Here is a 72,089-nt window from a genome sequence, read left to right on the forward strand (position 1 = left end):
GAGTGCTTCGTTCGGACTTTGGTGAAGAGGAACAGGTTCACAAAGTTAAGGTTTTCCACAACTAAAATGACAGCATTTGCTTCCTAATTCAAAAAACCGGCCGGTTCGACAGTTCAATAGCAGTTTTGAAAATTGGCGGTTTTGACTTCTAACCGATCCGTTTTTTCAGCGATTCACGATTTGACCGGTTTGATCGGCCAGTCCAAACCGATTTTCAGAACCTTGGTTCCATAACGTCAAAAAAGGAGGGAGGGAATATCCTCTCTAGCTTAAAAATTATGATGGGAATATTCTTGTCCAAGACTGCGAGATCATTAATACTACGTTTTGTAGCGCATAACTCCCTAAAGAAGTCACATATTTTTGTAATGGGTTTCCAGATGTTAGTTGGAAGATTTCTGAACGCGACAGAAAGTAAAGACTCCATGAAGAAGTGACAATCATGACTCTTTAACCCAGCAAGCCTACCCTATGACACGTTTGTACACCTATCCAAGTTAAAGGCATAAACCATCAGGAAACCTTGATCCTCTAATCCAATTACAAATATTTTGTCTCTACTCCTTTGTTAGACCGAACACCGCCTTTGGTTTAGCCCACCGCCTAGTTTTGGGCCAAAATCTTTAAAATTAGTGTCAAAATTTGTATTTTTAATATTTTTACCTCCTTAGATTATAAATATTTGGTTTTTTTAAATTTTTTTAAATAATAATTAATTTATTAGCTAAATATTTATTAATTTCATGGGGTTTACATGTGGGGCTCACCAAGTAGGTAAAAAATTGAGCTAGACTTTGCATTGACAATCATTATATTGCCCTAAAGATTGCATCAAGTTTGTTCGAAATTGCGATCAATGTTAAAGGCATGCTCATATTCAGCACGTACCTGCGTCAGGCTTACATGCTATCATTAAACCTTATCCATTTCAAGGATGGGAATTGGACTTAATAGGATTAATACATCCTCTATTGACTAAAGGACACAAATTTATTTTGGTTGTTGTCAACTACTTCACTAAATGGGTGGAAGCTGTGCCTATGAAGGAAGTAACACAATCCAAAATAATTAATTTCATTAAGGAGTCGATCATTCACAGATTTGGCATTCTGCAAACCTTGACTACGGACCAAGGGACTATTTTTACTGGTCGACAGATAAAAGGATATGCTGAATCATGAAGTATTAAAATCATACATTCGGCTCCTTATTATGCTCAAGTTAATGGTCAAGTCGAGACATTCAACAAAATCATAATAAATTTAATTAAAAAAACACATAGGGATGTAGCCTCGGAATTGGCACAATACACTGAGTCAGGTGTTATCGGCTTACAGATGCTCTCCAAGAGAATCAATTAAGTCGACACCTTATGAATTAGTATATGGTCATAAGGATGTGCTACCATTGGAAATAAACTTGCAAAATATAAGAGTAGCAAGGCATAATGATTTACCAGCCGAACAATATTGGCCAAGAATAATCGATGAATTTGATGAATTAGACCAAGATTGACTAATAGCATTAGATATAATGATCAAACAAAAAGAAATGATAGCTAAGTCATACAATCGAAGGGTAAAGAGCAAAAAATTTGCAGTTAATGACTAAGTTTTAAAATTGGTACTTCCGACTGAGTAGGTAAAAGGGAAATGGTTTGCTTTATGGGAATGACCTTTCAAGATAGAAAAGGTGGTCGATGGCAATGCATATGGAATACGAGATATAACCAGTAATCGAAGTATGCATATAAACAATAAATATCTCAAAGGATACTATTGTGATTGCTAGAGCCAAAGCAATCGAAAGTCACATGACAAGTTTAAAATATAAAAATAAATGAATAAGAATAAAGTTCTAAACATCAGCTTCAAATCCTCTTGGCGTCAACCTAGGTTTATGGTTTCTTGGGCTGCTGCATCTCTGGCACTAGTAGCTCAAGTGATTGCTTCAACCAGAGCCTCTTTACCTGTAATATCGGTAGTATGAGCTTGCTCAATATTGTGAAATCAAATGGAAAGAGTGGCATTAGTTGCTACAACCTTGTTTTTATTAGATTTCACATTAGCCAACCCTTTTCTAAAGTCGCGATGTTCGATGCCAATTTTTACTCTTTTGTTTGACCTTCAAACAAAACTTCAGCAATCTGGGACTTAGCTTTCTCACATTTTTCAATTGTGTGTCATGATTTGCTAAAGCCTCGATCGATTGGTTTAACTCATCATCAGCATCTTAAATTTTGGATAGATGAACATAAACCTCTTCGATAAAGGAACTTAGAGCTGAATGAGTATTAGAAGGAATGTGGGGGACTAAGAAAAGCAAGAGCATTAATAAGTCTAACCTTCAAATTGGCGTCATTATTAATATATCCTCTAGAGGTTGATTTAGATAGTTGAGGATGATGTTGACTTGTTCGACGACCTGAGGATCTAGGCCCATAGGAGCAAGAGAAGTAACTTCCTCTGTGACTTCCTTTTCTTTGAGTGGTTCATCAGGGATCGACTCTTTAACATGTGGAATGGTATCACTCAGTTCTGGACTTGAAGATACCACTTTAGTCCCTTCAGAAGAATATACCTGTCGAGCTTCAGTTAGGATGTTCTCCAAGTTGAAGTCAATGTCATCAAAGTTTAAATCTCCAACTTCTAGAGGAGGAACAGTGAAAGATGCTTCTAGATCTTGATCGATAGATTTCTGTGTCGATGGTTGAATATGAGAAACCATAGTTGCTGCAGCCGTCAATCTCAACCCATGGACAGGACCAGACTCTTGGCGAGTTTCAGCGCTATTTGGAAGAGGGTTGTAACTTGCCTGAAAAGAAAAACAAGTCAAATAGCAAAGAATGATTGACTCGATGAATTCGATCAATAAAGAACGTACCAGAGGAGAAGTCATCGAAGTATATGAAGCAGCAGTTGAGGGTGGATTCTGAGTTGGAATCGGAACAGAGATCAATGGAGGCTAAAGAATTTTTGTTTTTGCATGAACAGATTGATCGACCTCTGGGTTAGAGGGGGCAACATCAGCAATTTGAGAAGAAGTCCCTATCTGAGATTGCTTCGACTGAGATTACCTCGACTACAAAATAATTATCATAAGAAAGACAAGTACATGGTGAGGAAAGTTGCAAAAACATTGACCAAGCATGTACCTTGAAGGAAGTGGTGGGCCGACTCTTCTTTGGTAGTTCAGCATTCATTAAGATGTCAATGGGACCACGTTTCTTTGAAGTGAGGGTCGCACCCTTTGAGCTACCTCTTCCTCGACCACTACAGCCAGTTTGGCTCTTGGAGGAGCAGTATCTTTATCTGAATCCTAGATTTCTTCAATTGGAGGAGAGTCAATAGCAACTCCAGTAATGGTAGTGGGTCGAGCACCTGCATTGAAAGAAGTTACAAAAAGGGATTTTGAAAAGAATAATCAATCCAAAAGAGTATGAAGTACCTGAAGGATATCTAAGGATCCTCGTTCGACCACTCAGCACAAGATGAATGTCTCGACCGTATTCAAGATTAGTCGAAGTTACTCCACATGTCCTTGGATCGTTTTTTTGAAGTTCATAAATTACCCTTAAAGATCCTTTAGGAGGGTCAGAGAGTCCATCTACAAGGCCAAAAGGGGCATAGGGAAAAGAAGAAAATTTGAAAGGATGCATAAAAGATTTTCTTTTGGCTAAAGTATCTTTAGCGTGAGCTTTGAAAAAAAGGTCGAAATACCTGTTAAAGTGTGCCTCTTTCTTCTTTTTTCATACCTCTAAAGCCTTATTAAAGACCTATTTTACCTTCCTAAAGTGCCATTTAACTTGATAGTATTTCTCAAACTTCACAATTTTAGTGATGTGTTTACCTCTAATTTTCCTTGATGCAATGGCAGTCTGCACAATAGTAGGAAGCAACAATTGACATCCAAATGCTAATACCAGGTCAACATTCATTGATGGTTTAGGTCCAACATCTTGGTCAGATCATTTACCTTTGATACTTCATATGAATTAATTGACCCCCAGGGTCGAAAGAAATGGGTGAAGGCAAGGTTTGAGCTAAACCGAATTGTCGAGCAACATACTGTGGAGAATAGGTAATGAGTTTCTTTTTAAGGGCCCAAGTTGACTCTTGAGGTAACCCGACAGGCAGAACTTGCATTACAAGAAAATAGAATATTTGTAACAAAAACTTTGTAACAAATTTAAAATTATTACAAAAAAATATTTTTCTGTAACAAAAATTAGTGATTGTTAGATAATAATAATGTTTTGTAACAACAATACAATTTGTTACAAAACATTTTGAGATTTTGTAATGACTTGTTCTTTTATTACAAATTATATTGGCTTTTGTAATGAACCAGTATTTTGTTGCAAAATTTTATAATATTTTGTAACAAAAATTTAATTTGTCACAAAATTTAATATTGTTTGTAACAAATTATTTGTTAGTCAAAAAATACAAAAATTTTGTAACTAAAAAAATTATTTTGAAATGTTAAAATCTTTAAGAAAATTTTATTTTCTTTCAAAAATTTAATTTTTTAAAATATTATTTGTATTAATTAAATATTTTTTATAAAAAATTAAAGATTAAATGATTAATTTTTAAAAATAGTATATATTATGTTATATTTTTTTTTATAAAATTAATATATAATTTATACTAATAATTAAGTCTTAAATGTTGATTAAAAATTAATTTTTTAAATTAATAAAATTTAATTGTTAAACATAAATAAAAATAGTTAAAATTTAAAAATAAAAACAAATGTAAAAAATAAAAACCCTAATTCTAACTCTCACTTTTACTCTTCATTCTGCTGTTCAGTGTCCTCATCCACTCTCACTGCCTCCATGGTCCACCTCTCACACTCAAGGTCACAGTCTCATTGCAGAAGGTAGAACCGTCGTTGCTGTCTCACTGGATTACCCTCATTCTCTTATTTAAAATAAATTTATAACAAATATTATTTTTTGTTTCATTACCACTCTAAAATTTAACATATTTTTACACTTAAATAAATTTTTGAAAAACTCCCTTAAGAACAAAATATAGAGCTCTGGTTGTCACCTTTTCTGATTCTACTTTCACGCCGTCGTCTGCCCCTTTGGACATTGCTGCTTTTGAATCGCGCCCTGTCGCTAATTCTCTACCTCCTCGTTGTGGTCCAACCTCTAATTAGCTAACTCAAGTGTCTCTTATTCTGTGATTTTAATTGATTTGGTTTCTGTTTTGATTTGAATATTAATTTGGTATAATGATGCCTGTTTTCGTCCTTGGTTCACTGGCTGGAATTGCATTTTCTATTTTGGTCACTGATTCTCTGGCTGAAAATTCATTTTCTGTTTTGATTACTGCTCTGTTTTGGTCATTGATTCAAAATAGAAAAACATTAATTCTGTTTTGGTCACCTGTTTGTTCTTGCCATGTGACAGTGTAACCTTCAAAAATCTAAATAGTGATAGGACACTATTTTCTGTTAGATTCCAACGGCTGAAAGTGATTTGCATGCTGCATTGGTGCAAGCAGAATCTATACCAGTATCTTTTCTGATTTCTCATTTCTTTATGTGCTTTCTCTCAAATTTTAAGAACCACTTTTGTCGTTAGGTATCACAAACTGCAGCTTTTTATAGCACTGATTGCTTTCTTTATCATAGTGTTTTGGATGAGTGAAGGTAAAAACCTGCACAGATTAAATCGAAATCAACAAAATGAGTAGAACTTATTAATGATAAATTCATGAGACAGAAAATTATTAATAAATAAATTGATAAACTAAACTGTGAGAAAAGACACTCACTGGTTGAGTTGGTGCGAGTCTTGCTACATTGTGTATTTTCACAACATAAGCACTCTCAAAATGTACAAGGTCTTTATGTGCCTTAATCTGAAATACAACCACAAACATAAACTCAACATACAAAATCTATATGAAGATATGAATAATTTCTTTTAGCAAAAGTATACATACATCATTATGTAACTTTGAGGCTATCACTGGTTATAGGAAACTTCTGTACCGGAAGGCAATAGCAGTTAACAATGATTGGTTAAAAAATAATAATAAATATGTTTAAAATACAAAAAATTCTCAACCATTAATAACTCACTGGAAGCACTCAATTTTGTTAGTCAATTCATAGAAGTGAATCTCAATGGATATTGTCAACTAACAATTTAAGTCATCAATGCTGTATACCTAATGTTGATGAGAATGAGATGATGAAAATTTGTTACAAATTTGTAAACTTAAATAAATTTGTGGTGGTGAAATGTTCCAAGAAAAATCCTATGGTGCTGCAATAGTCATTGTTAGACAAGAAAGCAATTGTCAGAGGAACCACTGTGCAAGATAGATAAAGCATGCTTTGTGTTTATTTTGTACATTTTTTTATGCTTGTTTTCCCTTGAACATAAGCATTAAGGAGCTAAAAGTTTTTGATTAAAAAATAATTTAATAGCCTAAAAATGATTTAATGGGTGGCTAAGGCTTCTTAGTCGTTAATGGTTTGGCTACTGTGTATAGGTTTTAAACTTTGAAGTTTTTTGAGTGTGCAAACAATTAATTAATTAATTCTAATTTGGATTTGAATTTAAGTTGGGGCATTTTAAGGGTTGGTGAGGTTAAAATTTTGGTTAGGTAAGTTTAGATGGACAATCAATAAGGTTGGTTTCCCATAATTTGTATTCACATGATAAAAGGATTGTTAATAAAATTGTCATTTTCACTATTTAAGCTATGGTAGATCAGATTGAGCAGATGGGGCTGAGTATAGAAAATCTTCAGAAGGTTGGTTTACTTAAAAAAAATAATAGCTATATCTGCAGATGATATTGTTCACCTGTGTGTTCTTATTTTGCTTGATATTTTTTCATGTTTGGACCAACAATATGATTTTTTGAATAGTAGATACATTGAGCAAGTTTGACAATGCTCTTATTTGAGCAAGTTCTGTCTTTATATCATTGTGCAATATTAAGTTAAGATGGTGGTTAAAACAATTGTGTGTGACAAAAAATGCTTTAGCTCATCAAGCTTGTGTATTACGAGCTGATTTGGAGAAAGTTCTTCAGGATAATGCTTCATTGGTTTTGAAAATTGGTAGGCATTTATCTTTTTCCATGCTCTTATTAATAAAGAATCTAAATTGTACCGTTAGTGACTTGTACACATCTATTATTGTAGGTAGAGAAGACAAGTTGAACTTGGATAACAAGGCTGTCGTGAGCAATTTTCAAGTAGAGCTTGCCCAACAGGTTAGTTATCTTTGCAATACTGATTTAGTATCTGTCATTTTTGGTGCCATAAAATGATTGTTCTAGTAAAGAAGTGAAAAGAATTTTGTAGTTGGTGCATATAATATATATAGAGTGTGTGCTTATTGAATTTCAAAAGTAATGTGCTAAAGGAAGTATCTGTTTTTCCTTTGGAAAAAGAAAATTAAATTCGAATCATGAAAGTATTATAAATTCTTCCTTTATTCTGTAGGTTGATGTAATTGTTCAACTTCATAATCTCTTGTTTTATCTTTCTCTTTGTATTTTTTAATGGACCTTGTTATTCAGGTTGTATAATGATTGAGAAATAAGTGAATTGATTATATGTTTTATGAAATCATAGACGGTAGAAATATCCAAGTTTTAGGGAAGGTTCTGGCAAAATTTTTTGAATAAAAGTGAATGAAAAAATTGTAATTAGTGTTTTTCTAATTTTTGTTTTGGTTTTTTCTATTTACAAGAGTGTTAAAATGGTGACAACATACTACCTAAAGGACTCAAGAATGTTTTTATTCATAGAGACACTAATCTATGTTAGATTTTTAACTTTTGGTTGAACTTGTGGAAGAAATATAAATTGTGAAACTAATCAATATAGACACTAATGTTATTTTGTTTCAAAAAAATTTTAGTTAAATGAAGCATGTTTGAATTATCTACGTTATTACATATCATATAAATGTTGACTTGCTCAGTAAATTAGTTAATATATTAGTTAATTAAAAAAATAATTTGATAAATTATGTATGTAATTTGTATTAAAAAATTTGTTACAAAATAAATGTTGTACTTTCGTAACTAAAGAAAAAAATATATTGTTATGAAAAATATTTTAAAGGTAAAAAATTGTTACCATTTTTTAACGAATTTTAGTTTTTGTATTAAAAATATTTGTTAAAAAATATTACTTTGTATTGTAACAGTTTCATTTTTTGATACAAAAACTTTTTGTAACAGGACATACTGCAATAGCCCTTTTTGTTACAAATTCTTTTTGTTTCAAAATTCATATTTTTTGTAACAATTTTTTCATTACAAATACTATTTTTTTTCTTGTAGTGGGGAGTTAATATCCTAGCCCACAGATCATCGACTATTGCTTAGTTTTTGGCTGAGGAGAAGTGAAGGAATTCAAGTGTGAAATGGCACTAGGTCGAAAAGAAGAAGGATTAGGAAAGTATGAGACATTGTGGTCTTCTTTGATGTCAAAAAGAATAAAGAAGAAGTGTCAAAAAGCACCTATAGAAGACATAGTTTTTGGTTTTGTCCAAGAAAGCTGAGAAAGACAAATACCCTCAATAGGGGTGCTAGGAAGCTCAGTTGAAGAAGCTGTGAATCGAGGTTCGAGAAAAACTTTTAACCAAAAATTGACAACTCAGAGAGGACCAAATGGATTGATCGGGAGTCTCCTCGATGGATTCCACCGACAATCAAAGAAAGAACTTCATATAATTGACTCAAAATCAAGGCAGGGAGATCAATGAATTTCTGATGGTGAAACATAATAGTCAGGGGAAAATAGTTACTTTTTTTAATTTAGACCGACTTCAAACAAAACACAAAAGAATTGAGTCAAAGACGGAGAAAGGCTACATGTTCACTGTCGAAAACGGGGTCTCCTTCAGAACCTATGTTGTTTTGAATAAAACTCGAGATGGAATTAGACTCGAAGTTGATAACAAAGTCATCTTCCGAATAATCGGGCGATGATAAACTGCTATTTTACGGTTTATTTTGTATTGAATTGAGTGGATTTTATCCATTATTCTCACACTTATGCATATAATTCGCATGTTTTATATTTTCCATCCTAATTTTGTGCTGTAATTGAAAATATGCTTCTTTGGCCTTAAATTTACTAATTTTTAATACTCCTTTATTACCATTCGATGCCATGATATGTGTTAAGTGTTTTCAGAGTTTATAGGGCAGGAATGGCTTGGAGGATGGAAAGGAAGCATGCAAAAGTGGAAAGAACACAAGAAAATAAAGATTTGAGAAGCTGATGTCGACGCGCACGCGTAAATGACGCGCACGCGTAAATGACGCGTGCGCGTGATCGTGCAATACTTAAAGCGACGCGTACGTGTACGCGTGACAAAACGTCACATGCTGCAGATATCAGAATTCGCTGGGGGTGATTTCTTGGCTACTTTTGACCAAGTTTTAGGCCCGAAAACACTACTTAGAGGCTGCAGAGTGGAGCTGGAAGGAGAAAATCATTCACACATTCATTCACAATAGTTAGGTTTAGATGTAGTTTTCTAGGTTTTAGGGTTTTTAGTTTTAGTTCTTCTCAAATTCAGATTTCTACTTTGCTTTTATTTAGTTTTCTTCTATGATTATTTGTTCTAGCATTTTAGTTATCTACTTCTCTTATTGATTCCTTTGTTTTGCCCATTTAGTTTATGAACTCTTATGTTACTCTCAATTTCCTTTTTAATGCAATTTTATGTTTCATGCTTATGGCTTCTTTATTTAATTGTTGGTTGTTGATTTCTTGCAATTGTTAGTCTTAGATTTTGCTATGTCTTGTTAGTTTTCCATGTTTTTATTTTGTGCCTTCCAAGTGTTTGATAAAATGCTTGGTTGGATTTTACGTTAGATTTTTATGTTCTTAGCTTGGATTGAGTAATTTGGAGACTCTTGAATTATCAAAAGTATTTTGTTGATTGGTGTTTGAGACTTGCTGGTTGGCTTAGGCTTCATTAAATCTAGTCTTTGATTAGGACTTGTGAACTTAAGTTGATTTTGCTCACTTGACTTTCCTTCATTGTTAGAGGATAACTAAGTGAGAGCAATTTGTAATTACCATCACAATTGACAATGATAATGAGGATAGGAATTCCAATTCTCAATCCTTGCTAGGACTTTTCTTAGTTGTTATTTTATTTCTTTGTCATTTACATTACTTATCTTTTATTACAAAAACCCCAAAAATACTTTTACATAACCAGTTATAAGTACACTTCCCTGCAATTCCTTGAGAGACGACCCGATGTTTAAATACTTCGGTTTATTTTTATTGGGTTTGTATTGTGACAAACAATTTAAACATTGATTGAGGTTTAGTTGTCGGTTTAGAACTATACTTGCAACGCGATAATTTTTGTGAAAATCTTTACCAACATTTTTCACCCGTCAAGTTTTTGGCGCCGTTGCTGGGGAATTGCAAACGTGTGCCTTATTATTGGTTATTGTATATATTTACCTTTTGCTTGTTTGTTAGTTTTTGTTAGTTTTAGGACTTTGTTGCTTATTTTTATTAGTTTTTATTTTTATTTGCTACTATGAATTCTCACCCCTTTGGCTATAAGTTTGGTTTAAATTATGTTGTAGGGAATGGAAGCTACAATGAGAACATGCATCAAGGATGGTACAATCAAAGATGGGAGGAGCCACAAGGATTTGATCAACCCTCTTGGAAACAACCTCCACCAACGTAGTATGAGCAAGATCCATTCCAAGATGCATATCAAGCCAATAGCTATGGTAGACCCCCTTGTAGTTACCAACAAGCCCCACCATATGCCTATGAACCTCCTCCTTAACATAGCTTTGAATCACTATACTCACAAGTCTCATCCTACCAAACACTTCCATATGACCCTAACCCATACCCACCATACCAACCACCTTATGAGTCATATGAGCCATACATAGAACCACCCCAATTCCAACCCAATTACTCCCAAGAACCACCACCTCGATATACATCACCTCCGATGTATGAAAATTTTCAACCATAAGATGAATTTTCTTTTCCACCACAACCCCCCATAGGGGAATGTCCATATCCATCAACCCAAGAGCAATATGATCCTAATTATGTTAGCCAAGCAGAACAAGAGTCAAAGGATCGTCTCAAGGAAGTAATGGATCAACTTCAAGCAACCATCCGTCAAAAGTTTGACCCATGTGAAAACAAGGGACTGGAGTGTGTTGTACAACAAGTGGAAAAGATGGAGAATGTTGAACTGCCACATCCTTATCATGATGAACCACCCTTTTATCATGAACCCTTCCTCCTAAGCAATGAACCCTCATATCCACCCGAATATCCAATGAATGACACTTTTGGTGTTCTTCTTCAAGAGCAAAGAGAGATGCAAAGGACAACACTAGAGTTCATAGCTACCTTGACCGAGGTAGTAGATAATTTAGCTTCACTGCATGTCAACTCAAGGCACTCCCATGGCTACATGTGGAGAATCAATAAAAGAGTGTAGCATGAAGGACAGACTAGGAACTCTGGTGGAAAGTGAGGAATGTAATTTTGTATTGGAACAATTGGAGGAAGCCGTACTTGTTGAAGAGGAAGAAGTGGTTGAAGACTTAGGAGACGCTGAACCTCCATGAGAATCTAGAGTTGTAGAGTATTCCTCCAAGAATCTTGAAATTAATGTTGAGGAGGGTAGTGCACAACCTCCAAGGCATATCCCCTATGAAGAATTGGATGGAATAGATCAATAGGCGAGTTCCCTTGGTGATGATGATCATGAATCAAACCCTCTTAGTAATGAATTTGCATCCACAAGTGAACCCCTTGAGTTTGAAGAACCTTCTCCCAATAAAATTGAAAGCAATATTGAGGTAGATCTCTCTCAACCTTATATTTATGATTTGAGTGATGGAAAAGAGTTGGATAAATTAGGTGAAGAAGAGCTTGAAGGTGAAGAATCTCTTCAAAATATGGAAGTCCTTCGAAAAGGATGGACGGGAGTGGAATATGCTTTGTCAAGATCATTAGAGACTTCTCTACCTAGGTTGTCGTCTACTCCTTCATTTGAGTGGGTAAAACTTATCTCTATTAGCTTTATTGTCCCACTTGAGTATGGTATGCTTGAAACAGATGGTCAACTTAGGAAGCTTTGTGGAATTAAGCGTAAGAGAAGGATGTTTAGTGGTTGGAGTTGCAAATCACGACTCATCAAGGTTGAGATTTCAAGAGATAGATGCAAGGGTTGGACTAGTGATCATTTGGTTGGATCTAAGAGAAGAGTTTGGTATTGCATTGAGAATTCGGATTGTTTACCACCCGGTTGGAATAATGATGATCAACTTCAAGACGGGTGTAGAAACAAGATTTGAGATCCGGCATACAAGATGATTAAATTTGGGAGCTCAAAGCCTGTGAAGAACTCCATCATGACTTGGTGAATTCACTTGGTAATATTGGAGTTTATTGGAAGTCCAAGCGTTGGTAGAAGTTTCAAGATGAGTTCAAGTACAAGCCACCATGACAAGGAGCTCACCAGTTGTCCAACTTAAGGACTTTAACTAAAAGTGCTAGGTGGGAAACACCCCACCATGGTAAATTCTTTCTATTTTCTCTTTTATTTATATTGATAATAAGTTGCATTTTTATTTTTGGTAGGTTTATTTAGTTTATGTTGTGGTTTTACTTATTTAATAAAGTCTGACTTTACTTTGGCAGCTTGTTAGTTTATAAAAAAAAAGTGCATATGACGCGAACGCATCATATGGAGGCTCACTCGCTATTAAAAATGAATAGAGAGTTACGCTAGAGACGTGCGGGAGCGGTGCCTGGTGCACAAGCCACCCCACGCGTACGCGTTCACCTAAAATTTTGTCAATCCACGCGTAAGCGTCAGCGACGCATACGCGTGGTATGAAAATCGGCGTAACTTGGTGATTTGAACAGAGAGTTGCGCTGCCACTGTGCGAGTGTTGTGCGCGTAGCACAATTCACATCCACGCGTACGCGTGATTGACGCGTACGCATCGCCGCAACCCACACGTACGCATGGGCGACGCTTACGCGTCGTGTCCTGTTTGTCATTTCTTCCTTCTTTCTTTTCTCCTTTCTCCTTCTTTCTTCCTCCTTTCTTACTTTCTTCTTCTTCATTTCTTTAACTTCTCATCCTTATTCTCTTTCATTATCTTTTACTTCTTGCATTTGCATACTTTCATTCATTGCATTTTAACTTTGTGCATGTTTTTATTTTCTTTTCTAAATTCACTATTTTTCAATTGGTGTTGTATTTTCTACCCCACTGTTGACTATTTCTTCCATTATTCTGATGCTTAGTGACTTGTTTTACATTGTTAGGTGCTATTATTTATAGGTCAATGCTAATATTTTCTGACATTTGTATTCCTTGTGCATTGATATGAACGTATATTGTCTTTCATGACCCACTCTCTCACTCTCATTGTTGCAATCCTTGCACTATTGATATGCCATCTGCTTATATTGTTTTCTCACTTGCATGTTGTAGCTACCATGTCGTTGAGACCATCATTATTATTTGGCAATAACCCACATATATTTTATTCCTTTTCATATCTTTGTTTGTGGGTTCTTCTTATTCCTTTTTCTCTTCTTTCAGGATGGCCATCGAGAAGAGAAACGGAAAACTTCTAAATGGGACGAACAACAAGTCGCTTTGCACAATCTTTTGAAGAAAGCGCATTAGTTGTAGCAACCCGCCCACTTGCACTTCTTTGCATGCACCAAGGACGGTGCAACCTTTAAGTGTGGGGAGGTCGATACCGACTTCCGTGGGTTAGTTACTTTCTTGCCAACACCAATGTTTAATTTCCCTTACTAGTTAGTTGTTGTATTGCATAATAGATTACACGTGTAGTTAGTTGCTTGCATTTATGCCTTACTTGGTTGAAGTGATGAATTTCTTTTCCAAGAAAATATTTTATAGCATTTCACTAATTTGAATTAAAACTTTTTGAACTTGTTTGAAGAATTTAATTTGGTACATGGTTTAGTGCTCGAACACACAAAACCAGTGAGATTTTGAGCCTATTTGATTGGTTGCATTTTATCAACTAATATTTTATTTTGGTGTGTGTTGTTCTCTCTAAAATTGTGATCTTTGTCTTGCTTAATTCTACATTTCCATTGTTTGATGTATGCATGCACTTATGTGATTGAGGCCTTGTTTTACTATAGCTCACATATCTATATGGCCTTATCCTTTTCATTATCCTTTGCAAACCAATGTTGAGCCTTTTTAACCCCATTTGTTCTTTACTTTAGCTCATCACTAACTCTAAGCAGAAAATAATAATGTCCTTAATTTGAATCCTTGGTTAGCTTAGACTAGTGAGAGTGCTCATGAATTAAGTGTGGGAAAATAGGGTTTGGAAATTGGGTATTGTATCTTTTTATGAAAATATGAAATGAATGTTGAGGACATGTTGATGCATTCAATACCTTAATCATATGCATTGAGAAAAACATAAGAAAAGAAAAATAAAAAGAAAAAAATAGAAAAAGAAAAGAAAAAAAAAGAGCAAATAATAAAAGGGGACAAAATGCCCCCAAAGTAAATGGTGATAGCAATGCATATGTACTGTACTCAAAATTCGGATGCATGAATATGTGGAAAACACAATTAGTGGGTAGTTAGATTTTGTATTCTGATTACATGGATTGTCTTAAGTTAGGTGGGAAGTTTAGATTAATTAAGGATTCAGATTTTAGTCCACTTGACCAAATACAATCCTACATTAACCCTAATCCCATTACACCCCCTTAAAAGACCTCTTGATATGTGTATTTGTGCATTAAATTTTTGTTAATTGGTAGAAGAAGAGCAAGTCTTAGAAAGTAAGGTTAGTAGAGAATTGAGAGAATCGAACCTTAAACACTTGAGTGAGTAGAGTGTATACACTTTCGGTGAGGGTTCGATGCTTGATTCTTTGTTCCCGGCTTTCACGAGCTTTCTTCTTCCAAGTCTATTTGTGCTTCACTTTATGATTTGAATTAGTGAAATCCAGTTCATATTTGTTCTTGGAGAATTTAATTTACTTTTAACCAAGTAGGTAACAGCATTTTTGCATGTAGTTGCATTCACATAGATAGGTTGCATTTCATAAATTCTACCATTCCTCTTCACTCTTTTGGTTCTCTTGAGCTTAGCATGAGGACATGCTAATATTTAAGTGTAGGGAGATTGATAAACCACTATTTTATGGTTTATTTTGTATTGAATTGAGCGAATTTTATCCATTATTCTCACACTTGTGCATATAATTCGCATGTTTTACATTTTCCTTCCTAATTTTGTGTTGTGATTGAAAACATGCTTCTTTAGCCTTAAATTTACTAATTTTTAATCCTCTTTTATTACCATTCGATGCCGTGATATGTGTGTTAAGTGTTTTCAAAGTTTATAGGGCAGGAATGGCTTAGAGGATGGAAAGGAAGCATGCAAAAGTGGAAGGAACACAAGAAAATGAAGGTTTGAGAAGCTGATGCCGACGCGCATGCATGGACGATGTGTGCGCGTGATCGCGTCATACTTCAAGCGAAGCGTACGCGTGACAAATCGTCACGTGCTGCAGATATCAGAATTCGCTGGGCCGATTTTTGGGCTGCTTTTGACCCAATTTTAGGCTTGAAAACGCTGCTTAGAGGCTGCAGAGTGGAGCTGGAAAGGGGAAATCATTCACACATTCATTCATAATAGTTAGGTTTAGATGTAGTTTTCTAGAGAGAGAGGTTCTCTCCTCTCTCTAGGTTTTAGTTCTTCTCAAATTCAAATTTCTACTTTACTTTTATTTAGTTTTCTTCTACTCTTATTTGTTCTAACATTTTAGTTATCTACTTCTCTTATTGATTCCTTTGTTTTGCCCATTTAGTTTATGAACTCTTATGTTACTCTCAATTCCCTTTTTAATGCAATTTTATGTTTCATGCTTATGGCTTCTTTATTTAATTGTTGGTTGTTGATTTCTTACAATTGTTAGTCTTAGATTTTGCTATGTCTTGTTAGTTTTCCATGTTTTATTTTGTGCCTTCCAAGTGTTTAATAAAATGCTTGGTTAAATTTTACGTTAGATTTTTATGTTCTTAGCTTGGATTGAGTAATTTGGAGACTCTTGAATTATCAAAAGTCTTTTGTTGATTGGTGTTTGAGACTTGCTGGTTGGCTTAGGCTTCACTAAATCTAATCTTTGATTAGGACTTGTGAACTTAAGTTGATTTTGCTCACTTGACTTTCCTTCATTGTTAGAGGTTAACTAAGTGAGAGCAATTTGTAATTACCATCACAATTGACAATGATAATGAGGATAGGAATTTCAATTCTCAATCCTTGCTAGGACTTTTCTTAGTTGTTATTTTATTTCCTTGTCATTTACATTACTTATCTCTTATCACAAAAACCCCAAAAATACTTTTCCATAACCAGTTATAAGTACACTTCCCTGCAATTCCTTGAGAGACGACCCGGAGTTTAAATACTTCGATTTATTTTTATTGGGTTTGTATTATAACAAATAATTTAAACATTGATTGAGGTTTAGCTGTTGGTTTAGAACTATACTTGCAATGCGATAATTTTTGTGAAAATCTTTACCGACATTTTTCACCCGTCAGTCGACCATGAAACAAAGTCGCCATCAATTGGCAAGCCGGTCAGAGTTGAAATTTTCATTAAAGTCGGACCCATCATTCTGTATGAAAAATAAAAATTGTTGGTAGTAGGACACCAAAAGTATAAACTGGCCCCTAGTAAAGGAGTTGTGTAGGAAACGTCAAAAGTGTTATATTCTATTAAAGATATATAAATATACTAATTTCAAAGCATGCATGATATTGATAGCTTTCCAAACAGGTTTATACACTGGTGCAAGTCAAGACATCCAGTCCAAAAAGTAAGAACTTAAATCCCTAAGGGGAGTAGTTCTGAAAACGTGACCAGCAAAATATGAGATCTTAATATTTGTACATAAAATCAGGGGTAAATGCTCTGGGGTGATGGAAAAAATGGAAAAATAGACTTAATTTATTCTGGAGTAGCTATCGGACCTAGAAAAAAATGTAATACCCTATTTACTGAGAATGGAAGGAATACCTGGCTGCATCAAAGATTAGAGGTCTCGACATTTGAATTTAGGGCCTTCAAAATCCCATCATCAATATAAAATGTAGCCCCTTCAATCATTAATTGAGGAAGAGAAATAATCGCTACATCATCATCTTCTTTGAGAGGATGAGAAGGAGCAGCAATAGTAGCAGTGGTTGATGGAAGAAAAGATGACGAAACGGCAGCTGCAGACGCCATTGGAGGCACAACGGTAACTGTTGCAAAAGTAGGAGCCATCGAGGCAGCCACTACAGCAAAGGTGGTAGCCATAGTCGTTGAGGAAGAAGAAGCAGCAGTCATGGCTAGTGCGGTACTCGAATGGAGAATGGGTTGATAAGCCATGGGTGAATCGTCGTTTGGAGGAGAGATAGGTTTTTTTGAAATTGGAGAAGGAGTAATTGTAAAGGCATTTATATTCAAAATGGCTCATTAAAAATCCAAGGAAACGTGACGTATTTTCAAGAAAAGCGCGCGCCGCTTCAGCATTGTGTAACTAAAATATCTTTTTAAAATTTAAAATGACATGTGCCAAACACATGACCCCAAACATATAAAATTTGTATTTTTCAATAAAATAACAAATTTTAAAGGGGCAATTTATTGGTAGTAAAAATGGGTTCCTCGATTGGAATAAGTCTCGACTACGAACTAGGTCAACCGCAAGGGGCATGAAGGTCAAGGAGAGTCGAAGTTAGATAGATAATGCAGGAAAAAAGGTTGACTAGTAGTTATTTTAACTTGAGTACCAAGATTTTTACTTGACTCAGGTTGAAAGTGAAAAACATGGTGCGAATTTTGGAGAACAAGCTAAAGAAAGAACGTGGGAGAAAAAATGAATAACTGTCAAGGATTTTCTCTATAAATAAGAAGGATTAACACAAGCATACATTCCAATCCGTTTTAAGCCATACCAAAATTCCGTAGAAATTTTTCAATCACATTGACACACGGAAGAATGAGATGCTTGTGCATGTGAGTGTTGAATGTCATCACTTTTCTCTTATTTTTTTTATTTTTATTTTCTTTTTCTTTATTTTATAATTTTTTTATTGCAATTTTTTTATCATTTGCATTTTTTATTTTTTCTTCTACTTTTCATTACTTCCAATTCCATTGTGGATTTCAGCTATTTCATACGTGTATATTATTTTCAAATTTTGTTTGCTTTAAGTTTATCGATTGAAATTTTATAATCTATCGATCCAACAAAAGTACTGATTAAATAAATTTCAGATCGAGCTCATCCTTTTGAAAGAGGAGTCGTATCTACTTCTTGAATAAATTTTGATACAAACTTATTTTGACATTACCTATTAAAATAAAAAAAAAAACAAGTAAAACAGGTATATATTATTACAATTGAACAAAACTAATCTAATAATTAAATGCATATCATTTTTGTATGAGTTCATAAGGAACCTAAAACAAGCATGCCTACATGTAAGCTTAAATTATAGTAGATTAAGTACAATTTGAATTCAATTCCAAAGTGTGGCACTAATAATATACATGATAATTATTCAAATTTTGACTTGACTTGAGATAAAGTCGGTGGAATATTATTGGTATCGCTATTTCTTTAAGTTATTATTGAAGTTGAAAGTTAAACCTATATTGGCCGACTACGTATTCTTTGTCGGAGATGGACCACGAATCACTCACTCTTGCCGGTGGCCGTAAGCATATGGCCGATGGGGCATTGGGATAGTATATATTTTTCTAAATATCTTTTTGAATTTTAAATAAGAAAATAATATTTTTCTTTTTAACATTTTTAGGATAATAAATATACTTAAACTTTTACTTTGTATAGAAATTAATTAAGAAGATGGCTAAAAGAATTATTCGCAAGTATATATATATTTATAATTTTTTCACCATTTCAAAATTAAAAAAGACAAAAAGTCTACGATGATACTTTGCCCCAGTTGCTAAAGTGTTTTTTTAGTGATGTTTGTGTTTTTTTCCAAAAGTACAAGTATTTTTTTTTTTACAGTAGTTAATTTCTTAACCCAATGGATCAATAATTAATTTATTGCGGATTTACAAGTATTTTATTTTATCTTTAATAAATAAAAAATATAATATGTGTTTATTTTTATACTTTTTAAAAGTTATTCAGAGTATTTTTTAAAGTAGTTAATTAGATATTTTTGAAAACTATTTTATATTTATTAAAATTAAAATATAGCTATTATAAATTTTGAAGTTATATTTTGATAACTAATTTTAATAAAATATTTTTAAGAAAAAAATTTACCAAAATCTAATATTTATTTAGAAAACAGTGTTATTTTTATTACAATAAAAAATATATAGAAAATTTTAAATTTATAATCTAAAATGTAAAATAAAAAATGTATAATTTAAAATTTAAAATAAATAAAATAAATAATATTAAAAAATTGACTAATATTAATCGAAAAAAAAAATTGATTACATATAGAGTTATTGAAACTATGATATAAAACTACAAAACATTAGTTCATTCCTGAATTCTATGTATTGACCTAACAAAATATTTTTTAATTCATAAATATTCCACGTACTTAATAGCATGCTAATGCCTAGTGGTATTATTGGTTACAGAGACAGGAAGGAAATGAAAAGATCGAATTAGAAAGAAATCAGACATATTATATTACGTACACATGAACATGAATAAGTGAATAGCGGTTTGATTTAGCCATTTTGTGGTCAAATCCATGTACGTCCATGAATGGTGATAAGTATAGAAGCTTTCAAGTATATTAGTATATCAATAAATTTTAATCGGTAATTTTAATTATATATTATATATTTTTTTATAATTAAATTAATAATTAAAAATTATTAAAATATCAATATCGATACAATTGAATGTTTTCCATAATTATATATAGTGGTCACACCATAGCACTTATTTGCAGAAAATGGTGCAATTCAATTTCCGTATTTGCAAGAGATAGTTGCATTGCACACGCTTGTTACTTGGTCAAAGCCTCAAAGGCCACTCCTTTATTAATACATACGCAAACAAAATAGATATTTAACGACCCCAAGAAAAATTGATAATTGACAAAGAAGAAATGTTCAATTGTCCGTTAGTACTTTAGTTTAGTACGAGTATATATTTAAATAGATTTTAAAAAAATTTTTAGTCAGATATTTTTATTTTTAAAAATTTTTTATTATATTAAAATTTTTAAATTTTATAAAAGTAAAATATATACGTTTTTCTGTCATATTTTTTAAAATTTATTTATCTAAGTAAAAATAATAAATTTGATTAAGATAGAAATTTATATATTTTGTTTTTATAAAGTTTATGGATCTCGACATAAAATACTAAGGAGACAAAAAAAAAGTACAAATTATTTTATTTAGTATTCATTAATTCTAACAATAATTAATAAATACTAAATAAGACAAATGTGATTTGTTTTTTTTTTTTTTTTGTTATCAAGGATTTCTATTTGTTATCAAGGATTTCTATTTGAGTATTGTTTTACTTAATTTTGGATAATCTTAACAAGATATCGAATCAAGCTTGTATCAAGATCTTAGTTGGGGGAGTAAATATGACTTCTCTGAAAAAAGAACGAGTTCGACCTAAAAATTACTTAGTGCTCATGTTAAAAAAATGTATAAAATGCTCAATAATATTAAATTATGACAAATAATATAAAGAATCGTAATAAAAAAATAAGTAAAATAAATGAAAGCTTTAAATGAATAAAGTATAATTGAAATTAAATAAAACAAAATAACAATAAAATGCTTGAAGCAAAGGAATGAAAAGAAATGAATTAAAAGGAATAAGAAAACAAAATAAAATAAAATAGACTCCAGACACTCACATGTACTTGCACTCCATTAACTTTTGTTGCGTCAGTGTGACTGAGAATTTCGCAAAGTTTTTCTTTTTGTAATGGTGAAGTGTTCCAATTGAAATCTCTGGACTCTTCTAAACTTCTCTTATTTATAAACCACAAGAAGTGAACTACAGAATGCTTCTCTCTAACACGATTTGGCTTCCTCCTTTTTCTCAGGGTCTTTGTGATCCACGACTTTGTCTTGACTCCCAACTTTAACACCCCACGTTCTCTTTTACTTTGGCCGCCAAGTCCTATATTCTGTATTGGATAAAGCCACGTGCAATTAACACATTTCAACTTTAGATGCTTCCGACTTAACTCATCTTTATAATTAACAATTCACTTCCCTATGGTCGAGTTTTCATGGTAAGTCAAAACTTCTGATATAGATTAACCCTTGTGCCATATCATTTCGACTTACACAATACTTTGGCTTTTCATGGATCGGTCGATTTGCTTCACCCTGGTCGAATTGCCTGCCCCCTAAAACTTGTCTTTTCAGAAAGTGAAATGATAAGTTTTACTCGATCACGTGCCTTACACGCGATGACTTTTGAATTTTAAAAATTTTGAAAAGAGAGTTATGCAGAACTGAAACGGTTCGCGCGTTTCTGGGGATATGTAATGTTCCCTATGGGCTTTAACGAGCCTTCTAATTTTAAACCCTTCATATTCCTTTAGAGAATTTAGTTGCTTTTCCATTATCATCATTACCCTTCATTTCTTGAAGAATTTTTCTTTTCTCCGATGTTTTCCTTTCCATTTCTTTTTCAAGGCTTCTCAATCTGGTCTTCATTCTAGTAGTATTCTTGCTGTTACTTCTGCTTCATCTTCTTCTACTACAATTTCTGCCACAACCGCCACTGTTCCTATTACTTCCTCAACTGGTGGGACCACCACATCATCTTCTCTTCCCACTTTCATTGTTGTTGTTGAGAATACCGCTTTTGCTCCTGGTGGAGCCTCTGCTGCTCACATTTCTCCCTCACAAGAAGAGGATGAAGATGACGTTCAAGTCATAGCACCCCCTCCTCTGGTGGCTAATGTGTCATGGTACGCAGAATCGTGATTACACTTTAATTATGTAAAGTTCATTGCTCTTTCTTTCCCTGGTAATGGCGCCAAAAACATGATGCCAAAACCACGGTTCACAACTCCGTGTAACTAACCAGCAAGTGCACTGGGTCGTCCAAGTAATACCTTACGTGAGTAAGAGTCGAATCCCACGGAGATTGTTGGTATGAAGCAAGCTATGGTCACCTTGCAAATCTCAGTCAGGCGGATATAAATTGATAATGGTGTTTTCGAATAATAATTAATAGAATAGGGATAGAAATACTTATGTAATTCATTGGTAAGAATTTCAGATAAGCGAATGGAGATGCTTTCGTTCCTCTGAACCTCTGCTTTCCTGCTATCTTCATCTAATCGGTCTTACTCCTTTCCATGGCTGGCTTTATGTGATACATCACCACTGTCAATGGCTACTTTCGGTCATCTCTCGGGAAAATGATCCAATGCCCTGTCACGGCACGGCTAATCGTCTGGAGGCATCACCCTTGTCAATGGCTTCATCTTATCCTCTCAGTGAAAATGGTCAACGCACCCTGTCACGGCACGGCTATTCATCTGTCGGTTCTCGATCATGCTGGAATAGGATTTACTATCCTTTTGCGTCTGTCACTAACGCCCCGCAATCGCGAGTTTGGAGCTCGTCACAGTCATTCATTCATTGAATCCTACTCGGAATACCACAGACAAGGTTTAGACCTTCCGGATTCTCTTGAATACTGCCATCATTCTAGCTTACACCACGAAGATTCCGATTAAGAGATCTAAGAGATACTCATTCAGTTCTAATGTAGAACGGAAGTGGTTGTCAGGCACGCGTTCATAGAGAATGATGATGATTGTCACATTCATCACATTCATATTGAAGTACGAATGAATATCTTAGAAGCGAAATAAGATGAATTGAATAGAAAACAGTAGTACTTTGCATTAATCTTTGAGGAACAGCAGAGCTCCACACCTTAATCTATGGAGTGTAGAAACTCTACCGTGAAAATACATAAGTGAAAGGTCCAGGCATGGCCGAGATGGCCAGTCCCTCTGATCTAAGAACCAGGCGTCCAAAGATGTCTAATACGATAGTAAAAGGTCCTATTTATAATAAACTAGTCACTAGGGTTTACATGAGTAAGTAATTGATGCATAAATTCACTTCCGGGGCCCACTTGGTGTGTGCTTGGGCTGAGCTTTAACTTTCCACGTGCAGAGGCCATTTGTGGAGTTGAACGCCAGGTTTTGATCCATTTCTGGCATTCAACTCTGGTTTTGGATCCTTTTCTGGCGCTGGACGCCAGAATTGGACAGAGAGCTGGCGTTGAACGCCAGTTTGCGTCGTCTATTCTTGGCCAAAGTATGTACTATTATATATTGCTAGAAAGCCCTGGATGTCTACTTTTCAATGCAATTGGAAGCGCGCCATTTCGAGTTCTGTAGCTCCAGAAAATCCACTTTGAGGAGGTCAGAATCCAACAGCATTAGCAGTCCTTCTTCAACCTCTGAATCTGATTTCTGCTCAAGTCCCTCAATTTCAGCCAGAAAATACCTGAAATCACAGAAAAACACACAAACTCATAGTAAAGTCCAGAAATGTGAATTTAACATAAAAACTAATGAAAACATCCCTAAAAGTAACTAGATCCTACTAAAAACATACTAAAAATAATGCCAAAAAGCGTATAAATTATCCGCTCATCACAACACCAAACTTAAATTGTTGCTTGTCCCCAAGCAACTGAAAATCAAATAGGATAAAAAGAAGAGAATATACTACAAATTCCAAACTATCAATGAAACATAGCTCCAATCAAATGAGCGGGACTTATAGCTTTTTGCCTCTTGAATAGTTTTGGCATCTCACTCTATCCATTGAGGTTCAGAATGATTGGCATCTATAGGAACTCAGAGTTCAAATAGTGTTATTGATTCTCCTAGTTCGGTATGATGATTCTTGAACACAACTTCTTTATGAGTCTTGGCCGTGGCCCTAAGCACTTTGTTTTCCAGTATTACCACCGGATACATAAATGCCACAGACACATAATTGGGTGAACCTTTTCAGATTGTGACTCAGCTTTGCTAAAGTCCCCAATTAGAGGTGTCCAGGGTTCTTAAGCACACTCTTTTTTTTTTTTGCTTTGGACCTTGACTTTAACCGCTCAGTCTCAAGTTTTCACTTGACACCTACACGCCACAAGCACATGGTTAGGGACAGCTTGTTTTAGCCGCTTAGACCAGGATTTTATTCCTTTAGGCCCTCCTATCCACTGATGCTCAAAGCCTTGGGATCCTTTTTATTTGCCCTTGCCTTTTGGTTTTAAGGGTTATTGGCTTTTTGCTCTTGCCTCTTGGTTTTAAGAGCTTTGGCTTTTTCTGCTTGCTTTTTCTTTCGATATTTTTTTTTTCGCCTATTTTTTTTTTTTGCAAGCTTTGTTCTTTGCTGCTTTTTCTTGCTTCAAGAATCATTTTTATGATTTTTCAGATTATCAAATAACATGTCTCCTAGTCATCATTCTTTCAAGAGCCAACATATTTAACATTCTTAAACAACAACTTCAAAAGACATATGCACTGTTCAAGCATTCATTCAGAAAACAAGAAGCATTGTCACCACATCAATATAATTAAACTAAGTTCAAGGATAAATTCGAAACTCAGGTACTTCTTGTTCTTTTGAATTAAAACATTTTTCATTTAAGAGAGGTGATGGATTCATAGGACATTCATAACTTTAAGACATAGTTACTACTACTAATGATCATGTAATGAAGACACAAACACAGATAAGCACTTAGCATAGAGAAAATGAAAAATAGAAGAAATAAGAACAAGGAATGAGTCCACCTTAGTGATGGTGGCGTTTCCTTCTTGAGGAACCAATGATGTCCTTGAGCTCTTCTATGTCTCTTCCTTGCCTTTGTTGCTCCTCCCTCATTGCTTTTTGATCTTCTCTTATTTCATGAAGGAATATGGAGTGCTCTTGATGTTCCACCCTTAGTTGCTTCCAATAATTGTGTGGAAGAAAATGTATCCCCTGAGGTATCTCAGGGATCTCTTGATTTGCAGTCAAATGTTCTACCACTGAGCTATAGACCCTTGATGGAAGCTTTTGTCTTCCCTTTCCTCTTTCTAGAGGTTTCTCTGGCCTTAGGTGCCATCAATGGTTATGAAAAAAAAACAAAAAAGCTATGCTTTTACCACACCAAACTTAGAATGTTGCTCGCCCTCAAGCAAAAGAAGAAAGAATAGAAGAAGAAGAAGAAGATATGGAGGAGATGGATGGGAGTGTGTATTCGGCCATATGGGTGGGATTGGGTGGGAGAGAGATGTTGAATTTTGAAGGTAGTGGGTGTATGGATGTGAGTGGTAAATGGAAAACAGAAGGGATGATCATGAATGGAAAGAGAGATGATGAGGTAGGTGGGGATCCTGTGGGGTCCACAGATCCTGAGATGATCCTGTGGGGTCCACAGATCCTGAGGTGTCAAGGCATTTACATCCCTGCACCAATTTAGGCATGTAAAATGCCCTTGCACACAACTCTGGGAATTCAGCGCCAGGTTGGTACCCATTTTGGGCGTTCAACGCCCATTTGCTGCCATTTCTGGCGTTGAACGCCAGAACCATGCTTGTTCTGGGCGTTCAGCACCAGGATGTTGCCCATTTTGGGCGTTCAGCGCCAGAACCATGCTCTATTCTGGCGTTGAACGCCAGACAGATGCTCCTCTAGGGTGTGATTTTTCTTTTGCTGTTTTTGATTCCGTTTTCAAATTTTTTGTTTATTTTGTGACTCCACATGATCATGAACCTATAAAGACATATAACTAAGAAAAATATAGTTAGATAAATAAAAATTGGGTTGCCTCCCAACAAGCGCTTCTTTAGTGTCAATAGCTTGACAGTGGGCTCTCATGGAGCCTCACAGATGTTCAGAGCATTGTTGAGACTCTCCAACACCAAACTTAGAGTTTGGATATGGGAGTTCAACACCAAACTTAAGGTTTGGTTGTGGCCTCCCAACACCAAACTTAGAGTTTGACTGTGGGGGCTTGGATTGACTCTGCTTTGAGAGAAGCTTTTCATGCTTCCTCTCCATGGTTGCAGAGGGAGATCCTTGAGTTTTAAACACAAGGGAGTCCTCATTCCATTGAAGGACTAGTTCACCTCTGTCAACATCAATCACAGCTCTTGCTGTGGCCAGGAAAGGTCTTCCTAGGATGATGGATTCATCCTCTTCCTTTCCAGTATTCAGGACTATGAAATCAGCAGGGATGTAAAGGCCTTCAACCTTTACTAACACGTCCTCTACTTGTCCATAAGCCTGTTTTCTTGAATTATCTGCCATCTCTAATGAGATTCTAGTAGCTTGCACCCCATAGATTCCCAGTTTCTCTATTACAGAGAGGGGCATGAGGTTTATTCCTGAACCAAGGTCATATAGAGCCTTAAAGATCATGGTGCCTATGGTACAGGGTATTATGAACTTTCCAGGATCCTGTCTCTTCTGAGGCAATGTCAGTTGATCCAGATCACTTAGTTCATTGATGAACAAGGGAGGTTCAATTTCCCAAGTATCAATGCCAAATAATTTGGCATTCAGCTTCATGATTGCACTAAGAAACTTGGCAGTTTGCTCTTCAGTAACATCCTCATTCTCTTCAGAAGAGGAATACTCATCAGAGCTCATGAAGGGCATAAGGAGGTTCAATGGAATCTCTATGGTCTCTAGATGAGCCTCAGAGTCCTTTGGTTCCTCAGAGGGAAGCTCCTTATTGATCACTGGACGTCCCAGGAGGTCTTCCTCCTTGGGATTTGCGTTCTCCACTCCCCTTGTAGGTTCGGCCATGGTGCTTATGTCAATGGCCTTGCACTCTCCTTTTGGATTCTCTTCTGTATTGCTTGGGAGAGTACTGGGAGGGATTTCAGTGATCCTTTTACTCAGCTGGCCCACTTGTGCTTCCAAATTTCTAATGGAAGACCTTGTTTCATTCATGAAGCTCACAGTGGCCTTGGATAGATCAGAGACTAGATTTGCTAAATTAGAAGCATTTTGTTCAGAGTTCTCTGTCTGTTTCTGAGTGGATGATGGAAAAGGTTTATTATTGTTAAACCTGTTTCTTCCACCATTATTAAAGCCTTGTTTAGGCTTTTGATCCTTCCATGAGAAATTTGGATGATTTCTCCATGATGAGTTATAGGTGTTTCCATAAGGTTCACCTAAGTAATTCACCTCTGCTATTGCAGGGTTCTCAGGATCATAAGCTTCTTCTTCATAAGAAGCCTCTTGAGTACTGTTGGATGCAGCTTGCATTCCATGCAGACTCTGAGAGATCAAATTGACTTGCTGAGTCAATATTTTATTCTGAGCCAATATGGCATTCAGAGTATCAATCTCAAGAACTCCCTTCTTCATAGGCGTCCCATTATTCACAGGATTCCTTTCAGAAGTGTACATGAACTGGTTATTTGCAACCATGTCAATGAGTTCTTGAGCTTCTGCAGGCGTTTTCTTTAGGTGAATGGATCCACCTGTAGAGGTATCCAATGACATCTTAGATAACTCAGACAGACCATCATAGAATATATCCAGGATGGTCCATTCTGAAAGCATGTCAGAAGGACACTTTTTGGTCAGTCCTTTGTATCTCTCCCAAGCTGCATAGAGGGATTCACCTTCTTTCTGTCTGAAGGTTTGAACATCCACTCTAAGCTTGCTCAGCTTTTGAGGAGGAAAGAACTTGGCTAAGAAAGCCTTGACCAGCTTATCCCAAGAGTTCAGGCTATCATTAGGTTGAGAGTCCAACCATATTCTAGCTCTGTCTCTTACAGCAAATAGGAAAAGCATGAGCCTGTAGACTTCAGGATCTACTCCATTAGTCTTAACAGTATCACAGATCTGCAAGAATTCAGTTAAGAACTGAAAAGGATCTTCAGATGGATGTCCATGAAACTTGCAGTTCTGCTGCATCAGAGAAACTAATTGAGGTTTCAGCTCAAAATTGTTTGCTCCAATAGCAGGAATGGAGATGCTTCTTCCATGTAAATTGGAATTAGGTGCAGTGAAGTCACCAAGCATTCTCCTTGCATTATTATTATTTTCAGCTGCCATCTTCTTTTCCTGTTTGATAATTTCTGACAGGTGCTTGCTGGTTTGTTGTAATTCAGCTTCTCTTAGTTTCCTCTTCAGAGTCCTTTCAAGTTCTGGATCTGCTTTAACAAGAATATTCTTGTCCTTGCTCCTGCTTATATGACAAAGAAGAGGGCACAGAAAAATAATAATAATAGAGATCCTCTTTTTTTTTTTTGAGTGAGGGAGAGATGTTAGTAGATGAATAAACAAATAGAAGGAGATGAGAGAGAAGAGATTTTTCGAAAATTATTTTTGAAAAAAGAGTTAGTGATTTTCGAAAATAGTTTTTGAAAAAGGTTAGTAATTTTCGAAAAATAAAAATTTAAATAATTAGTTAATTAAAAAGAAATTTTGAAAAAAGGGGGGAGATATTTTCGAAAATGAGAGAGAGAGAGTTAGTTAGGTAGTTTTGAAAAAGATAAGAAACAAACAAAAAGTTAGTTAGTTAGTTGAAACAAATTTTTTGAAAAGATAAGAAGTTAGGAAGTTAGAAAAGATATTTTGAAATCATATTTTGAAAAAGATAAGATAAGAAGATATTTTTGAAAAGATATGATAGAAATTAGTTTTTGAAAAAGATTTGATTTTTAAAATCACAATTAATGACTTGATTCACAAGAAATCACAAGATATGATTCTAGAACTTAAAGTTTGAAACTTTCTTAACAAGTAAGTAACAAACTTGAAATTTTTGAATCAAAACATTAATTGTCATTGTTATTTTCGAAAATTTGATATAAAATTAAGAAAAAGATTTTTGAAAAATATTTTTAGAATTTTTCGAAAATAACTAAGAAATTTGAAAAAGATTTGATTTTTGAAAAGAGATTTTGAAAGAGATTAGATTTTCAAATTGAAAATTTGATTTGACTCATAAGAAACAACTTAATTTTAAAAATTTTTGAAAAAGTCAACTCAAATTTTCGAATTTGATGAGAGAAAAGAGGGAAAGATATTTTTTTGATTTTTGAATTTTTATGATGAGAGAGAAAAACATGAAAATTATGCAATGCATGAAATTTTTAGATCAAAACAATGAATGCATGCAAGAATGCTATGAATGTCAAGATGAACACCAAGAATACTATGAAGATCATGATGAACATCAAGAACACATTTTTGAAAAATTTTTAATGCAAAGAAAACATGCAAGACACTAAACTTAGAATTCTTTAATGCTTAGACAATAAGAATTCAAGAATGCATATGAAAAACAAGAAAAGACACAAAACATGCAAATGCAAAGATCAAACAAGAAGACTTACCAAGAACAACTTGAAGATCATGAAGAACACTATGAATGCATGATATTTTCGAAAAAAAATGCAAGATGCATATGCAATTGACACCAAACTTATAACATGACTCAAGACTCAAACAAGAAACACAAAATATTTTTTATTTTTATGATTTTATGAATTTTTTTGGATTTTTATTTTATATTTTTCAAAAATTATTTAGAAAAGAGAAAAATAAGGATTCAAAATTTTTAATATGAATTCCAAGAATCTTATGCTCTAAAGCTCCAATCAAAGGGTTAGGCATGGCTGAATAGCCAGCCAAGCTTTAGTATGTAACTCAGACATGACACGCCCAACATACTCATTCCCAAAGGAATTAGACATGGCTTTACAGCCAGCCAGGCTTCAACATGCTTCATGAAACACTAGAATTCATTCTTAAAAATTCTGAAGACAAATAGATTTTTGAAAATATTTTTATTTTTATTTTTATTTATTTATTTTTTTTCGAAAATTATATGAAAAATAAAAAGTAAGGATTCCAAAATTTTTAACATGAATTCCAGGAATCTTGCATTCTTAGTCTAAAGGTTCAGTCCAGGAATTAGACATGGCTCACTAGCCAGCCAAGCTTTCAATGAAAGCTCCAGTCCAAAACACTAGACATGGCCAATGGCCAGCCAAGCTTCACATGCTTCATGAAACACTAGAATTCATTCTTAAAAATTTTGAATAAAATTTTTGAAAACAATTTTATTTTTTCGAAAACAAGGGAAAAATTTTGAAAGATTTTTGAAATTTTTTTTTTTTTTAAGAGAAAACAAAAAGAAAAATACCTAATCTGAGCAACAAGATGAACCGTTAGTTGTCCATACTCGAACAATCCCCGGCAACAGCGCCAAAAACTTGGTACGAGGAATCATGATTACACTTTAATTATGTAAAATTCATTGCTCTTTCTTTCCCCGGCAACGGCGCCAAAAACTTGGTACGCGGAATCGTGATTACACTTTAATTATGTAAAGTTCATTGCTCTTTCTTTCCCTGGTAATGGTGCCAAAAACATGATGCCAAAACCACGGTTCACAACTCCGTGTAACTAACCAGCAAGTGCACTGGGTCGTCCAAGTAATACCTTACGTGAGTAAGGGTCGAATCCCACGGAGATTGTTGGTATGAAGCAAGCTATGGTCACCTTGCAAATCTCAGTCAGGCGAATATAAATTGATAATGGTGTTTTCGAATAATAATTAATAGAATAGGGATAGAAATACTTATGTAATTCATTGGTAAGAATTTCAGATAAGCGAATGGAGATGCTTTCGTTCCTCTGAACCTCTGCTTTCCTGCTATCTTCATCCAATCGGTCTTACTCCTTTCCATGGCTGGCTTTATGTGATACATCACCACTGTCAATGGCTACTTTCGGTCATCTCTCGGGAAAATGATCCAATGCCCTGTCATGGCACGGCTAATCGTCTGGAGGCATCACCCTTGTCAATGGCTTCATCTTATCCTCTCAGTGAAAATGCTCAACGCACCCTGTCACGGCACGGCTATTCATCTGTCGGTTCTCGATCATGCTGGAATAGGATTTACTATCCCTTTGCGTCTGTCACTAATGCCCCGCAATCGCGAGTTTGGAGCTCGTCACAGTCATTCATTCATTGAATCCTACTCGGAATACCACAGACAAGGTTTAGACCTTCCGGATTCTCTTGAATACTGCCATCATTCTAGCTTACACCACGAAGATTCCGATTAAGAGATCTAAGATATACTCATTCAGTTCTAATGTAGAACGGAAGTGGTTGTCAGGCACGCATTCATAGGGAATGATGATGATTGTCACGTTCATCACATTTAGATTGAAGTACGAATGAATATCTTAGAAGTGAAATAAGATGAATTGAATAGAAAACAGTAGTACTTTGCATTAATCTTTGAGGAACAGCAGAGCTCCACACCTTAATCTATGGAGTGTAGAAACTCTACCGTGAAAATACATAAGTGAAAGGTCTAGGCATGGCCGAGATGGCCAGCCCCTCTGATCTAAGAACCAGGCATCCAAAGATGTCTAATACAATAGTAAAGGGTCCTATTTATAATAAAATAGTCACTAGGGTTTACATGAGTAAGTAATTGATGCATAAATTCACTTCCGGGGCCCACTTGGTGTGTGCTTGGGCTGAGCTTTAACTTTCCACGTGCAGAGGCCATTTGTGGAGTTGAACGCCAGGTTTTGATCCATTTCTGGCGTTCAACTCTGGTTTTGGATCCTTTTCTGGCGCTGGACGCCAGAATTGGGCAGAGAGCTGGTGTTGAACGCCAGTTTGCGTCATCTATTCTTGACCAAAGTATGGACTATTATATATTGCTGGAAAGCTCTGGATGTCTACTTTCCAATGCAATTGGAAGCGCTCCATTTCGAGTTCTATAGCTCCAGAAAATTCACTTTGAGTGTAGGGAGGTCAGAATCCAACAACATCAGCAGTCCTTCTTCAACCTCTGAATCTGATTTCTGCTCAAGTCCCTCAATTTCAACCAGAAAATACCTGAAATCACAGAAAAACACACAAACTCATAGTAAAGTCCAGAAATGTGAATTTAACATAAAAACTAATGAAAACATCCCTAAAAGTAACTAGATCCTACTAAAAATATACTAAAAACAATGCCAAAAAGCGTATAAATTATCCGCTCATCATATCACAATTCTACAATGATGATGGCACTCTGCGAGCTCCTAACCCTAATGTCAAGACCATCAAGCTCTAGAGGAGCCAGATATTGCTTCCATTCAAGGTCACAAACGTCTTATATTCATATTTGGGGCCACTTTCGACTCAAGGACAAGTCGAATCTATTTCTTCTTTCTTTCATCTCCCCCTGATCACCTTCTTTTAATTTTTTTCAAGAATGTTAAGACTACTTATTTTGCTGGTCGAGTCTTTAAAACTGCACCCCTAAAGAGTCTAGCTCTTTGTTCTCGACTTGGATGTCGAGACTATCTTCAACCTACAAACCTGTATGGAAGTCATTAGAAAAAGTTTCTGCTATTAAACTAGCCACTTTCGACTTATCTTATACTGCATCTCTTTTAGGGGCTAGTTTATATTTTTGTTGCCCAGCCACTAATAACTTCCATTTTTCTTATGGGATAATGGGCCCAACCCTGATGGAGGTTTCTACCTTGACTAGCATTGCTCCTGATGGGGAGGATGCGTATTAGGCTACTGAATACCCTGATGATGTTCTTGACATCAACTTTGACTTGACATCTATGTCAGATTTTATTCAAAACAACATGGGGTCTGAGGGTGACCCTGTCACTGATAGTGAACACGTAGCTTTCCTTTTTTGTGGTGGAATGCCTTCATTTTTTGTCCCAAACCAATTCAAATCCAAAAAAGTAATTATTTGCCATTAGCTATTATGCTCCACTGTAAAAAATATGTTAACCTTCCTTCTTTGATTTTGGGTCAACTGTATGAAACATTTTCCTTAGTGGTTAGCAAGATTCGACGGGGTGAATCCTCGATTAATTTCTTTGGTCCCTTTTGGGTTGTAAATCTATGGTTGAAGGCTGTACTTGAGCCTCAATTCACAATCTCTTCTTCCGAAGTAGTAAAAGCTCAGCATGATGGTATTCGATGCTCTCTTCTTTCCTTGATCAAAACCAAAAAATATGTCATCTATTGATGCTTTTTGCTATTCCATCAATCTTCTTCTTAATATCAAGACTGATGATAACTCTTCTTATTGCCCAAATCCATTCACTTGTCGAAAAAGCGTTGTTGGATATATCCATTCCTTGACCAGTCTTAAGCTTAAAAACTAACATATTGTCGATGAACTAGTCAAAGACATTAACCCCTCAAATCCTACTTGTGGGTCTTCCAGATGGGTCGACAATGGCTCTGAAAAAGAAATTAGTCACTTATTCTCCTTAATATGTGCCGAGGAAATTTGGCCTAGAACAAGCATTGCCTTCTCCCTTTTTTCAAGATCCTGAAGCATAAATGATTCATTATTAGGTGTTGAGTCTAGAAGAATTCGATCAAATTTTGGATCTTAATCACCAAAGGGTGACTTCTTAATGCCAAAGATGTGACCTCAAGTTTTGTTTTCTCTCGACACTTGCCTTCCACAAATGGTGGTCGACTTATTATAATTCTCATTGCACATCATCTAAGCAAGCACTCTCTAACTTGGTTCTCCCTTCTGCACAAACTGCCCCAGCATCAAAGAAAACTAAAGGTGACTCTGTTGAAGAAATTCTTAAGTTTGAAAAATATTATAAAGTAAGATGCATTTCAGGAAGGTAAAGTATGTTTTCAATGAGGCCTTAGGGGTATGGGAAAAGACGAAGGAAATACATTTTCCTAAATGTCTCGACTGTTATTTCAAGACTTTGGCTTGAGATCCTTATGTTCAAAAAAGACACTTTATGCAAAAATTTAAGTTTTATCTTTTTCCCAATGCCCCCTTTGGTCTTGCTGATCGAATACCTGACCCTCCTAAAGGAGGCTTGGGAGTGAACTACCAACTCCAAAAGAAATATCCTCAAACCCTAGGGATAAACACAATTGGCGTCGTCTATTATCGGGCCTTCAGGGATAAAATTCATGGTCAAACGAGGATTGCTGGATATCCTTTAGGTACTATATTTTCTTAAGACTTTGGTAATTGAACTTCTTACTCATCTTATACTTTCTATGTATTTTCAGCTGCTTGACGTACAAAAATTTTGGTGTTGCTTCTGACCCCAAGCCAATCGAAGAGAATCAGGAGTCAGATGAAGATGCTGCTTCGAAGAAAACTAAATCCAAGAGAGGTTGAGGCCGAGGGAAGTCGAGTAAAGCCACTTTTTCCTCAAAGAAACGTGGGACTGTTAACATTCTTCTTAGTGCAGACCCTAAGAAATTACAAAGAACACATCCTACCATTTCTTCTAATCTATTTCTGTAGTACCTTTAAGCTTATAGTCGACGTTTGATTTGAATAAATACTTAGTAGCTCTCTGGTTATCTTTTCTATTTTTAGTTTAAACAATCAAAGCAAAGTTCCTAGCCTCGGATCAAAGTAGAAAGTCATTTTGCACTAGAAGTCAACCAATCTGGTATCGATGTTGAAGTTATTCAACCTGTTCCTCTTGTAATTCCTCGACAAATGGCCAAACCTCCTCTTTCTATTCTAAGTCAAATTCAAACTGTTCCGTCGACTATTGTATCTCAAGCCTTGACTGACTCTCCCTTGGTAAAATTATTTAACTTTTCATGCTTTATTTTGCTTGTTCATATTCACATTTCTTATCTTTCTCTTGTAGGCGAGCTACATGCCTTTGCCCACTGATGCCGAAATGCATCAAGAGTTTGGTCTTGTTTCGACAACTGCTATAACTACTTCTATGATTATACCCAGCACCAATCATGCTGTTGTCGACCAGGATGAACCTCCCTTTAACGTCCTTGCTCCTGAAGTTGGGGACTTGAACTTTGAAGATTTAGATTTTGATCTCGACAACATCTTGTCAGAAGCTCAACAAGTGTATTTCTCAGGGGAAACAAGAGTTTTCTCTTCAGGTCCAGAGCCAGAGATTGCTCCTTCTATTCAAGAATCAAAATCAATTGTCTCAACGCGTGAAGAGGAGGTTACATCTCCTGAACTTCACATGCCGCCAGGTCCTGATCCTCTAGTTATCGAGAGAATTAACATAGTGTTAGATTGTCTCAATCAACCTCTAGAATAAATTAATAATGATGTTACTTTGAAAACTCGACTAATAGATGCACTTAGTTTCCTGGATCAAAAGATTCTGACTGAGGTGCATGCAGCCTTGAGTGCGTTCATTGAAAAGATATATAATTATATCTCAAAATCCCAAACTGCTGATGACAATCTGAACAATGTGATCGAAGCTTTGGCCAATCATGATATCTAATTAGGGAAATGTGGCATGGCCAAATCTCAAATTGAAGAAGTTCTGTCAGAAGATCAAGCTAAGTAGCGAGCTATAACATCGAGGATTGAGGTTCTTGAGAAAGAATTGGTCGAGCTAAAGTCTGTCAAGGAAAAAGTTGCGAAGGCAAGTCTCATACTTCAACTTCAGAAGGTGAACAAAATGCATGCTTTGAAGACGTCGAGTCGACCTTCCCTCGTTGAGGCAGTAGCTCAAGCCAACAGAATTCAAGATGAAATATCTTAAACCTCCACCGTCCTGTGTCAACAACAGGAGGATTTAAAACTTAAATTTAGGACTTTGTTTTAATTTGTCCTTTTGTAATTTGAATGATGTTTAAACCATATTTGTATGAACTTTTCATCTGTTGATTTTATCTTTTGATTTAATGACAATAGTATAACTTGAGATATTTGACATTTATATGCCCTACTTGTCGATCAGTTTCTATATCTCGTAGTTCCTATGCATTTCCATTGAATACTTTTTTGACCTGAAAAGGTCCTTCCCATAAAGGTGATCATTTTTCTTTAACTTGCTCAATAGAAGGATTAATTTTAAAACCAAGTCACGAACTGCAAATCGCTTATTCTTTACTTTCTTGTTGTATAACTTAGCTATAGATTTTTTTTGTCGAATTATTCTATCTAAAGCCATTAGTCGATTTTGATCTAATTCATTTAACACATCTATCATACTTTACCTATACTGTTCGACAGACAAATCATTTTACTTAACCACTCTGATGGTTTGAAAATTTACCTCAAGTAGCAAGACAGCCTTTTGGCCATATACCAGCTTATAAGGTGTCGATCTTATAGCCTCTTTAGGTTAGCATCTATATGCCCATAACACCTGGCTCAGGATATCATGCCAGTTTTGAGGCTGTCTCCTTATATGATTTTTAATTAACCTTATTAGAGTTTTATATTGACGGCATCGACTTGGACATTAGCTTGTGCATAGTGGGGAGTTGAGTGTATTATCTTAATACCTCATGATTCAACAAACTCCTTTATTGTCGACCTGTGAACATGGTCCCTTGATCTGTAGTCAAAGTCTGTGGAATGCCAAATCTATGAATGATCGACTCGTTAATAAAGTCGATTATCTTGGCTTGGGTAACTTCTTTCATGGGCACAACTTCCACCCACTTTATAAAGTAGTCAACTGCCACCAAGATAAATTTATGCCCCTTAGTCGAAGGAGAGTGAATCATTCCTATTAAGTTAAAAGCCCATCCTCTAAATGGCCAAGGCTTGATTATAGCTTGTAAATCAGAGACAGAAACTCTTTGAATAGGTGCATGCCTTTGGCGTTGATCACAATATCAGGTAAATTCAACACAATTCTTCATCATTGAAGGCCAATACAATTCTTGTCAATGTAAAATCCAATGCATCTTTCTATTGGACTAGTGAGCTCCACAAATCCCTTCATGTACCTCAACCATAGCCAGGTGAGCTTCTTGAATACCAATGCGTTGGAGTAAAAAATCATCGATACTTTTCTTAAACAAATCCTCTCCCATTAATACAAGGCTCAATACTAGGTATTTAACCTTTTGATATGCTTTTTATTGGAATTTTTGAGATAGTCGATGATCTTGAACTTCCAATCACTTGGATCTTGCATTTGCACAACATGCTCCTCTTAATCCCGAATTTTACACCCCTCGTTCTCTCTTACCTTGTTCCCCAAATCCTATGTTCTGTATAGCACTTCTGGATAAAGTCACGTGCAATTAATATATTTCAACTTTAGAGACTTCCGACTTAACTCATCTTTATAATTGACATTCCACTTCCTTATTGTCGAGTTTTCATGGTAAGTTGAAACTTTCAATCTAGATTAACCTTTGTGCTATATCATTTTAACCTACATAATACTTCGACTTTTCATGGGTCTGTTGATTTACTTCACTCTAGTCGAATTGCTTATCCTGTCATCTTTTGTTCCAACAAATTGTCCCTTAAAATTTGTCTTTTTAAAAAGTAAAATAATAAGTTTTACTCGATCACGTGCCTTACACATGATGACTTTTGAATTTTAAAATTTTTAAAAAGACAGTATGCAGAATTAAAATAGTTTGTGCATTTCTTGGGATACGTAACGTTCCCTATGGACTTTAATGGACCTTCCAATTTTAAACCCTTCATATTTCTTTAGGGATTAGACTTACATAAGTAAACTACAGGGGCAAAGAGTGTTTACATGTGTTTGAAATTAAATATTTTTTAAATTGTTTTAATTTAATTTAAATTAAAAATTAATTATTTTATTTGAAATGAATAATATAAAATAGTAATTAAATTAATATTACAAAATTAATTTTTATATTTGAATTATAATTTAATAAAAATTAATTTAATTTGAATTGATAATTTTATCTTTTTATCTTTTATTTGTAAGCCAAAGAGTGTTTACATGTGTTTGAAATTAAATATTTTTTAAATTGTTTTAATTTAATTTAAATTAAAAATTAATTATTTTATTTGAAATGAATAATATAAAATAGTAATTAAATTAATATTACAAAATTAATTTTTATATTTGAATTATAATTTAATAAAAATTAATTTAATTTGAATTGATAATTTTATCTTTTTATCTTTTATTTGTAACACAATGCTTCATTCCACTACTAGAAATAGGGCTTTTTCAAACGAATTTTGAGACGAAATTGAAATAAATTTCGAACAAATTACAGATAAATTTTTTTTTCAAACAAAATTGGGACGAATTTTTTTTGTCCCAAAAAGCCTTGTTGCAAATTTAAATTTTGTCTGAAATTTCGTCCGAAATTTTTTTCAGACGATTTTGTGACAGATTTCGAATAGGCATTTATCTGCTAGATTTCTAACTATTATGATGTATTTTAGACGAATTTCAGACAGATTAGCCAACATAAAAATAACGTATTTCAGACAAATTTCAAACATAAAAATATTAATTTTTAGACAAATTTCAAACAAAAAATATACTTTATTTCAGACAAATTTCTAACGAATTTAGTCAAATATAACAAATTTTGTTCGAACAAATTTTAGACAAATCAAATATTTCTTTTCAATTAAATTTCAGACAAATTTAATTTAAAAGAATTTACGTATTTGAAACAAATTTCATACAAAACAAAAAAATATTTTCGCACAAATTTTCTACAAATTTAATATAATATTTCAAATAATTTTCATACAAAATAATTTGCTATTTAATAGATAAATATTTTAGAAAATAAATTGTATTCGATCTGCTTTCTATATTAAGACCATCATAATTATTTTTTTCATATTACATCATCCAAATTCTAAACACATAATAAAATCATGAAAAAGTTAATTACCATAAAAGAGTTAAAAAAATATTTATTATTAAAATATTTTTGTCCATAAATGTAATCAAACTAAAATAAAAAAAAAATACTTAAACTAAATCAAAGAAAGCCTTTAAAAAGGTCAAATATCATGAATAAAATAAAATGTACTAACTAAAAATTCCTTAATCTAAATCAGAAAAAACATCTACTCCAAATATCAATCATTCATGTTATCATCACTAGAGCCTGTCCCAAGCTCATCTTCCGTAGGATCAGACAAGGTTGAAGGAAGTGGCAAATTCAACTTTTTATACAAAGCATGAATTGTCTTTTCAGTAGAACCAATTCTTTTCTGTTGAACTTTTAGTTGACGTCCTTGATCTTTTAACTTGTGCTCAGCATCTTTCAACTTAACCTTTTGCTCTTCATTGATCATTTCTTGCTCCTTTGCCTTTTCTTTCCACATGTGAAGTTCTTGCTCAATATTTAGATTGTCTTTGGATGTCTCTGAACAATTTCTGGAATCCAACTTTGAAGAGAGATCTATACCAAAAGAACCTAAACCAAAATCAGCTTTCTTTTTTTCCTTTGTCACAACTTCGTTCCAAACAGTATAATCATCTGGTATATCTAGGCCTTCCTTAGATGCCTCAACATCTCCCTCATTATCCAAGGATAAAGCTACTTGAGAAAGTTCTGTTTTTTGCTTTTTGAATTCACCCTACAAAATCAATTCATGTTAATCGCAACTAAATATACCATGAACAAATACTAACATATAGTGAAAATTAGCAATTGAAAAAAAAACAAAAAGAAGAACAAACTAGCATCACATACAATGACTTTCTCAGATCTTTCATCAATCCAACTTTTATCTTTTTTGGTGTGGCATTTAGTATAAACTTCTTCTAGAGAAGGTTTTACTCCCGTAGCTTTCTCCTATAATATAATAGTTTTAATCGATAGAAAATAAAAAAGAATAAGAAAACGTTGCACATAATAAGAACAAGACTAAAAATAAACTATTTTTATCTTACCATTCTGCGTGTATGTTCACCCATAGATATGGAACCACCAGTATGCATGGAACTTCCAGCATTTGATGCTCGATTCACAGTATTTGCTGCTGACCAGTTCTTAAATTTCGAATCTGTAGCAAAATAATGTAATAGTTGACGCCAAACGGGTTCAGGAATATATTTTGGTACATGGTTAGGGTCTTTTGAATAATTGAGTCTCTCCTGATTCATCAACCCTCTTAATCGAGCACTCCCTTTAATCTCAAAAATTTGACGAATTCTTGCATTGTGTTGAGGTTCCCACATACAATTTTTCTATAAAAGAAAACAAACATATACATTGAATTACCCACTATGTATAATATCAAAATAACAAAAAAAAAGTTAATAAATACTTACCTTAAATTCAGTAAACCACAAATCTCGCATTTGCTCACTCGCATGTCCCCAGGAAGGGCAGAATTCTGAAAATTTGCTTTTAATGGCATTTGTTACATGACGAACGGCAGTACATGGATTAAACCTATAAGAAGTTTAAATAATGAGTAATTACACATGTATTCATAATAAAAACAACACAGAGAGAATGTTAAAACACAAACTTGGTTGTTGTACTTACTCATTGCCAAAAGGCTCTATTTTCAAGAGCCCTTCTTAAGTGACAGGTTCACCTTTTGTTAGACCTATGTTATAGTGTCACTTCTTTTTTCGGTCAAAATCATTTTCTCTTATATTAATATCTAAAGTATACAAATATCTTTTTACATTTGTAACAGACCATTCAATTCTAAGCAAATGATCTAAAATATAAAGGCATATTATTTTTAAAATAATACTTTACATCTAAGTCTTTTTTTTAACTAAATCCAATTAAATTAGTCTAACATCAAGAACAATTATTCTCATTAAACACATTCTCTCTCATCAATTTAATGGCTATATTAAATACATTGCTTGCATATCATTTATTAGGCACATTTAATCTACACTATTTAAATCAATTCAATGGCTCTAAATGTATTCTCACATTCTCATATAAAAATCTCACTCTCATAAGATATTCTCATATAAAAATCTCATTCTCATAAGATATATCCCCCATATATATATATATATATATATATATATATATATGAAATAGTTTTGAACTGTTTTCTCTGTGATTACCTATGATGGTATCTATAAATGTTTCTACTTATCAAACTGAATGCATTTAAATAAAAAAAAATAAGATACCCCGCAAAAACAACTGTGCTTTAACAACAAGTCAGCCTCATATAATAAAGGAAAAGTCTAGGGGGCCAGCAATTTTATTACATTTTGGCCAGCATGTAACCAGCAGAGAAATGTGAGTCATTGGATGATATCTCACACCAATCTCACACCATCAAATCATCATTGATGGCTAGTTGATGGCTACCAATCACAAATGTTGCTGGCCCCCTAGCATTGCTCTATAATAAATATAATTAATAAATAGAAAAACAAGTTAGTAATGCCTAGTTTCTAGTGTGATAATCACATGCTAGAAATTGGGTCGTTACATCAACTCCTACGCCATTTCCGACGCCATCAACGAATATCAAATTGACATAATTTTACTCTTTGTAATTTTTAATCAATGTGCCAATAACTTGCACAACACCTAATGCTCAACTTTGAAAGAATTTTTTTATTTTTTTTAACCAAATACTCCAAATTACAGAGAAAAAGCCATCAACTACTTCTTACGGTCCTCCTTCCTCATTCACACAGATGTCCGACATTCAAAATATTCCTTTAGGTAGCGTTTGGTGAAGAGACAGAGACTGAAAGACTGAGACTGAGAGACAAAGACTAAGAGATAGAGATTGAAATAAATTTCAGTATTATGTTTGGTGCAAAGTGGGAGACAGAAATTGAAACAAGAATGAAATTCTAATTTAATTTGTACAAAGGGTAAAATTGGAATTAATTAATTGAAATGAAGGTATTTTAAGTATAAAATATTATTAAAATTTCAGTCTCCATCTTTAAAAATTTTAATTCCCTATATCCCTACTTTTTGGAGGTACAGAAATACTGAAATTTTGGGGACAGAGACAGAAATTTTAATATCAGTCTCTGAACCAACAAGCATGATACTCAGTCTTAGTCTCCGAGTCTCTGTCTCAGTACCTCAAAACAAACGCTACCTTAAAGTGCCTAGAACGGTCCAAAGGTAACTTGCTTCATGAATCCAAACACATCACGCCTGCCAAGTAAACTTGAAAACAACAAATAGGTGATATACACTTTTAACATTCTTCCAACACAATGTAGACATTTTGATGAGCGGATATTTTATACGCTTTTTGGCATCATTTTCATATAGTTTTTAGTATGTTTTATTTAGTTTTTATTAAGTTTTTATAGGTTTTAGTGTTAAATTCACATTTTTGGATTCTACTATGAATTTTTGTATTTTTGTACAATTTCAGGTATTTTCTAGCTAAAATTGAGGAGCTGGAGCAGAAGTCTGATTCAGAGACAGAGAAAGCACTGCAGATGTTGTCTGGATCTGACCTCCTTGCATTCAGAAGAGTTTTTCTGGAGCTATAGAAGTCCAAATGGAGCGTTCATAATAGCTATGGAAAGCTAACTTCCAGAGCTTTCTAGAAATATATAATAGTTCATACTTTGCCTTAGATTAGAAGGCCCAAAACTGGCGTCCAACACCAGCTACTTGCCCCCTTCCAGCGTCCAGCACCCACAGAGCAGAGACCAGTATCCAAATGCCCAAAGAGGACCCCCTATCTGGCGTTCCATGCCCAGAGACCTCATAGTACGTGGATCTCATCAAAGATCTGGACCCCAGAAGTGAATTTTAGCACTAGATAGACTGTTTTACCCTTACTAGTCATCTGTTTAGTATTTAAAGTGTATTATACATAATCATAAAGACAACATACTAGAGAGCAGCCATTATTTTCAAGTTTTACTTTGTATTTTACATCAGTATGAGTTTCTAAACCTCCTAGGTTGAAGGGAGGAGCCCTGCCGAGTCCTATGAATTAATAAAAGTATTACTGTTTCTTCTTTGATCCATGTTTGATTTATTTCTAAGATGTATATTCAATCTTCAACGTGGTGAACAGGATGATCAGACAATCTGCTCTGTTCGTCACATTAAAATGAACGTGCCTGACAAACACCCGCGTCTACTTGAGTTCGTGTGAATACATGACTGGAAAGCACGAGCCAACAACTATGTTTATACATCGCTCAGACGGTTAATCCACGACTTCATTGGGGACTTCTCGAGACACCAATTCAGCCAATTTCTGGGGAGATTAGGGTCTTCGAGTTATAGGCTAAAATCCAAAGAAGCAGCATCCTCTGATCCGGAAGATTTGACCTTGTCTGTGGCGTTTTGAGTAGGATCGCCAGGAGAATGAACCGCTAGAGCTTCACCCTTCGTCAAATTGGATGACCACGGCCAATGGCGTTCAATCTGTAGTAGAGGAGATCAATGACCATGGCCCATGGCGTTGATCACATATAGTCTGCCATTGAAGAGATCACTCACAAGCAGAGAAGACAGTGATACCAGAGTTAATTCAGAAAGATAAAGCAACTCCAATCCTTTACCTTATTCGTATTACAGATTTTAATCCTAATACAACTCCGTAACCCAACAACCTTCTGATTTCGCCTGACTGAGACCTGCAAGATAACCATAGCTTGCTTCAAGCCAACAATCCTCATGGGATCGACCCTGACTCGCTCAGGTATTACTTGGACGACCCAGTGCACTTGCTGGTACAGCTGTACGAAAGTGTGGGGATTCATGCACCAAGTTTTTGGCGCTGTTACCGGGGATTATTCGAGTTTGGACAAACTGACGGATTGTCTTGCTCCCTAGATCAGGTAATTTTATTTGTTGAGTTTTTTATTTTAATTTTCCTCTTCTTCAATTTTTGAAAAAAAAAATTAAAAACCTTTTCAAAAATATTTTTCTTTTCTTTGTTTGATCTTTGATTTTGTTTGAGTCTTTTATTTTTGTTTTCTTCTTCTTATTTTCAAAATTTTAAAACCTTTTTCAAGAAATATTTGTCTTTTCTCTTGTTCAATCTTTATTCTTGGTTTGAGTCTTTTTATTTTGTTCTTGGTCAAAATTTTTGTCCCCTATAAGTTCATCTTTCAAAATTTTTTCAAAAATAGTTTATTTGTTTGAGTCTTGTTTCAATTCTTTAAGTTTGGTGTCTTCTTATTTATTTTCTTTAATTTTTGAAAATTCATGTTTGGTTTTCTAAAAATTTTAAGTTTGGTTTTCTTCATATGTTCTTGTGTTCTTTGAGTCTTTTGAGTCTCGTTCATTGTGTTCTTGTTAGTCTTCAAAGTGTTCTTGAGTCTTTTTTTTGTGTTTCGATCTTAAAATTTTTAAGTTTGGTGTCCCTTTGTATTTCCCTCCAAAATATTCGAAAATTAGGGGTGCTAGCTAGATCTAAAAATTTTAAGTTTATTGTCTTTTGTGTGTTTTCTCTTTCATCATTAAATTCAAAAATAAAAAAATATCTTTTCTATCTTATCTTTTAAAGCAATTTTCGAAAATTTTTAAATAAAAATTCAGATTTTAATTCAAAATTTTTATCTTATCTTATCTTAGTTTTCAAAATTTCAAAAATCAAATCTTTTCAAAATTAAAAATCTTATCTTCTTCAAAAAATCTTATCTTATCTTTTAAAAATTTCAAAATTTAAAAACCCAAATTTCAAATTTCAAATTTCAAACTTTAAAATCATATCTTTTTGAAAATCAAATTTTGAAATCTTATCTTTTTCAAATCTTTTTCAAATCTTTTTTTTGTTTCTTATCTTATCTTTTATAACTTCAAATTTTAAAATCAAATCTTTTCAAAACATTTTAATTTCTTATCTTATCTTTTTTTAATTTCAGATTTCAATTTCAAATCTTTTCTTATCTTATCTCTTATCTCATTTTAATTTAAAATCTTTTCTTAATTAAAATCTTTTCCAATCTTATCTTTTATCTCATTTTATTTTAAAATTTTTTCTTAATTAATATATTATCTTCTCTCTCTTCTTTTTCAAAACCTCCCAACTAACTCTCTTCTCTCTTAATTTTCGAAAACTTCTTCTCCTTCTCTCTCCTCTATTTTCGAAAATTTAACATTCAAATTTTAAATCATTTTAAATTAATTAACTTAATTCTCGAATTTAATTATTAAATAAAATAAAAACAAAAAATATTTTAATTCTTATTTATCTTATTTATTTATACTTCTTCTCTTCTGACTTCTAATTATTCGAATTCCTCCTCCTCTCTATTCTTCCTTCTCATCTTCCCTTTTCACTTTTATTTCTCTCTTCTTTCTTCACATCTCACTGGAAGCTCTTTGGTCCAAGTGGCACAAAAATCTTTCTTCTTTTCTCTCTTTTCCTTTCTTGTTTATGACCAGGAATAGGGATAAAGAACCCCTCTTGACTCCTGATCCTGAACCTGAAAAGACTCTAAGGAGGCGTTTACAACAAGCTAAAGCACAACACTCCGGAAGAGATCTTTCAGAAAGTTTTGATCAAGAAAGGGAAGACATGGCCGAACCTCAAGAGGAAACCAGAAAGGTTCTTGGTGACTTCACCATGCCTACCTCTGACTTTTATGGATGAAGTATCTATGTACCTGCCATTGGAGCTAACAATTTTGAGCTTAAGCCTCAGTTAGTCTCTCTTTTGCAGCAGAACTGCAAATTTCATGGACTTCCATTGGAAGATCCACATAAGTTCTTAGCTGAATTCTTACAGATCTGTGATACTGTAAAGACTAATGGAGTAGATCCTGAAATCTACAATCTTATGATTTTTTCCTTTGCTGTAAGAGACAGAGCTAAGATATGGTTGGATTTCCAAACTAGAGAAAGTCTTAACTCTTGGAAAAAGCTAGTTAATACTTTTCTAGCTGAATTCTTTCCCCCTCAAAGGATGAGTAAAATTAGAGTGGAAGTTCAAACCTTTAGACAAAGAGAATGTGAATCTCTCTATGAAGCTTGGGAAAGATACAAGCAATTGATCAGGAGATGTCCTCCTGACATGCTCTCAGAATGGTCTATCATAGGCGTGTTCTATGATGGTCTGTCTGAGATGTCCAAAATCTCATTGGACAGCTCTGTAGGTGGATCACTCCACTTGAAGAAAACACCTGCAGAAGCAATATAACTCATTGAAATGGTTGCAAATAACCAACTCATGTATACTTCTGAAAGGAATCCTATAAATCATGGGATCTTTCAGAAGAAAAGAGTTCATGAAGTTGATACTCTGAATGTTATATTGGCTTAGAACAGGATCTTGACCTAACAAGTCAACATGATCTCCCAGCATCTGACTAGAATGCCAACTGCAGCTGGCAGTACTCAGGAAGCTTCTTCTGAAATAGAAGTATATGATCCTGATCAACCTACCATGGAGGAGGTGAATTACATGGGAGAACCCTAAGGAAATACCTACAACCCTTCATGAAGGAACCATCCTAATCTTTCATGGAAAGATCAACAAAAACCTCAGCATGGTTTCAACAACACTCAAGGTGGAAGGAACCAGAATAGGTTCAATAACAGACCATCATTCTCATCTTCTCAAGGGAATATGAAAACCTCTAAGCAGAGCCTCTCTGACTTAGTTACTCTGGTTTTCAGCCTCTCTAAGACCACTCATAGTTTCATTAATGAAACAAGGTCCTCCATTAGAAACTTGGAGGTGCAAGTTGGTCAACTGAGCAAGAGGATCCCTGAGATTCCTCCTGAAACTCTTCCCAGTAATACTGAGGTAAATCCTAGAGAAGAGTGCAAGGCCATAACCATGGAGGTGAAGGCCGAATTAGAGGAGAATGGGGTAGCGTTGAATGCCAGTGAAGGACATATCACTGGACGTTCAATGCCTAATCTGGGCAAGAAGCCTGGCATTGAACGCTAGTGAGGAACCCCTCATTGGGTGTTCAACGCCCATCCTGGCAGCAGAGCTGGCATTAAACGCCAGCCAGGGAGCACTAGCTGGGCATTCAACGCCCAGCCATGCAACCATTCTGGCGCTGAACGCCAGTGAGAAACCCCTCACTGGGCGTTCAACGCCCACACACCCAGGGAAGCTGGCATTGAACGCCAGCAAGGATATCCCTACTAGGCGTTCAACGCCCAAAAGCATAGAGGGACTGGCGTTTTACTCCAGTAAGGGTGGACAGCAAGGGCGTTCAACGCCTAAAGAGCTCATTAACGCCAGCCAAAGCTCACCCTCTGAGTGCTTGAGTCCCACTCAAGAACCCTCTATCCCAGAACCAAAGGAAGCCATAAAGACTATAGAGGTTCATTTGCATGCACTTTTGCAGTGCATGAGTTCTGATGACTACTCATCCTCGGATGAGGATGAAGACACTAGGGAAGAGCAAGTTGCTCGGTACCTAGGAGCTCTTATGAAACTGAATGCCAAGTTATTTAGTACAAGGCCATTGGAGGAAGAACCTCCACTGCTTACCAAAGAACTCTATGCTTTGGTTATCATAGGCTACCTCAGAAATTTCTAGATCCTGGACGCTTTCTGATTCCTTGCACCATAGGTACTATGACCTTTGAAAAAGCTCTGTGTGACCTAGGGTCAAGCATAAACCTCATGCCACTCTCTGTAATGGAGAAGCTGGGCATCCTTGAGGTACAAGCTGCAAACATCTCACTAGAGATGGTAGACAAGACAATGAAGAAGCCATATGGCTTAGTAGAGGACTTGGTGAAAGTTGAAAACCACTACATCCCTGCAAACTTCATAGTCTTGGATATTGGAAAGGATGAGGATGACTCTGTCATCCTTGGAAGACCTTTCCTAGCCACTTTTAATGCTATAATTGATGTGGCTAAGGGAGAAATGGTTCTCCAACTAGGAGAGGACTATATCTTATTCAAGATGTCCAATCCCAATTCTCCCTCTAAAAGAGATATAACTGTACAACACCTAGTGTTCCAACCCTCTCTTTCTGTGCAGAGCTTTACAGAACCCCCAGACATCAATTCTAAGTTTGGTGTTAGGCAACCACCAACAAGCTCTAAGCACAAGGGTACTAAAAAAGAAAGTACCTAAAGGCTGGAGGGACAAGAAGCCAGCCTTACCACATACAGTGAGTCGTATCCTGTCTTTAGAGCATGTGGAGCTCATTCATGAGAAGACAGGAAGAAAGTTCACTGTAAGGGGCAAAAATCTAAGCTCATAGTCACCTTCTTAAGGAGCTAACCGTCAAACTAGTGACGTTAAAGGAGCGCTTGTTGGGAGGTAACCCAACCTTAATTAATTATTTATTTCCTTTTATTTTGTTTTGTTTTTCTTTTAGAGTCATGATCATATGCAGCAGTAAAAACAGAGACAGAATTTCACAGTAGTGAAAATAGAACACTCTGGATGGAGTGTTAAAGTTCAAACGCCAGTGCAGAGAAGCAAGGAATCTGGATTCGCTAGCTTCTCAAGACTTGTGGGTCCCACAGCATCTTTCACCTACCCCCACTTACTTTCACACTTTCCCATACACACTTCCCTATAAAACCCTAGCCCAATCACATCCATTTCACTTTCCCACACCATCATAACTCCACCTACCCCCACCCACTTCAAAAATCAAATTTGTCACCCAAACCCACCCTATGGCCGAACCATACCACTCCCCTTCCCTATAAAAACCCCTCTTCATAACCCTTCATACACTCACCTCTCATACACTCATAAACCCCACAAGGCCGATCCCTCACTCTTCCTCTTTCTTCCTCTATTTTCTTCTTCTTCTACTTCATTCTTCCCTTTCTTTATTTTTGCTCGAGGACGAGCAAAGTTTTAAGTTTGGTGTTGGAAAAGCATAGTTTTTTTCTTTCCATTACCATTCATGGCACCCAAGGTTGGAGACTCCTCTAGAAAGAGAAAAGGAAAGGCAGTATCCACTCCCTCTGAATCTTGGGAGATGGAGAGATTCATCACCAAAGCTCATCAAGACCACTTCTATAAAGTAGTGGCAGAGAAGAAAGTAATCCCAGAGGTCCCTTTCATGCTCAAGAAGAATGAGTATCTGGAAATCCGAAGAGAGATCCGGAGAAGAGGTTGGGAAGTCCTAACCAATCCCATTCAGTATGTTGGGATTCTCATGGTGCAAGAGTTCTATGCTAATGCATCGGTTACAAAAAATCATGACACTAGTGTGAATACAAATCCAAGGAATTGGATCACCATGGTCCGAGAAAGAATCTTAGATTTCAACCCGAAAAGTGTGAGGTTGGCGTTCAACTTGCTCCTAATGCAAGGAGAACCACATCCTTACACTAGGAGAGCCAATTTTGATCAGAGATTGGATCAAGTGCTCTCAGACATCTGTGTGGAAGGAGCACAGTGGAAAAGGGATTCCCAAGGTAAGCCCATTCAATTAAGAAGGGTTGACCTAAAGCCCATAGCTAGAGGATGGTTGGAATTCATCCAAAGATCCATCATCTCCACTAGCAACCGGTCAGAAGTGACTGTTGACAGAGTCATCATGATTCAGTGCATCATGATTGGAAGTGAGGTGGAAGTACATGAGGTGATTCCTCAAGAATTGTACAAGGTAGCTGAGAAGCCTCACACCAATGCAAGGTTAGCATTCCCACACCTCATATGTCATCTATGCAATTTAGCTGGACTTGTCATAAAAGGAGATATCTCCATTGGGGAGGATAAGCCCATCACTAAGAAAAGGATGGAGTAAACCAGAGAGCATGCACAAGAGCCTGTACAATAGCCTCAGTATGAGATCCTTGAGATGCCTCAAGGGATGTATTTTCCTCCCCAAAGCTATTGATATCAATGGCAAACTTCTCTTGGAGAACTGAGCACTAACATGGAGCAATTGAGGGTGGAGCATCAAGAGCACTCCATCACCCTCAATGAAATAAGAGAAGATTAAAGAGGCATAAGGGAAGACCAAAGGGCTATGAGGAAAGAACAACAAAGGCAAAGGAGTGATATAGAAGAGATCAAGCATCACATTGGATCCTCAAGGAGGAGCACTAGCCGCCACCATTAAAGGTGGACTCATTCTCTTTTACTTCTTTTCCCTTTCTGTTTTCTGTTATCTTTTGTTTGTTTTCCTGTTTTAGTTGCATGATCATTTGAATTTATGCCTTAGAGTTGTAAAATATTCTATATATCTCTCACCTCGCTTAAAAGAAAAAAAATTTGAAAAGAATTGAGAGATGCATGAATTTCAAGTTTAAAATAAGAATAGTTTAATTATGTTGATGTGGTGGCATTGCTTTTATTTTCTAAATGTATGATTAAATAGTGCATATTTGAAGTTGAAATTTTAGAATGTTGGCTTTTGAAAAAATAAGGAAAAAGGAAAAGTATTATTGGTGATCTGAAAAATCAATAAAAATGATTCTTGAAGCAAGAAAAAGTAGCAAAAAGAAAAAGCTTGCATGCGAAAAAAAATGGCAAAAAAAATTAATAATAAAAAGCAGAAAAATCTATTACTGCCCAAAAATGCAAGAAAATGAGGACAGATTGAAAAAGCCAATAACCCTTTAAACCAAAAGACAAGGGTAAAAGGATCCAAGGCTTTGAGTATCAGTGGATAGGAAGGCCTAAAGAAATAAAATCCTGGCCTAAGTGGCTCAACCAAGCTGTCCCTAACCATGTGCTTGTGGCGTGAAGGTGTCAAGTGAAAAGTTTGAGACTGAGCGGTTAAAGTCGAGGTCCAAAGCAAAAAGAGTGTGCTTAAGAACTCTGGACACCTCTATCTGGGGACTCTAGCAAAGCTAAGTCACAATCTGAAAAGGTTCACCCAGTTAAAGTGTCTGTGGCACTATTGTATCCGGTGGTAATACTGGAAAACAAGGTGCTTAGGGTCATGGCAAGACTCTAAAAGTTATGTTCAAGAATCAAAATGAACTGAACTGGGAGAGTCAATAATATCATCTGGATTCTAAGTTCCTAAACATGCCAACCATTCATAATTTTAATGGATAGTGAGATGCCAAAACTATTCAGAAGCAAAAAGCTACTAAGTCCTGCTCATCTAATTGTAACTAAGCTTCATTGGAAACTTAGAAATTTATTGTGTCTTAATTTTCTTTTCTATCCTACTGTGTTTTTAGTTGCTTGGGGACAAGCAACAGTTTAAGTTTGGTGTTGTGATGAGCGAATATTTTATACGCTTTTTGGCATCATTTTCATATAGTTTTTAGTATGTTTTATTTAGTTTTTATTAAGTTTTTATAGGTTTTAGTGTTAAATTCACATTTTTGGATTCTACTATGAGTTTAAATATATTTTTTACAATTTCAGGTATTTTCTGGCTAATATTGAGGAGCTGGAGCAGAAGTCTGATTCAGAGACAGAGAAAGCACTACAGATGTTGTCCGGATCTGACCTCTTTGCATTCGGAAGAGCTTTTTTGGAGCTACAGAAATCCAAATGGAGCGTTCTCAATGTCTATCGAAAGCTGACTTCTAGAGCTTTCCAGCAATATATAATAGTCTATACTTTGCTTTGGATTAGAAGGCCCAAATCTGGCGTTCAACGCCAGCTACCTGCCCCCTTCCAGGCGTCCAGCGCCCACAGAGCAGAGACCAGCGTCCAAACGCTCAAAGAGGACCTCCTAGGTGGCGTTCCATGCCCAGAGACCTCATAGTACGTGGATCTCATCAAAGCTCAGCCCAAACACTCACCAAGTGGGTCCCATAAGTGAATTTTAGCACTAGATAGACTGTTTTACCCTTATTACTAGTTATCTATTTAGTATTTAAAGTGTATTTTACATAATCATAAAGACAACATACTAGAGAGCATACATTATTTTCGAGTTTTACTTTGTATTTTACATCAGTATGAGTTTCTAAACCTCCTAGGTTGAGGGGAGGAACCCTGCTGACTCCTATGAATTAATAAAAGTATTACTGTTTCTTCTTTGATTCGTGTTTGATTTATTTCTAAGATGTATATTCGATCTTCATCGTGGTGAATAGGATGATCAGACAATTAGCTCTATTCATCACATTAAGACGAACGTGCTTGACAAACACTCGCGTCTACTTGGGTTCGTGTGAATACATGACTGGAAAGCACGAGCCAATAGCTATATTTATACATCTCTCAGACGGTTAATCCACGACTTCGTTGGGGACTTCTCGAGACACTAGTTCAACCAATTTTTGGGGAGATTAGGGTCTCTGTGGTATAGGCTAGAATCCAAAAAAGCAGCTGATGGGTGGAAAAATGCCGGTTAAGAATTTTTTAATAAAAACAGCGTTGTCAGTACAGTCTTAACCGACGAAATTCCCACTATCAATTTAATTTGTGTCACAATTAAAATTAAATAACTGGGAGTAGAGTTCCCAGGTCGTTTTCCCAAAGAGTTGACACAAGGTGTAATTTATTGGTTAGAAATTTTCTGAGTAATTTTTGAGGTGGAGAACGGAAAAATAAATAGCAAGAAATTAAAGCAGCGAACAATAGCAAGAGATGTTATGTATTTGAAATAAGAGATCTTGGTTAGGAGAGATAATTGGAATTTCTATCCTTGTTGTCTTTCCCCAAGTGCAATAGTAAAAGTTTATTGCTTCCACTCAGTTATCCTCTTGCAATTACAAAGGAAGGTTAAGTGGGTAGCACTAACTCTGATTCACAAGTCCTAGTCACTTCCTAGGGAAGGACTAGAGTTAGTGAAAATTGAGTTAACCAGCAATTCTCAATTACATATTATACTTGAGTATTACAACTCAAGGGTTTCCAATTAATCAAGTTCTAAGCCAAGTTGGGAGCTCTACTCCATTAACATGAATGCCATTTTCACAGACATGTAAAAAGAGTAGATAGGAGACATGGTAATTAAAATAAATTAATAAAATCAAATTTGGTACTGATAATTAATTAAAAGAAATTAAACAAGTAATAGAATTAAATATAAAAAGAATTCATTGCATTAATAGAGTTCAAGAATAACAATATCCAAATATGAACACAGGGCAACTAAATAGAGAAGAGTAAATGAGTTATTAGGAAAACAAACTATAGAGATGACGACTTCAATCGAAGGTAGTAGCAACTCTCTCAATATCAAAACTGAAGATGAACTAAGAATCATAAGAACCCTAGGAGAAGTAGTGTTTTTCTCTCTAAAATTTAAAACTAAAACTAAAACTAAATTAAAAATGGAAGTGTGTTTAGTCTCGGCTTGCCCCCTGCCTCTAGTCTGTGTTTTTGGGCTGAAAACTGGGTCCAAATCAGCCCAGAAATTGCCCCCAGCAAGTTCTGATAAGTGCAGCACATGACGCTCTGTCACACGTACGCATAGGCCATGCGTACGCATCGCTGGACTTCTGCGCTTGTCACACGTATGCGTCGCTGTTAAATGCACCAATTCACACACACGCGTCAGCCATGCCTGCGCGTCGATCCTCGCTGTTCAGCTCCTTAGTTTCTTGTGTTCCTTCCATTTTGACATGCATCCTCTTCATCCTTTAAGCCATTCATGCCTTGTAAACTTGAAAACACCTCACAAACACATCACGGCATTGAATGGTAATAAACGAGAATTAAAAATTGACAATTTAAAGGCCTAGGAAGCAAGTTTTCAATTATAACACAAAATTAGGAAGGAAATGAAAAACATGCAATTTACATGAATAAGTGTGAGATTAGTTGGCACAAACCCACTCAATTTAGTCCAAAATATATCATAAAATAGTTGTACATCAGCAACATCCTCTGATTTGGAAGATTCGACCTTGTCTGTGGCGTTTTGAGTTGGATCGCCAGGAGAATGAACTGCTAGAGCTTCACCCTTCGTCAGATTGGATGACCACGACCAATGGCGTTCAATCTATAGCAGAGAAGATCAATGACCACGGCCCATGGCGTTGATCACATACAGCTTGCCATTGAAGAGATCACTCACAAGCAGAGAAGACAGTGATACCAGAGTTAATTCAGAAAGACAAAGCAACTCCAATCCTTTACCTTATTCCTATTACTGATTTTAATCCTAATACAACTCTGTAATCCAACAACCTTCTGATTTCGCCTGACTAAGACTTGAAAGATAACCATAGCTTGCTTCAAGCCAACAATCCTCGTGGGATCGACCCTGACTCGCTCAGGTATTACTTGGACGACCCCGTGCACTTGCTGGTACAGCTGTACGAAAGTGTGGGGATTCGTTCACCACATTTTCATTTTGATCAATAATACCTAATTTACATAATCTATCACTCGTATTAACTTTACCCACTAATACAAACTAAACAGATAGTTCATGGTGGAACCAATCTCCATAAAGCTTTGGTGAAGCTACTTGTTCCGAGGGTTACCTGAAACTGTAGGTCGATCTCGGTCGAGATCTGCGGTGGTGGCCGGAGTTGACGTGTCCGACTTGTTGGACTTGGCGGTGCTGCTGATCCTTCATCACCGGAGGGTGGTGGTACCTGCAAGAGACTCTAATGCTTAAGTTAGCATGGGCTTTTAGCAGGTATTTTCTGTAGAATCAGAGTATGAATTATACCTGGGTGCTCCAGTATATTTATAGTGGTGTGGGCTGACCTTTCTAGATAAGATAAGTTAGTTATCTTATCTTATCTTTAAGTGAAGTCATCTTATCTCTAAAGGGAACCGCCATTATCTTTCTAGGCTTTAGCTGCCTTTAGATTGGGCTATGTCCCTTTGTTTGGGCCTGCTTGGGCTTCTTGTGGTGATTTGGCCGAACTCTTTAAAGAAGAGGTCGGGGGACCTGACCTGAAGAGGTCGGTCGCTTTGTCTTCAATCAGCCCGGGTTAGATAGCTTGACCTAGGGTATGAACAGTGCCCCTACTTGAGCTCGACTTTTCCCTTAAGGTCATGTCCTTTAGACTTCGATCTTTTTGAGGAAGTCGAGCTCGAGCATTTCGCTTTGGGTCGATCTCCAGTTATGACTCCTGCTGGAACTTGGATGCGGAGCGTTTTCTTTCTCTCTTTAGTTGTGGCGCGCTGATGAGCGGATAATTTATACGCTTTTTGACATTGTTTTTAGTATGTTTTTAGTAGGATCTAGTTACTTTTAGGGATGTTTTTAATAGATTTTGTGTTAAATTCACATTTCTGGACTTTACTATGAGTTTGTGTGTTTTTCTGTGATTTCAGGTATTTTCTGGCTGAAATTGAGGGACTTGAGCAGAAATCAGATTCAGAGGTTGAAAAAAGGACTGCTGATGCTGTTGGATTCTGACCTCCCTTCACTCAAAGTGGATTTTTTGGAGCTACAGAACTCGAAATGGCGCGCTTCCAATTGCTTTGGAAAGTAGACATCCAGGGCTTTCCAGCAATATATAATAGTCCATACTTTGGCCAAGAATTGACGACGTAAACTGGCGTTCAACGCCAGCCTTCTGCCCAAATCTGGCGTCCAGCGCCAGAAAAGGATCCAAAACCAGAGTTGAACGCCCAAACTGGCACAGAAACTGGCGTTCAACTCCACAAATGGCCTCTGCACGTGCAACACTTAAGCTCAGCCCAAACACACACCAAGTGGGCCCCGGAAGTGGATTTATGCATCAATTACTTACTCATGTAAACCCTAGTGACTAGTTTATTATAAATAGGACCTCTTACTATTGTATTAGGCATCTTTGACCAGTGTAAACAATCTTTGGACGCCTAGTTCTTAGATCAGAGGGGCTGGCCATCTCGGCCATGCCTGGACCTTCACTTATGTATTTTCATACGGTAGAGTTTCTACACTCCATAGATTAAGGTGTGGAGCTCTGCTGTTCCTCAAAGATTAATGCAAAGTACTACTGTTTTCTATTCAATTCTTCTTATTTTGCTTCTAAGATATCCATTCGCACCCAAGAACATGATGAAGGTGATGATTATGTGTGACGCTCATCATCCTTCTCCTTTAGGAACGCGTGCCTGACAAACACTTCCGTTCTACATGAAATAAAGCTAGAATGAGTATCTCTTAGATCTCCTAACCAGAATCTTCGTGGCGAAAGCTAGAATGATGGCGGCATTCAAGAGAATCCGGAAGGTCTAAACCTTGTCTGTGGTATTCCGAGTAGGATTCAATGATTGAATGACTGTGACGAGCTCCTAACTCGCGATTGCAGGGCGTTAGTGACAGACGCAAAAGGATAGTAAATCCTATTCCAGCATGATCGAGAACCGACAGATGAATAGCCGTGCCGTGACAGGGTGCGTGAGCATATTATTCACTAAGAGGATAAGATGAAGCCATTGACAAGGGTGATGCCTCCAGACGATTAGCCGTGCCGTGACAGGGCATTGGATCATTTTCCCGAGAGATGACCGAAAGTAGCCATTGACAGTGGTGATGTATCACATAAAGCCAGCCATGGAAAGGAGTGAGACTGATTGGATGAAGATGGCAGGAAAGCAGAGGTTCAGAGGAACGAAAAGCATCTCCATTCGCTTATCTGAAATTCCTATCAATGAATTACATAAGTATTTCTATCCCTTCTTTTATTTATTATTCGAAAACACCCTTATCACTTTATATCTGCCTGACTGAGATTTACAAGGTGACCATAGCTTGCTTCATACCAACAATCTCCGTGGGATTCGACCCTTACTCACGTAAGGTATTACTTGGACGATCCAGTGCACTTGCTGGTTAGTTGTACGGAGTTGTGTCCACACATAGAGCCATAATGAGGATTCAATACAATTATATATTGTTAATCTCACACAAGTACAAAGAACATGGAGATCACAATTTCGTGCACCAAATTTTTGGCGCCGTTGCCGGGGATTGTTCGAGTTTGGACAACTGACGGTTCATCTTGTTGCTCAGATTAGGTAATTTTCTTTTTGTTTTCTTTTCAAAATTTTCTTCTTTGTTTTCGAAAAAAAAAATTTGTTTTCAAAAATATATTTTTCTTCAAAATTTTTAAGAATGAATTCTAGTGTTTCAGATAACATGTTTTAGCTTGGCTGGCTATTAAGCCATGTCTAACTCCCAGGATTTTGATTGAGGACTATGAATTCATTGCTTTCTTTTTCCCAAATATTTTCGAAAAAAAAAAATTTTACTAAAAATAATGTTTTCAAAAATAAATTATTCTATGGCTTCAAAATTTTTAAGAATGAATTCTAGTGTTTCATGAAGCATGTTGAAGCCTATCTGGCTGTAAAGCCATACCCAAACTGCTTTGGGATTGGCTAATCACTTCAGTGGAGTCATGCCCAATCCTTCTGGATAGGGTATGTCAGACTTGTCATGTCTGAATTACACTCATATTTTTATTAAAGCTTGGCTGGCTATTAAGCCATGCCTGACCCTTTGATTGGAGCTTTAAGACTAACATGGCAAGATTCCTGGAATTCATATTAAAAATTTTGAAATCCTTATTTTTATTTTTCACAATAATTTTCGAAAAAAAAAATAATAAATAAAAATACAAAAAAATTAGAAAATCATAAAAATAAAAAATATTTTTGTGTTTCTTGTTTGAGTCTTGAGTCATGTTATAAGTTTGGTGTCAATTGCATATGCATCTTGCATTTTTTCGAAAATATCATGCATTCATAGTGTTCTTCATGATCTTCAAGTTGTTCTTGGTAAGTCTTCTTGTTTGATCTTGATGATTTTTTGTTTTGTGTCTTTTCATGTTTATCATATGCATTCTTGAATTCTTAGTGCGTAAGCATTAAAGAATTCTAAGTTTGGTGTCTTGCATGTTTTCTTTGCATTAAAAATTTTTTCAAAAATATGTTCTTGATGTTCATCATGACATTCAAAGTGTTCTTGGTGTTCATCTTGACATTCATAGCATTCTTGCATGCATTCATTGTTTTGATCTAAAAATTTCATGCATTGCATAATTTTCATGTTTTCATAAAAATTTCAAAAATCAAAAAAATATCTTCCCCTTTTTCTCTCATCAAATTCGAAAATTTGGATTGACTTTTTCAAAAAATTTTAAAAATCAAGTTGTTGCCAATGAGTCAAATCAAATTTTCAATTTGAAAATCTTATCTTTTTCAAAATCTTTTTCAAAAATCAAATCTTTTTCAAATTTCTTAGTTATTTTCGAAAATTCCAAAAATATTTTTCAAAAATCTTTTTCTTATTTTTCCATCAAATTTTCGAAAATAACATAGTCAATTAATGTTTTGATTCAAAAATTTAAAGTTTGTTACTTGCTTGTTAAGAAAGATTCAAACTTTAAGTTCTAGAATCATATCTTGTGATTTCTTATGAATCAAGTCATTAATTGTGATTTTAAAAATCAAATCTTTTTCAAAACTAATTTCAATCATATCTTTTCAAAAATATCTTCTTATCTTATCTTTTTCAAAAATATCTTTTCAAAATATCTTTTCTAACTTCCTAACTTCTTATCTTTTCAAAATTTGTTTCAACTAACTAACTAACTTTTTGTTTGTTTCTTAACTTTTTCAAAACCACCTAACTAACTCTCTCTCTCTAATTTTCGAAAATATCTTCCCCTTTTTCAAAAATTTCTTTTTAATTAACTAATTATTTTTATTTTTTATTTTTAATTTCAAAAATTTTGAAAAAAAAAAATACTAACAACTTTCAAAAACCAATTTTCAAAAATCACTAACTCCTTTTCAAAAATAATTTTCGAAAATTCCCCCCCCCCTCTCTCTCATCCTATTCTATTTATTCATTCATTAACTAACATTACTTCCTCACATCATCACCAAATTCGAACCCCCTACTCTATCTGTGTTCGAATTTCTTCTTCTTTTCTTCTACTAACAATAAGGATCCTCTTTACTGTGACATAGAGGATTCCTCTTCTTTTCTTTTGTTCTCCTCTTTCTTATGAGCACGGACAGAGAAAAAGGCATTCTTGTTGAAGCTGATCCAGAACCTGAAAGGACTCTGAAGAGAAAATTAAGAGAAGCTAAATTACAACAATCCAGAGACAACTTGATTGAAAATTTCGAACAAGTAAAGGAGATGGCAGCCGAACCCAACAACAATGCAAGGAGAATGCTTGGTGACTTTACTGCACCTAATTCCAATTTACATGGAAGAAGCATCTCCATTCCTGCCATTGGAGCAAACAATTTTGAGCTTAAACCTCAATTAGTTTCTCTAATGCAGCAGAACTGCAAGTTTCATGGACTTCCATCTGAAGATCCTTTTCAGTTCTTAACTGAATTCTTGCAGATATGTGATACTGTTAAGACTAATGGAATAGATCCTGAAGTCTACAGGCTCATGCTTTTCCCTTTTGCTGTAAGAGACAGAGCTAGATTATGGTTGGATTCTCAACCTAAAGACAGCCTGAACTCTTGGGATAAGCTGGTCACGGCTTTCTTAGCCAAGTACTTTCCTCCTCAAAAGCTGAGCAAGCTTAGAGTTGATGTTCAAACCTTCAGACAGAAAGAAGGTGAATCCCTCTATGAAGCTTGGGAAAGATACAAACAGTTGACCAAAAAGTGTCCTTCTGACATGCTTTCAGAATGGACCATCCTGGATATATTCTATGATGGTTTATCTGAGCTATCAAAGATGTCACTGGACACTTCTGCAGGTGGATCCATTCACCTAAAGAAAACGCCTGCAGAAGCTCAAGAACTCATTGACATGGTTGCTAATAACCAGTTCATGTACACTTCTGAAAGGAATCCTGTGAATAATGGGACGCCTATGAAGAAGGGAGTTCTTGAGGTTGATACTCTGAATGCCATATTGGCTCAGAATAAAATATTGACTCAGCAAGTCAATATGATCTCTCAGAGTCTGCATGGAATGCGAGCTGCATCCAACAGTACTCAAGAGGCATCTTCTGAAGAAGAAGCCTATGATCCTGAGAACCCTGCAATAGCAGAGGTGAATTACTTAGGTGAACCTTATGGAAACACCTATAACTCAACATGGAGAAATCATCCAAATTTCTCATGGAAGGATCAAAAGCCCCAACAAGGCTTTAATAATGGTGGAAGAAACAGGTTTAGCAATAGCAAGCCTTTTCCATCATCAACTCAGCAACAGACAGAGAACTCTGAACAAAATGCTTCTAATTTAGCAAATTTAGTCTCTGATCTATCTAAGGCCACTGTAAGTTTCATGAATGAAACAAGGTCTTCCATCAGAAATCTGGAAGCACAAGTGGGCCAGCTGAGTAAAAGGATCACTGAAATCCCTCCTAGTACTCTCCCAAGCAATACAGAAGAGAATCCAAAAGGAGAGTGCAAGGCCATTGACATAAGTGCCCTGGCCGAACCTGTGAGGAGAGAAGAGGACGTGAATCCCAAGGAGGAAGACCTCCTGGGACGTTCAGTGACCAATAAGGAGCCTCCCTCTGAGGAACCAAAGGACTCTGAGGCTCATCTAGAGACCATAGAGATTCCATTGAACCTCCTTATGCCCTTCATGAGCTCTGATGAGTATTCCTCTTCTGAAGAGAATGAGGATGTTACTGAAGAGCAAACTGCCAAGTTTCTTGGTGCAATCATGAAGCTGAATGCCAAATTATTTGGCATTGATGCTTGGGACGCTGAGCCTCCCTTGTTCATCAATGAACTAAGTGATCTGGATCAACTGACATTGCCTCAGAAGAGACAGGATCCTGGAAAGTTCATAATCCCTTGTACCATAGGCACCATGATCTTTAAAGCTCTGTGTGACCTTGGTTCAGGAATAAACCTCATGCCCCTCTCTGTAATAGAGAAACTGGGAATCTATGGGGTGCAAGCTGCTAAAATCTCACTAGAGATGGCAGACAGCTCAAGAAGACAGGCTTATGGACAAGTAGAAGATGTATTAGTAAAGGTTGAGGGCCTTTACATACCTACTGATTTCATAGTCCTGGATACTGGAAAGGAAGAGGATGAATCTATCATCCTAGGAAGACCTTTCCTGGCCACAGCAAAAGCTGTGATCGATGTTGACAGAGGTGAAATATTCCTTCAATGGAATGAGAACTCCCTTGTATTCAAAACTCAAGGATCTCCCTCTGCAACCATGGAGAGGAAGCAGCAAAAGCTTCTCTCCAAGCAGAGTCAACCAGAGCCCTCACAGTCAAACTCTAAGTTTGGTGTTGGGAGGCCACAACCAAACTCTAAGTTTGGTGTTGAACTCCCATATCCAAACTCTAAGTTTGGTGTTGGAGAGTCTCAACAAAGCTCTGCACATCTGTGAGGCTCCATGAGAGCCCACTGTCAAGCTATTGACATTAAAGAAGCGCTTGTTGGGAGGCAACCCAATGTTTATCTAATTCTTATTTTTATTGTTTTTCATGTTTTCTTAGGTTAATGATCATGTGGAGTCACAAAATAAATATAAAAATTGGAAACGGAACCAAAAATAGCAGAAGAAAAATCACACCCTGGAGGAGCATCTGTCTGGCATTCAAACGCCAGAACAGAGCATAGTTCTGGCACTGAACGCCCAGAATGGGAGCATCCTGGCGCTGAACGCCCAGAACAAGCATGGTTCTGGCATTCAACGCCAGAAATGGCAGCAAATGGGCGTTGAACGCCCAAAATGGGCACCAATCTGGCGCTGAACGCCCAGAGTTGTGTGCAAGGGCATTTTGCATGCCTAAATTGGTGCAGGGATGTAAATGCCTTGACACCTCAGGATCTGTGGACCTCACAGGATCATCTCAGGATCTGTGGACCCCACAGGATCCCCACCTACCTCCACTCACCCTCTTCTCTCTTCTCAATCATCCTCTATTCCCAATAAACACTCTTCCCTAATTAACCCTTTACCACTCACATCCAAACACCCACTTTCCTTCAAAAATTCAACATCTCTTCCCCACCCAATCCCACCCATATGGCCGAATACACACAGCCATCCATCTCCTCCATATCCTCTTCTTCTTCTATTCTTTCTCCTTTTGCTCGAGGGCGAGCAACATTCTAAGTTTGGTGTGGTAAAAAGCATAGCTTTTTTGTTTTTCTCCATAACCATTGATGGCACCTAAGGCCAGAGAGGCCTCTAGAAAGAGGAAAGGGAAGACAAAAGCTTCCATCAAGGGTCTATAGCTCAGTGGTAAAACATTTGACTGCAAATCAAGAGATCCCTAAGACACCTCAGGGGATACATTTTCTTCCACACAATTATTGGAAGCAACTAAGGGTGGAACATCAAGAGCACTCCATCATCCTCCATGAAATCAAAGAAGATCTAAAAGCAATGAAGGAGGAGCAGCAAAGACAAGGAAGAGACATAGAAGAGCTCAAGGACATCACTAAAGTGGACTCATTCCTTGTTCTTACTTTCTCTGTTTTTTGTTTTCTATGTTATGTGCTTATCTATGTTTGTGTCTTCATTACATGATCATTAGTAGTAGTAACTTTGTCTTAAAGTTATAAATGTCCTATGAATCCATCACCTCTCTTAAATGAAAAATGTTTTAATTCAAAAGAACAAGAAGTACATGAGTTTCGAATTTATCCTTGAACTTAGCTTAATTATATTGATGTGGTGACAATGCTTCTTGTTTTCTGAATGTATGCTTGAACAGTGCATATGTCTTTTGAAGTTGTTGTTTAAGAATGTTAAATATGTTGGCTCTTGAAAGAACAATGACTAGGAGACATGTTATTTGATAATCTGAAAAATCATAAAAATGATTCTTGAAGCAAGAAAAAACAGCAAAGAACAAAGCTTGCAGAAAAAAAAAAAGGGGGGCGGAAAAAAATATATATATATAGAAAAAAAATATAGAAAGAAAAAGAAAAAGCAAGCAGAAAAAGCCAATAACCCTTAAAACCAAAAGGCAAGGGCAAATAAAAAGGATCCCAAGGCTTTGAGCATCAGTGGATAGGAGGGCCTAAAGGAATAAAATCCTGGTCTAAGCGGCTAAACCAAGCTGTCCCTAACCATGTGCTTGTGGCGTGTAGGTGTCAAGTGAAAACTTGAGACTGAGCGGTTAAAGTCAAGGTCCAAAGCAAAAACAAAGAGTGTGCTTAAGAACCCTGGACACCTCTAATTGGGGACTTTAGCAAAGCTGAGTCACAATCTGAAAAGGTTCACCCAATTATGTGTCTGTGGCATTTATGTATCTGGTGGTAATACTGGAAAATAAAGTGCTTAGGGCCACGGCCAAGACTCATAAAGAAGCTGTGTTCAAGAATCATCATACTGAACTAGGAGAATCAATAACACCATCTGAACTCTGAGTTCCTATAGATGCCAATCATTCTGAACCTCAATGGATAAAGTGAGATGCCAAAACTATTCAAGAGGCAAAAAGCTATAAGTCCCGCTCATATGATTGAAACTATGTTTCATTGATAGTTTGGAATTTATAGTATATTCTATTCTTTTTATCCTATTTTGATTTTTAGTTGCTTGGGGACAAGCAACAATTTAAGTTTGGTGTTGTGATGAGCGGATAATTTATACGCTTTTTGACATTGTTTTTAGTATGTTTTTAGTAGGATCTAGTTACTTTTAGGGATGTTTTTAATAGATTTTGTGTTAAATTCACATTTCTGGACTTTACTATGAGTTTGTGTGTTTTTCTGTGATTTCAGGTATTTTCTGGCTGAAATTGAGGGACTTGAGCAGAAATCAGATTCAGAGGTTGAAAAAAGGACTGTTGATGCTGTTGGATTCTGACCTCCCTGCACTCAAAGTGGATTTTTTGGAGCTACAGAACTCGAAATGGCGCGCTTCCAATTGCGTTGGAAAGTAGACATCCAGGGCTTTCCAGCAATACATAATAATCCATACTTTGGCCAAGAATTGACGACGTAAACTGGCGTTCAACGCCAGCCTTCTGCCCAAATCTGGCGTCCAGCGCCAGAAAAGGATCCAAAACCAGAGTTGAACGCCCAAACTGGCACAGAAACTGGCGTTCAACTCCACAAATGGCCTCTGCACGTGCAACACTTAAGCTCAGCCCAAACACACACCAAGTGGGCCCCGGAAGTGGATTTATGCATCAATTACTTACTCATGTAAACCCTAGTGACTAGTTTATTATAAATAGGACCTCTTACTATTGTATTAGGCAACTTTGACCAGTGTAAACAATCTTTGGACGCCTGGTTCTTAGATCAGAGGGGCTGGCCATCTCGGCCATGCCTGGACCTTCACTTATGTATTTTCATACGGTAGAGTTTCTACACTCCATAGATTAAGGTGTGGAGCTCTGCTGTTCCTCAAAGATTAATGCAAAGTACTACTGTTTTCTATTCAATTCTTCTTATTTCGCTTCTAAGATATCCATTCGCACCCAAGAACATGATGAAGGTGATGATTATGTGTGACGCTCATCATCCTTCTCCTTTAGGAACGCGTGCCTGACAAACACTTCCGTTCTACATGAAATAAAGCTAGAATGAGTATCTCTTAGATCTCCTAACCAGAATCTTCGTGGCGAAAGCTAGAATGATGGCGGCATTCAAGAGAATCCGGAAGGTCTAAACCTTGTCTGTGGTATTCCGAGTAGGATTCAATGATTGAATGACTGTGACGAGCTCCTAACTCGCGATTGCAGGGCGTTAGTGACAGACGCAAAAGGATAGTAAATCCTATTCCAGCATGATCGAGAACCGACAGATGAATAGCCGTGCCGTGACAGGGTGCGTGAGCATATTATTCACTAAGAGGATAAGATGAAGCCATTGACAAGGGTGATGCCTCCAGACGATTAGCCGTGCCGTGACAGGGCATTGGATCATTTTCCCGAGAGATGACCGAAAGTAGCCATTGACAGTGGTGATGTATCACATAAAGCCAGCCATGGAAAGGAGTGAGACTGATTGGATGAAGATGGCAGGAAAGCAGAGGTTCAGAGGAACGAAAAGCATCTCCATTCGCTTATCTGAAATTCCTATCAATGAATTACATAAGTATTTCTATCCCTTCTTTTATTTATTATTCGAAAACACCCTTATCACTTTATATCTGCCTGACTGAGATTTACAAGGTGACCATAGCTTGCTTCATACCAACAATCTCCGTGGGATTCGACCCTTACTCACGTAAGGTATTACTTGGACGACCCAGTGCACTTGCTGGTTAGTTGTACGGAGTTGTGTCCACACATAGAGCCATAATGAGGATTCAATACAATTATATATTGTTAATCTCACACAAGTACAAAGAACATGGAGATCACAATTTCGTGCACCACGCGCATTTCGCTTTTTCTTGGAAACGTGCAAGGGTTTTAAAAGCTCATTAATACCCCCCTTCGCCGTTTCCTTTTTCCCTCTTTGGCACTTCATTTTTAATCTTTCAAGGAATCATTTTTCAGTTTCTTTCTCTAATTCATCTTTGTCTTCTTTGCTCATCGTTTGTAAGGCATTTTGTTCCTTTTGATATCTTCTCGTTTACACACCCTCAAGCTTTCCATCTCATTTGCTCGAGAGCGTTTTGTTAGCGCAGATTTGGTCGCTTGCTTCTTCCTGATCCTTCCTTCGCGCTTGATTCTTCTTTCTCCACAGGTTGGTATTTTCTTTCCCTTTTATGTTTTCAATGGTCGCCTTCTTGTATGTCTCCATTGTTGTGTGTGATTTTTACTGATTTTGTCTCTGAGAATCTTGACCCATTTGAAAAAAGATTGTGTCTTTCCTTTCGACATTTTGTTTTCCTGATTTTCCCGAAAAGCTTGCATCTTTGTGGTGATCCCTGCATTCTTTTGCTGTGACGTGTGCCTGGTAGTTTTTGCTTTCTTAGGGTTTTATTATCACTGTTCCTGTTTCTTTTATCCTTGCATATCCTCGTTTCTGGGTTCACTACTTTTGTTTGAACTGTTGGTAAAGAAAGATTGTAGCTTTGATGATTTTTGTTGATGATGATGGGTTTCTTGCTGCTTTTTGTGGAGTGATGTTACTAGAGAAGGATTGTGTTTTCTTGTTGCGAGATGTTAGGGCATAGACCATCGATTTCCTTCTATCCTGGTTCTTGCCTTGTTACTGCCTCCAAAGGGTGCCCCTGGACTTTAGTATGAATCCTGGGGTTTCCCTTTTACTTCCGTGTCTGACTCTTGATGTTTTGTTGCTATTTGTCCGAGTTGTTTCCATGTTTGCCCGAGTTGTTTGGTAGTAACCCAATTTTTCTTTTTCTTACTGTAGGAATAGTTGACCTATGTCTTCTCGCAAAAACATTATTGAGATGTCTACTAAGATCTCGGATGGCATGTCTGACTGACTGGACTCCATTGTTTTGATGTGTGTTACCGTGGCTGATCCTGAGTACTGTGTGCGACTTAGGAGGCACCATAGAATTTGTAGTAATAGGGACCAGGAGAAAAATTATGAGTTGGTGTCACCTGACCTTGAGGAGAGGGTTAATTTCCCTCCTTTGACTCAAGAAGAACGTCCCTTTTTCTATGCTTATGACTATTTCTTTAGTCAATTGAATATTACCATTCCTTTTACCCCTTTTGAGACCGAGTTGTTGTGGTCCTGCAATATAGCTCCTTCTCAGCTCCACCCAAACTCTTGGGGCTTCATAAAAATCTTCCAATTATTGTGTCAGGAACTGGATATCCGACCTACCCAAATTCTTTTTCTTTATCTTTTTGTGTTGACGAAGCCTGGGGCAGCTAAGAAGAAGGCTTCCTGGATTTCTTTCCGAGCTACCCAAGGAAAGAAAGCGTTCTCTATATATGATGAGTCCTTTAGGGACTTTAAGAACTACTATTTCAATGTCTGAGCTGTTGAGGGAGCTCGGCCTTCTTTTTGGATGAAAATAATGAACCTACCTTTCCTTTGTGCTGGCAAAAGAATGTAGTAGTGGCTAGGTATTCTTGGGAAAGTCTGGATGAGGTCGAGCAGTCCTTTGTGCATGTGTTGGAGGAAAATTGGGGAGAGCCTCCCCATCTCGACACGAAGAAGTTTCTAGGAGATCCTACCCTTCTTCGGGCTGAATTGGGTAGTTGCCGACTTCTTTTTTAGCTTTTCTTTATTTGTTTATTTGTTTGGAAATCTATCCCTTTCTTGCCTGCAACTTGATTTCGTTGTTTTTCTTTTTTCAGAGATGGTGAAGTCTACGGATTCTATGAAGCACTTCCGTCGGGCTAAGAAAGCAACAGCTGCTCAAAACATCTCGGCGAAGACTTCTGGAGAAGGATCTACCCAAGTTCCTCCGAAGAGGCCGACCTCGGATACTTCTGGGCCGAGAAAAATCATCCCGACTCCTCAGGTTCGTATGGTTCCTTCTACTCCTCTCCAGTCAACCTCTGGTGCTGCCTCTTCTCCTACTGCTAGTCCTCCTCCTAAAAAACAGAAGACTGTGGATCCTTATGACTTGGATGCCCCTGATTTTGATGCTGTAGGGTTTGTTGATAATCAAATTGCTCCTTATGGTCGACTTCCAATGGATTATGTGTCCATCCTTCATCACTTGAATTTTATTACCAGTAACAGTATTTGGATGGCCCATATGGGAGCAGCTCTATTCTGTACTGTTCAGGATTTCCCAGTTCATGTGACTAAGGCTTTTCTGGAGGATGCTAAATCAGATTTTGATAGGATAAAAGGGGTGAAGGATGAGCTTGATGCTAGGGTAATTAAGCTGGAGTTGGATTTGGAGAAGGAAAAGTCCCGGGCTACCAGGGCTGAGGCGGCTACAAACTTGGCGGAGGAGATGGCGAAGAAACACAAGGAGAGTTACACCCACACTTATGCCTAGGTGTTGGAGCTGAGGGAGAGGCTTGATTCTGTACGTGTGGATTATGCCGATCTCCAGGGTCATCTTGTAGATACTGTGACGGGTGCTTATGAAAACTTAAAGGCACAGGTCCGAGTTCTCGCTCCTGAACTCGACCTCACTCTCTTCAGCCTGGACAACGTGGTGGAGGATGGCAAGATAGTGCCTGCTCCGGATGATGAAGATGACGGGCCTCCTCCTGCACTGCCAGCCAAAGCTTCTGCAGCCACGACTCCTTCAAATCCTTCTGCTGAAGTCGACCATTCCGAACCTGATCCTGATTGTCAAATTCTTAATCGGGAGGATGGGACTGTAGACGCCACTCCCATGAAGATCATTCCCCCTCCCTCAGCCACTGATGCTACTACTGGGGAAACTTTGAACCCCTTATGATTTCTTTGTTTTATCTGTACAGCCCAATTTGTGGGCTTTTGAACTCTTTTTTTTTTTTGTAACTTGTCTATGGTTTGGCTCTCTTGACTTTTAGTTGCTTCTATGCAACTTTATAAGTAGAAAAACAAAATACTTTGAACTCTTGAGGCCCTTTTTCAGGTCGCCTTCTGAGTCTTTAACGATAGCTGTGTTTCTTTTGATATGTTGATCGTTCTTTTGCAACCTTTGCGAATTTTTATAAAGAGCTGGTACTTCTGCTTGTCCGACCTCTTTTGATCATTTCTGATTTTGTCCACTCTCTGCTTTGGTCGAGGTGATCCTTGGGGCTTAATTTGTACGACAACTTTTTTAGTGTTCTCATAAAACATTTTTTAGTTAGTCTGGACAATTTTGATAGCCTTGTCTTGGAGTTGTGGCTTTTTGGGCAAAGCTGTGTCTCTTTTAGCGCACGCTTTCATTGGTCCGACTTCTCTTGTCGATCATTCCTAAGTTATTTTTAGTAATCCATTTTTAGTCAGACCTCGTCAGGCCACTTTTTATGGATTACTTTTTATAACTTTTTTGCGTTGATCGGTTTGGTCCGACTTCTTCTTTGTCGATCCTTCTTAAGTTATTTTTAGTAATCCATTTTTAGTCAGACCTCGTCAGGCCACTTTTTATGGATTACTTTTTATAACTTCTTGCATTAATCTGTTTTTATTGCTTTCAGCTTGCCGACTTCTTTGTAATCGGGCGATGAATTTGGTTTTCATTCTGCTGACTTTGTCCTGGTCGGGCGATGAATTTGGTATTCATCTTGCCGACCTTGTCATGATCGGGCGATGAATTTGGTTTTCACCTTGCCGACCTTGTCGTAATCAGGCGGTAATTTTTGCGCTCAGATTAATGCGTCTGGGTAGAAAACTTTTTAGGGAATCTGAAAAACTTTATTCAAGTAGAAAATAGGCATATAGACAAGAATGTATACATATGAATGCTTACCCTTCTAAATCAGAAAATTTTGTAGATCTTGGCTTGGCGCCTCATTAAAAAACCTTTTTAGGAAAAAGAGTGCACCTTGACCTAAGATCTTTATTACTTTCTAACTATAGTACCTTCTTAGGTTACAGGCATGCCATGACCTTGGTAGCTCTCGTTCCTTAAGGTCAGACACCTTGTAGTAGCCTTTTCCCAGTACCTCTACAACTCGGTAAGGTCCTTTCCAGTTAGCTACTAGCTTCCCTTCTCCTGATCATCCTTCTCCGATGTCATTTCAGATTAGGATGAGATCGTCATTGGCGAAGCTTCACCGGATTACCTTCAGATTATACCTTGAAGTCATTCAACGTTTTAACGCTTCCTCTCTAATCTGAGCTCTTTCTCGGACTTCTGGAAGTAGGTCGAGCTCTTTCTTTTGATTTTGGAAGTTGGTCTCTTCATTGTAGAGGATCATTCTGGGGGATCCTTCCTCTATCTCCACTGGGATCATTGCCTCCATTCCGTAAGCAGGTCGGAAGGGTGATTCTCCTGTGGTGGAGTGTGGAGTTATCCGATATGCCCATAGGACTTGTGGGAGCTCTTCGGTCCAAGCTCCCTTTGCACCCTGTAGTCTCCGTTTTAACCCGGCTAGTATGATTTTGTTGGCAGCTTCTGCCTGTCCGTTAGCCTGTGGGTGTTCTACCGATGTAAATTGGTGCTTTATTTTCAAGACAGCTACCAAGTTCCTAAAACATGTATCAGTGAATTGAGTGCAATTATCTGTAGTGATGGAGTAAGGGACCCCAAACCTTGTAATAATGTTCCTATATAGAAATTTCTGACTTCTTTGAGCGGTGGCATTGGCTAGGGGCTCTGCCTCAATCCATTTTGTGAAATAGTCTACCCCTACAATGAGAAACTTGACTTATTCCGATCCTTGGGGAAAGGGTCCGAGGAGGTCTAGCCCCCATTTTGCGAACGGCCAGGGTGATGTTACACTGATGAGCTCTTCTGGTGGAGCGATGTAGAAGTTAGCATGCTTCTAACATGGTGGGCATGTCTTGACAAACTCTGTTGCTTCTTTGTGTAAGGTTGGCCAGAAGAATCTAGCTCGGAGTACCTTTTTGGAAAGAGCTCGTGCCCCCAAGTGGTTGCCACACATGTCACTGTGTACTTCTTCCAGGACTTCCCTTGTATTGGAAGTCGGTACGCATTTTAGGAGGGGTTTTGAGATCCATTTCCTATATAAGATGTCGCCCACCATAGTGTAGTATTGTGCTTCTTCTATCAACCTTTTTGCCTCCTTCTTATCTGTAGGGAGTGTCTCTGTCTTGAGGTAGTTAATAATGGGGGTCATCCACCCCTGATCCTGACCAGATATGGTTAGGATCTTTTATTCCTCTGTGATTGATAGGCTTTGCAATGTTTCCTAGATGAGGCTTCTGTCATTGCCCCCTGGTTTGGTGCTGGTTAGTTTTGAGAGTGCATCCGCCTGAGCATTCTGTTCTCGAGGTATATGTTGGACCTCATATTCCCCGATCTGACCGAGCTGTTCTCTAGTTTTGTCAAGATATTTCTTCATGGTAGGGTCCTTAGCTTGGTAGCTCCCTTCTATTTGTGAGGTAACTACTTGTGAAGAACTGAAGATGGTGACCTTTTGGACTCCTACCTCCTTAGCCAGCCTCAAACCAGCCAGTAATGCCTCATATTCAGCTTGATTATTTGAAGCATGGAATTCGAACTTTAGTGAGAGTTCGATTTGGGTTCCCTGATCGCTTTCTATTATCACACATGCGCCACTCCCAGTTTTGTTTGAAAAGCCATCCACGTAGAGATTCCATCTTGTGGGAGTTCCCGGGGTATCAGTGTACTCGGCAATAAAGTCGGCCAGGTACTGTGATTTAATGGCTGTTCAGTCTTCACATTGAAGATCGAATTCGAACAACTCAATTGCCCATTGCAGGATTCTTCCTGCTAAGTCTGTCTTCTATAGGATGCCTTTTATGGGCTGGTTGGTTCGAACCTTGATAGTGTGCGCTTGAAAGTACGGGCGAAGTCGTCGAGAAGTGAGTATGAGTACATAGGCAAACCTTTCTATCTTTTGATAGTTCAGTTCGGCCCCTTGTAAAGCTTTGCTGATTTTAGGGTTAAGAATGAGGTCTTTTCTTGGTCGGGTGGATACATTGGGATTTGATTGTATTCTGAATAAGCATCCATGAAGGAGAGGTATTTGAATCCAGAAGATGTATCCACCAGAGTGTCTATACTTGGGAGTGGGTAGGGATCTTTTGGACAAGCTCTGATGAGATCAGTGTAGTCAGTGCACATCCGCCACTTCCCATTTGACTTTTTTACCAAGACCACGTTGGCTAGCCATAGTGGGTATTTGACCTCCATTATGAACCCTGCCTCCAGTAAGGCTTGTACCTGTTCTTCCACAGCTTGGGACTTTTCTGGTCCGAGTTTCCTATGCTTCTGCTGTACTGGCCAAGATCCTGGGTATACCGCCAGTTTGTGGCACATTAGTTTGGGATCTATGCCCGGCATGTCTGCGGCCTTCCACACGAAGAGGTCGGCATTATCCTTTAGGAATTGAATCAGAGATTCTTTTAAATCTCCCTTTATGGTTGCCCTGATATTTGTCGTCTTATCCCGGGCATCACCTATTTGGACCTCTTCAGTCTCACCTTCAGGTTGTGGACGAAGTTCCTCACGAGCTCGAACTCCCCCGAGTTTAATAGTGTTGACTTCCTTTCCTCTGGGGTTGCCTTTAAGGTTCAGACTTTCATTGTAACAGCGTCGCACAATTTTTTGATCTCCTTTTATCATGGTGATCCCTTCCAGAGTTGGAAACTTCATGCACAGATGTGGAGTTGAAACCACTGTGGCGAGCTGGTTCAGTGTTGTCTGACCTATTAGGGCGTTGTAAGATGAGCTTACGTCGACTACAATGTAGTCTATGTTGAGTGTCCTTGAACGGGTTCCCTTTCCAAAGGTTGTGTGTAGTGAGATATATCCAAGTGGTTGGATTGGAGTATCTCCCAATCCGAACAAACTATTCGGGTATGCTCTGAGCTCTTTATCTTGCAAACCGAGTTTGTCAAAGGCGGGTTTGAACAAGATATCTGCAGAGCTTCCTTGGTCTACTAGTGTTTTGTGGAGATTAGCATTGGCCAATATGATAGTGATGACCATGGGATCATCATGTCCCGGGATAACGCCTGTTGCATCTTCTTGGGTAAAGGTAATTGTGGGGAGGTCGAATGACCTCTCTTCTTCCCCGACATGATATACCTCTTTTAGGTGTCTTTTGCGAGATGATTTAAAGATCCCTCCTCCTGCGAATCCTCCATTTATCATATGAACATGTCTCTCAGGAGTGTGGGATG

The 72,089-nt window shown here is 36.7% G+C and overlaps 1 protein-coding gene and 2 non-coding genes across 3 annotated transcripts; 1 reads left to right on the forward strand and 2 right to left on the reverse strand.

Moving 5' to 3' along the window:
* The first annotated feature begins 27,654 nt into the window (after positions 1–27,654).
* On the forward strand, positions 27,655–27,762 carry LOC148581569 (small nucleolar RNA R71). Its single transcript, XR_015896135.1, has one exon. It is a non-coding gene; the product is annotated as a small nucleolar RNA R71 (small nucleolar RNA).
* An 11,156-nt stretch (positions 27,763–38,918) lies between these two features.
* Positions 38,919–40,026, reverse strand: LOC148581570 (uncharacterized). Its single transcript, XM_088500995.1, has 3 exons — positions 39,739–40,026; positions 39,539–39,640; positions 38,919–39,422 (listed from the first exon to the last, which is right to left on the reverse strand). The coding sequence occupies exons 1-3, from the start codon at positions 40,024–40,026 to the stop codon at positions 38,919–38,921; spliced, it is 894 nt and encodes a 297-aa protein (XP_088357121.1).
* A 19,050-nt stretch (positions 40,027–59,076) lies between these two features.
* On the reverse strand, positions 59,077–59,184 carry LOC148581571 (small nucleolar RNA R71). The gene has a single exon (XR_015895572.1). It is a non-coding gene; the product is annotated as a small nucleolar RNA R71 (small nucleolar RNA).
* Between the last annotated feature and the right edge of the window lie 12,905 nt (positions 59,185–72,089).

Source organism: Arachis ipaensis, chromosome B10 (assembly GCF_059453495.1).
Source record: "Arachis ipaensis isolate K30076 ecotype BB chromosome B10, ASM5945349v1, whole genome shotgun sequence".
In the NCBI taxonomy this organism is placed as follows: domain Eukaryota; kingdom Viridiplantae; phylum Streptophyta; class Magnoliopsida; order Fabales; family Fabaceae; genus Arachis; species Arachis ipaensis.

Excerpts from the sequence above, each read along its gene's own strand:
- LOC148581570 (XM_088500995.1), bottom strand. The coding sequence starts at position 40,026 with ATGTGGGAACCTCAACACAATGCAAGAATTCGTCAAATTTTTGAGATT. Across the intron at positions 39,641-39,738 it reads GTGAACATACACGCAGAATG|GAGAAAGCTACGGGAGTAAA; the intron begins GTAAGATAAAAA and ends ATTATATTATAG. Across the intron at positions 39,423-39,538 it reads AAAGATCTGAGAAAGTCATT|GGTGAATTCAAAAAGCAAAA; the intron begins GTATGTGATGCT and ends TTGATTTTGTAG.